Genomic DNA, 71,727 nt, shown 5'->3' on the forward strand with positions numbered 1-71,727 from the left:
TAAATACATATACTTGGATAGTTGAGTTGGATGGTCCTCGTGTCCGCCATGTCAATGGCCATACTCTGCTACAGAGCTCAGCTCAATCTATAGTCTAGCCCAGTCCTACATAACGTGGGCTTCAGACATACGGTAGCCCAGGTTTTACTTTTGTCTCATCTTGGGCCCAACTATATACGATTCATGCTTTTGAATCACAGCGCACGGCTCGCCTTAAGTATCAGTTAACTTAATTTGCAAAATATTTGGGCCTTCGGAGATTTGAAATCAAATTATGCAGGCGGAAATATGTATGAATTTTGTGACTCATTTCTTTCAGGAAAACGATTAATTTATAATTGCTTTACAACTCTCTATTAAATGCACGATACCTTTGTAAAATTTAATTCACTTATAATAAAATAGCAAATTTACATTGATTTATTGTAATATAAATTATAAAATAATTATAACAGAGTTGTATGTGTATGACAATCTGGTAGTCTCAACATGCTTTCGTAGTAATATGTAGAATCAAGTAACTGTACGAGGTTTGAGAATCTTTATCATTCTCTTCTTCAAGCTGGAGGACGCGGGTGAGACCTGCACCAGTTTTTTATGTATTAAACCCCTGGAATGAATATAGATATAAACACAGCTGAAACCATACTCCAAGTTTGAACTATGCCAGGAATGTTTACAAGAAAAACAATAACAATAAGGCATGGAGGGCCATAACCCAAGAAAATGCTGGGAACAAGTTGCGCTGTTATCTTGGAATGCACCACAATCATGTACTAATATGGAAAGGATAAGAATTTAAGTCAAAGATTGTCCCATGGGAAAACCCTAATCCTCGTTGTGTTAACACACATTAAGGTGAGAATTGTTAGACACTAGCACGAATATCTGTCAGACATATGCTCTTGTTTGTCGTTCTTTCATTGTAATTCACAATGGAGATGTCTACTCCATAAGATTAATGAATTAAAAAAAAAAAAAAATGTAGCTAAAGCGCTGATGCTCTTCGAGGCATTCTTCAGCATCACGGCAAGACTACTGTTGCTTGTATATTTGATAATTGAAGTACTGCACAACCGTTTCCAACTGATGTACTTTCATTTTTTTTATGGTTGTAGAACGTAATTGTTTTTTTTTTTTTGTTGATCTTTAGATTTTTCTTAATCAACAAGATGAAGTAACTTGTAATCCAAATCACGGCAGATACTGAGCGTTTGTTACACTCAATTTTCTTTTCTTTTTCTTAAAAAAGACGGTACTCCAATTTTAATGATAAACTATCATTTTTGACGAACGAATACCTTATACAAAGTAAGGGCGTTCATTTCACTTACAGTAAATTGAATTAATTTATAACCGTGCCTTAATTTCACATTTTAAAGAAATATTTTATTTAAAATTAGTAATATCTATTTTGCATAACATATAGAGTATATAAATTATTCATAACTAATGAAAAATCATCTCCATTTCACTTTGGAATATTATCTATTCTGGTCGCTTTTTACCTGATGAGTGTGATTAATCACACTTGTGATTAATTTCTGATAAAATTACGATGATAAAGGTTCACATCAGATAGTACGTAGTCGTCGCAAAAGCTATGAATTTCTGTATACAGTAACATGATCCTAACATAATGTTCTTGGCTTCCTTCTTTGAAAGTGGTTTGTTTTTTGCTTTCCTATATATTAATAAAGCAAGATATTACAATGGCAAAAATTCTCTTTTATACATTATTACTTTTACTAAATCTCGAGACTTATATAGATATATTTATATTTACAGGGTGTAGATTAAATGCAGATAACAACAAAGAGGAGTAGCATAAAGCAGTCATATCTTAAAAAGCCATACAGTTCGATCCATATCCTAAAATGTGGGTGTATTTCTTCTCCACGACCATCTCATCAAAGTTTGTGGCGAACAGAGGCCCCGAAATCTTAATCGGCAATCTCTATCACAAGCTTCACGTCCCCACCTCTTCCCACCTTATCTCTTTTTCGACTTCATCTTTCACTCTTTTTCACACTGCAGCTCTGTGGCACTCTCAGGACCAGTATATTGGTTTTGTCTACATCTCTTTAGAAATCTAATGGACGAGAGAAGACAGTAGTTAATACCGTATGAAGAATGAAGGGAACATTTGGTATATAGTTTGATACTCTCTTTTGATTTTAACAGAAGTTCTACATATTAACTGTTACCTACCAATAATTAATATATCTCAAATAAGATAATAAATATATTTTCACTATATTTAATGATGAGATTAAGGTGAGATTTGGATAATGAGATGAGATGAGATGATTTCAGATAAAAGTTGAATAAAATATTATTAGAATATTATTTATTATTATTATTATTTTAATATTTAAAAAAATGAATTGTTTATTATATTTTATATAAAAATTTAAAAAAATTATAATAGTGAGATAAATTGAACTGAAATGAGTTAAAATCATATTTATATTTAAACTTAGGGTCCTCCTCTCTCTGCGTTATGAAAAAAAAAAAAAAGGGGATAAATAAGTTTAAAAAAATCTAAATATCAGAGAGTTTATTTTGCTGTGATTTTTCCATTCTTGGGGGAAGAAAAATTCAAAAAAAAAAAACACAAAATCTTTCGAAGTCTATGAATGATGAAGTGGGGCAGAAGGAAGACAAAGGACAGGCTGACATTGAAAGAGAGAGAGAGGGGATTGGGGGCAGGGAGTGTGGATAAAACGTGCGCTACTATTGGCCAATCAGAACTCGAAGAGATCACAAACTCATCTCCCCCCAAAATCCCATTAATATTTCTCCATTTTCTTCTCGTATTTCCGTTTTGGACCATTATTAGGACCAGAATTCAGAAAGAGCGCATTCGCAGTTTCGCACCAAGTCCAACATTACTTTTCTACCCTCCAAAGCAAACCTCTTCAATCTCGCTCTCATTCTCTGCGAATTCTAGGGTTAGGGCCTAGCCTCGGATTCCTTGCGATGGCTGTCTCCACCACAAGCTTTGCGGCTGCCAAATTGGAGGCTCCGTTGCTGAAAGCTTCGCCATCGTCCAGGGCCTCCTCGCCTGCTTCTCAGCTTCCGATTCTTCTGAAACCCATTCGGAGCAGGAAGACCCTGATTCAGAGAGGAGTCAGGTGCGAGGTTGCAGCCTCCGATGCTTTGGTTCAGACCGAGAAGCTTTCCGCTCTTGAACAGCTCAAGGCATCCGCAGCTGACAGTAATAGCCCCCGTTTCTCCTTTCTTCATTTCTAATTTTTAATATCTATTTTCTGGATCTTTGATTATTATATATTTTGATTTTTTTCCTTTCTTTGTTTTGTTTTTATTTTTTATTTTTTTTTAAATTGTTCTCTTTTCTGTTGCTTAGTCAACTGCATTTCTTAATATTTGAGCCTTTTTTTAACCAGTTGCAAGTGTGTATACTAGTTGTGTTTGTTACTTGTAAAAAAAAAGTGTACTTGTTGTGTTTGTCAAATATGAATTTTGGAAAAAATAAATCTTCTCTAAGATTGAACGCTGTTGTTCACAACCATCTATCTTTGCCTAAAATTATGTAGTGATACTAATATAGGTAACGGTCACTCTTTAGATTTACGAATAAAAAAAATATTGGTAACAATTAGGGAAGTTGATGATTATATTACTTGTGTAGAAATCATTGGGATGTTAATACTTTAGCCAATTAAATATAGTATACTTCTGCATCCTTCTCGGTTACCGATAACATTAAACATACACGTTATATTTGCCTTGTTATGCCCTCAGATTAAAATTAAAGCCGAGATGGAGGTGCATGGAAATGAGTTAAAAATCCAAGAAGTTTTTGTTAGCACTTCCAATGTTTGTGATGAGATTCACTAAATACATTATCTCTTTCAAAATGATCAATGGGGCTATGGTGCTAACTCTTAATACGAGATTCTTATTGTCCCAAAGACAAGGTTGATTACTTTTTATTTTCAAATTTTTTATTGTGAGTTTCGTAGTGTTATTGGGAATACAATATATTAAAAAAAAATTAGTTATGTGCATTTTCTGAACTGCCAATTCGTTTATCTTTCCAGGATATACAAAAGAGAGGAGTAGCATTGTGGTTATTGGACTTAGTGTTCACACTACCCCCGTTGAGATGCGTGAAAAGCTTGCCATTCCAGAAGCAGAGTGGCCTCGAGCCATTGGGGAGCTGTGTGGTTTAAATCATATAGAAGAAGCTGCTGTTCTCAGCACCTGCAATAGAATGGAGATTTATGTTGTGGCTCTTTCACAGCATCGTGGTGTCAAAGAAGTGACTGAATGGATGTCAAAGGTACTCTCCTTCTCTTGATCAACACTAGGATTGGTTTATAGACCACCAAATTTGTTTCTTCTTATGGGATTTCTCTTGAATTGTCGATTAGATGGTGGTTAGTCTCTTAACTGAAGTTGCTGACTTGCATTGGTCAAGAATGTTGGCGGTGAAAGACTAGTTGTTGATGGATTTCTGATTGAGATCTGTCATGCGTTTGGCCTTTTGGACAAATTATTTAATCCAATTTTCCCTAGTTCTTTTTTTCCCCAAATGATATTGTTTTTGCTATTATTGTTTTTCTCTTCCCAGTAGTGATTTACTTTTCTGCATGTTGTTTGTAGTCTTTTTATTCATTGAGACAGAGTATAAACACATTGATTGTCACGTGATTCTGTTCTGTAGTAATGTGCCATATTCTAACATATTTTCATGAACGCAATTATATTTCTCAAAAATATTCTTGCTTCTCCTTGGCAGACAAGTGGGATCCCAGTTTCAGAACTTTGTCAACATCGGTTTCTGCTTTATAACAAAGATGCTACGCAGCATATTTTTGAAGTTTCAGCAGGTCTCGACTCTCTTGTCCTTGGGGAAGGCCAAATTCTTGCTCAGGTTAAACAGGTTGTCAAAGTTGGGCAAGGAGTTGTTGGCTTTGGGAGGAATATTAGTGGGCTGTTCAAGCACGCGATAACTGTGGGAAAGCGTGTTAGGACTGAGACTAACATTGCTGCTGGGGCAGTTTCTGTTAGCTCTGCAGCTGTTGAACTGGCCTTAATGAAGCTCCCTGAATCCTCACATGCTTCAGCAAAAATGTTGGTTATTGGAGCAGGCAAGATGGGGAAGCTTGTGATCAAGCACTTGGCAGCAAAAGGTTGCTCAAAGGTGGTGGTTGTAAATAGAACCGAGGAGAGAGTTGCAGCCATCCGTGAAGAGTTGGCGAATGTTGAGATAACATACAAGCCGCTCACAGAAATGCTAACTTGCGCTGGTGAAGCAGATGTTGTGTTTACCAGCACTGCATCAGAAAACCCATTATTTTTGAAAGAGCATGTTGAGGGCCTGCCCCCTGTTGGCTTAGAAGTTGGGGGCTCAAGGCTCTTCATCGATATCTCAGTTCCGCGGAATGTAGGCTCGTGCGTAGCAGATATTGAAGCTGTGCGAGTTTACAATGTTGATGACCTTAAGGAGGTTGTGGCTGCCAATAAAGAGGATCGTCTTCGGAAAGCAATGGAAGCACAAGCAATTATTGCTGAGGAATCAAAACAATTTGAAGCATGGAGGGATTCATTGGAGACAGTTCCTACCATCAAGAAATTGAGGGCTTATGCTGAAAGAATCAGAGTTGCGGAGCTAGAAAAATGCTTGTCCAAGATGGGTGATGATATACCAAAGAAAACAAGGAAAGCTGTGGAGGATCTTAGCCGAGGAATAGTGAACAAGCTCCTTCATGGTCCGATGCAGCACCTGAGATGTGATGGGAGTGACAGCCGGACCCTGAGCGAGACCCTTGAGAATATGCATGCTCTTAATAGAATGTTTAGCCTCGAGACAGAGATATCTGTGTTAGAACAGAAGCTTCGAGCTAAGGTAGAAAGCCAGAAGTAAGATCCTTTATCAAATTTGATTCAGGACACATCTTTTACTTCCTCAAATTTGAATAAGGGGAAAATCTCCTCATACTGTCATTTCATTAGAGTGTTGGCACTGTTGTAACCTCCAATTGGGTAAGATAAACAGTGTCTGTTGCTGTTGGCTGACCTCTGAATTCATTCATCAGCATAAGGCAATGTCTCAGCCTCTTCTTTAGAGGCCATTCGGCTTTTAGGATACAAATTGAGGGATTATGAAGTGAGCTTAATCCATGTAACGATTGTTCTCCTTAGAGTTTATGGTCTGTATCCGAAATTCAGTTAATCCTTGTAATTAATATGTTGATTATTTTAATATGGATACGAGCTTGTAATTGATGTACACGTTGGGTCTCCACTGTGAATGTGATTTACATTTTGTCTTTTACTCTTATCATAAATATTGTGATAACTTGGCTGAGACTTGTGATTTCCTTCAGCTTGCAAATCATGAAGCTCTGATTCTACACAACAAATCGTCATTTTATTATTATTATTTAGCTCTACATGGCCATGGCTAGAGACAACAGGGTGGCCTTCTCAGACTAAGCCCACAAATCAGGGCCCATAATGGCCATGAACAAGACCCTCTACACTTGATGGGCGTAAAATGGTTAAAATTTTGCACTTAGCTTGACATTTAGAACCTCATCTTCGCAGTGAACAAGACCCTCTAGACTGGCTGAACCTTGTCAGGTCAACTTTGAGATTAAGGTGGTCTCAAGTCCAGCAAGGCAATTCCAAATTATTCTGATGCTCTTGGCTGTCCTTGAAAAAAAAAACACTGATCTGTACATGGATTGAGACGTGACATTACAAAGAAAATAGACTCGCTTGTCACTTGCTATGTTGGCAAATGGTGGAACTTGAGAGAAACCATGAAATTATCTAACAACGGACAAAAGAGACAAACAAGTATTGGTAGCGAAGGAAGCCAAAGGAATCCAGTTGTTAAAAGTGGCAAGTCTCTTTAAGCTCCATTTAGATGTTAAGAGTAACAAAGAGTCTGAGAACAGTCATGTTCCCAAACATAGCCTAAGTGCGATGATAATAAATACAATTAGGGATGCCCGGAACCATGTGTTGGCCTGGGAGCAAAATTAAAAAGCAAAAAATGTATTACAATTATTATTATATATATTTTTTAATAAGAAAGACTTAATATAAAAAAGTTAATTCTTCTTTAAAAAAATTATGTACGTTTCTTCTTATATATATATATTTTCCGGCTATAACTACAGTTGTAGTTTGAGTTTCCTTAATTCTGTGGGGAGAATATCTATACAGTAGCAACCGCGTGCAATAACGAGGAAAAATAATTGAACACGGGTTATACGGTTCGGAGGCAACCGAGCAATTTCGATAAGAGAGTAATCATAAGGAGTCTCTCTTTTGTAGGAGGTGTTCTCACTCTCAAGGAAAATCATCAGCTAGCTATCTATCTCCCTAAACCCAAACAACTTATTAGCCTTTTTCCTGCCAGGCATATTGGCCCCATTTCTAGTGCTTGAAGTTGACAACACCTTTCTTTTATTTATATGACACCTTGGTCAATGCCCGACACGAACCAAACCTTTCTTCATGTTGTTTGTGGCCTCAGGCATTCTCCATAAACGTGCTGTTAACAAGCCGCATGCAAAGGTGGACCTCTTTCCTCTCCCCACATGTGAAGAAGACTAGCTCACATCATGCTTCACCATTCCTTCACAAGACTTCATCTACATTTGTGCCTCTCTCTCTCTCTCTCTCTCTATATATATATATATATGTCTGAATTTTGATCCTTTGGATGCTGTATCCCCATTGTTGGTCGATGCAGTTTTTGATTGATGGTTGTGGGTCATGCACTGGGACGTGGACGAGACGATGACTCACCTGTCTTCAGTACAGCCGAGAGAGAGAGAGAGAAAGTGGCAATAAATACATATAAACAGCTACAAACTGGTGGAGATCAGATACGGAGCTGGTTAGGCCCAAGCAAGGACGGGAACGCATGCATCAATCGAGAGATATGCCGATGCATGCGTGATAGAATGGACAACAGAACAAATTGAGCAGTACTACTTCGTCTCCAATCCCACATATCGAATTGCATACGATTCATGCAGAGACGAGGGGGCTTCTTCTGCTGGGAAGGAAGTTGGTACGATGTAGGGTCCGCATGTGCTTCTGTACGAGCACCTTCTTTCGTGTCCCTGCCTGCTCCGATCCTTTATATATGATGCCCATTGCCCATCGATTGTAACCCTTTATGCCCATAGAATTGACCGGACGGCTGTGAATGGCCCCGAATTGGGCCTGATCATAAACTCCCAAGGGTTTTAGTTCTTTATAGGTCACATAATTGGGTGAGAATTGCATGCAATGCGTCAGTGGACTAACATTAACATATATGATCAGCATTTCGATGAATGGAATTTCGAACTAACATATATTTTAACATCCACTACTACTCCTTGGGTGAAATTTGGACTGAGTCCGGTAAAATAAGTCACCTCTCAAGTCGACTTTCTTTGAACAAAATATGCTACATATTTGTGATGGGTAAAATTGGCACCTCGGGGAAGAGAGGATCTAACAAAGACAAGTAGTTGATCGGATATATATAAAGTAAAGAGAGAACATAAAGCTGGAGAGGAGAGGACATAAAATTGAGGGTGATGAGACATAAAACAAGGAGACAGGTCAACTTCATTTGGAGATTTGAGAGGAAGGGAACAATCAGAGAGATTAGCTCAAAACTCATTTTTTCGTAGAGATAACTTCACAGGAGCAATTGTATAGAGCTTAATGAGGATTGAGAGTTTGCATCAAACTCAACTTACAGTAAAATTTACATCCTAGACCCATGGATGTAGGCTTTAGTGTTAAACTACGTAAATATTGGTATTTATTTTTTGCCATTTATTATTAAGCAAGCCATGAATGAACATAGTATACACATCACCACCGAAAATTATTGTGCAAGAGAAGATGGCCGTCATCCAACCACACTAGCTTTGAGTGTGAGCATTTAACTGTCACCGAAAAATGCATCAACAATATTCATATTCATATAAGTACGTACTGTCGAAGGAAATCCGAAGAAATATCAAAAACCTTATTTATTTTTCTTTATAGGGCAAAAATCGTTACAATTCTTCAATTGACTTGAACATCTAGTTGGTCCAAGAGTAAATCAAGCTTTCAACACACATTTCTATATAAACGCAAATTCTTACATTGTTTTTCTAAGCCGTCTAGATTCTGAAAACATATACTGGCATGGTCCTTCGCATGATGGAGTGATTATTAAAATGTTTAAGAAAAGGGACTTATATATATAAAAACATCTACTGGCATGGTCCCTCGCATGGGGGGCTAGATTGCAAAAATTTTGATACTCGGTAATTAGTACAGACTGGCAACTCAGAACAGAGCCAAAACTCATCAAGGACAACTCATCCAAACATTTGACTACAGCAGAAGGGTGTCCTAGGCGTAGCAGACATTAGCGCAGCAGATTTTTTTTTTTAGCAAAGGGACAAAAATGTTGAATCGTGCGATCGAAATTCTAGTGAAAAAAGGGTGAGATCAGGCGAAGGTAAAGTACTGCACTCTAGAGGCCAGTATTTCTAAAGATACACGTACGTATTCATGGCATGCCATCTCTCTATCGTGAAACTTGAGATCAGGATCGACGCCACGATGATGATCATATGACTGTCAGAAAAATGAGCTATTTTTATTGAAGTCTGTCTATTAATAGATCACCATAATGGGTGCTATTCTTTAGGCTCAGTTAATCCCACTCCACAACTTAATAAATAAATAAATAAAAATAAAAATAAAGATACTGCTACAATCAAATTCCACTTAAACACGGCTAAAATTGCTCAGCATTCTCTGTGGGGAAACTTGAGTGCTTAATTTTTGGACCCTCATGTTTTCTTTATTTTTTTAATGGAAAAAATAATAATCATTAAATAAAAATTTTATGTACAATTATTTTTATATACTCTACTAATATGATAAGCTGTATCATTTTTTTTAATATAAAATAATTATTTTGACCACTCATATTAATAGAGGGTATAAAACATACGTAAAAATAATTATATATAATATAATTCTTAATTAAAATAGTAAGTTTAGACGAGGAAGGATAATCCAATGCATCAACTCGTAGCAAATGAATAAAATTATATATATAAATTAGAAAATAATTCATCCAAGTTAGTCACAGAGTTTTCAGCCACATTTGCTGAGATCTATACTGCTTTATGCAAAACTATACATCCCCTTCTGGATCAAACTCATATATATATTCTTCAACACAAGAATATTCACGAACAGACAGATGCCTTCAGTACTTTATCACGCTACGTAATTCAACTCCTTTGAAAAAAAAAAAAGGAAAAGCAGGACCACCAGATTAATGCTATCAAGGGTCACTTTATCAAAGAGATATAAGCTATTAAAATGTTATATATACTGCACGCCTCCTATTTATTTCATTTCTATTTACTCTAATAAAACGTTAATATAAAATTGTTTTAAAAATAATTATTTAAAAAAATAGAAAACGACGAGCAGCACATTCACATTGACGCGGAAATGGTACGAAAATACTGTACAAGTTATCCAAAAGAAGGACCCTTTTTTACGGGATGAGAAATCAAATGCATGAATAATATTAGTCAAGATATCTTATCTCACTCTGCCTTCTTACACTGCCTCTGGCTATATTATGGTCTACTCATAAAAGTGTACAGAAGTGGCAATGCTATGCCCACTCTACTTCTCAATCATCTCAGTCCTTTATTGACGTGATTGATAGCAGAGACTACTGCAGGGCTTCATCCATCTTTTTAAAACATCATTTATTTATTTATTTTTTATAAGAAAGCAGACCAATTTCGCAATACTCAGCTCTAGCTCTGAACAAAATATCTATCTCGCTTATTCAATGCACAACGATAGGCCGATCCATCGTTCTCTAAAAACTGGGTGGCTGATCTACTGTTTGAGGTTCAAATAATAATATTCCAGATGGGTCCGCTTCCTCTTCCTCCGTTAATTAATTCATTTGGAGTAGAAAGAAGAAAGAAGGGAGAGAGGGGAAAGAAAAAGGAGACCATGATATCTCTAGCCGTGGGTGCAAGCTTCTTCGAAATCCTCAATACTAAAGATGCTCGTTAAAACTATATAATAACCAAAAGGATATTGATTTGGTCATCATTCAAGTCTTCCTACCTACTCCATCATGCTGTCCTACTCTCTCTCTCTTCTCTCTTTTTTTCTTTTCTAGTACATGTAATTTTATTGAGCATCCACGATCTCTCTCTCTCTCCTATTCCTCTCACTAGACCACCCCACTTATCTAAACCTAACGAGGATAAGGCAATAAGTGTAATAATACTTCCTACGAATTCACACGTCAAAACATACAAGGCAAGGATAAAATGTCATTTTTCATCCAAACATATAAAGCTAGCATTTACAACCTTTTTTTTTTCTTTTTTTTGAATTTCTAGGTTATGTTTGTTCATCACGAATCCCTACCAAACTACGAATGGAGAATCTCTCCAAAACGAAGAGATGTGGATTCATAAACAGTTGAATTGCGCTAATTAAGATCAAAAAAGAAAAAAAAAAAAAAAAGACATGCTTCAGCAAAATCCATCCCAACCTACTAATCAACTGTTCCGCTATGATCTTCCACTGCAGAAAGGGCCTCGCCGTCTGCAACCTGCTTGTTCCCCATCGCCACCCACTTCTCCTCTCGATTCCTTCTTTTTTTTTTTTGGGGAAAAACTTGTATAATTCTTTTAATACTTTATTTATTAAAATCTGGCGTTTTCGAACCCGTGCAAATCACTGACTCGATTCAACGACTTCTTCTTGATGGCTACTTTAGCCAGCTTCTCAGCCGCTCTCCAAGCCGACGTCGGCGTCAGCGGCTCCCCATTCTCGTCCGCTATAGCGCCACCCATCAAGTCCCTCTCCTGGCCTCTCCTTCGTTGGATCATCGTCAACATCTGCTGCTGTTGCTGCTGCTGTATCCTCCAGTGAAGCTCTGCCAGCTCGGCCTCCAAGCTGCGAACGTACTCGTCAGCCGATTCAGAATTCGACTGCAATAACAATGCTCGAGCCGACGCGAGCAACTGATGAGCACTTGAAAACTCGTCGTGCTCGATTAGTCGCCGGGACTCAGCTACGGCCCGTGTGGTGATGAAGACGTTCCTCAACCGTTCGATCCTGGGCGCCGATGATCGAACGGCTTGCGGACTGGGGACAAGCAGTGCCTGTTCTTTGCCGTACACAACCTCTTGTGACGCGGGGTCCTTGTAAAGGCACCGAACGGACATCACGAGGTGGGCACCTAAAGCTACCGAGGACGGAACCCTCAGCTCTACGAGTAGCTCCCTCTCTTCCTCCGCGTACAAGTCACCCAGCCGAACAGAACCGGAACCCAGGACTGTGGGCCGTCCATTGCAGGAATAGATGGCTGAGATCCCCGCCGGAGAAGGAAACGTAAGCTGAATCCTCAGGTCCTGCACCACTACGCTCAATAAGCCGCCAACGCACTTGACCAAGGCGTCCTCGTCCGGCTCGTGCTGGTGGTTGCAGAACCCGAACTTATGAACCGGGATCTCAATGTGAGCGAAACGGGTTGAGGACACGTGGCTGGACGCTTGGCGTTGGTTTGCGCGGACCCTACCATCCTCGTGATCTTGACCATCGGATAACAAAATGATACTGGCAACGGGATTTCTCTCCCTCCGATCTTCAAGCACCTTGCTAGCTTTCCTCAAAGCATCTCCCACGCTAGTCCCTTGACCACAGGCGAGCCGGTCAATTATGCGCCGAGCGGCACGCTGACCTTGAACCGTCATTCTCCTCAGGGGCAATAACCTTCTGGTAGTAGCTGAAAAGGCCACAATGGAAAGGCGATCGCCCGAACCGAGTGACGAAATGACTAGATGCATGGCGCGCTTCAGCATCTGCAGCTTGGCACCAGTCATGCTGCCACTAACATCGAGCACCGTCACCAAGTCGATGGGCGCCCGGTCGAGACGCGTTGACGCTCCCGAATTGCGAGCTGGCGGAGCCTTCACTCTCAGAGCAACCACGTAGGTGTCGTGGGACCTACCGGCCGATACTAGTGCAGACTCGGGTAACAATCTCACCCGGACGTTCCTCTGATCCCTGCCGTTGAATGGCGCTTCATCGGAATACTTGATGGATGAAGATGGAGGGTTGGGATTATTGACGAAGAACCCCTGAAACTCTTCTTCCGCGTCATCGTTTTCGTCGTCTACGGCATTCTCATCCGCCTCTGGGATTGGGCTAATCCGAGAACCGGCTGTGGGAGATAGAAGCGGCTCGTCGTCATCGTAGGATGGTTTTGGTTGCTGCTGTAGTATTTCGAGCTTGGGTTTGAGAGTTCTTGGGGACGATTCTAACATTTTCTTCTGTTCAATCTTTGGTTTTGCTTTGAGGTCGTGATTTTTGTGTTTGTTAGTGTTCTCCTCCACTTCGTTCTGTTGCTGGGATTGGGAGCCAAGGTTTTTGTGGACGGCGAGTAAAGGTACGTCTTTCCAGTTGGTGTTGCACACAGGGCAAACGAGACGGCCATTCTTACGCACGTGGTCAGCGATGCACGGGAAGTGGAATGCGTGTGCGCACTCCGCAGTGTAAATGGCTGTTCCCTGACCGGTCTTCACGCTGTGGAAGCAGACTCCACAGCTACTCTGTGAAGCGAAAAAACCAGAAAAAGGGTCAGATTTCTGCATGATGATTAATACTATGCTACTTCGTATTTCGGCCTTGCTACGATTGATTCAATGGTACTTACTCTGAATTTGAAACTGTTCTTGAAGAGTGACAGCTTGAGAGGGGATCGAGGAGAGGTCTGGTTTGAGCCCATCAGTGTTCTTGGGCTCTTGGAGCGAGTCTTGGGAGTGCTGGTATTGCATTCTAGTCTCGGACTTTCGTTAACAGTAGGCGTTTGAGAAGCCTCTGATGTACTCGTTCGGCATCGCAGGCTTGGGCTTTTGACTATTGCTTGAGACTGTAAACGAGGCGTGGAAGGGTTGCTTCCACCTCCACCGGAGAGGAACCCCAATCTGGTACAGCTTCTGGGGATTGGGCTGGAACTTGGACTTCTTTGTTGCTTGTCAGATAGTGAAGAGGAATCTGAGTCTCGCGGGATCGTAGTGCAAAAGGCTCTTCTCCAACCGGTACCCATTTTCAGAGACCAAATGATAAGAACGACGCGTAACAGAAGATACTTTTTGTGGTTCGTTTACTTTATCTTTCTATATATCCACTTTGTTTATATTTTCAGAGATGAAGAAGACGAAGAAAAAAGGTTTTGTTTCGATGGATCTGAGGAGGCTGCCACGGAAGACAAAAAGGCACAGGATTGGAGATAGCAAGAAGAGCATGGGATCAAATGAAACAAAGCAAAGTGACAAAGTCGTGGGATTTAGAAGGATAGAGCCCCAGACCACCCAGACCTTTCTTTGTTTTCCTTACTCTCTTCCTCTATGGCTCCCATTCCCATTTTTTCACTTTCTATAATACTCTCTATCGATAACCCCGAAAAGATCTCTGCAACAAAAAGGCTTGAGATCTACCGCCTCTCTCTCCCCCGTTGTGAGATACAAGGAGATCCTTTCAGGCACTGGTTATTTATATTCATTGGAAAGGTAAGTTGGGCATTTACGTCTGCAACCGGCACGTGTTGCTTCTTTGTTGATTAACCGATCTGTAACCTCATCGCTACCATTTTTTTTCTAATATAAAACAACGTACAGAACGGATGAGGTACTTCCCCATGGTCAAGAAACATAATTAGGGTAAAAGAAGAATTTTAATGACATGGCATAAGTGTGAATAATTCAAAATTATCTAATACTTAATAATAAGAAATATTAATCATTGGCAAAAAGGGAAAATTTTTAGAAATAGATGAGAAAAGTCTATACTCATTGAGGTTAAAAACCTACAAGAGATGTTATCAGAACTACCAGTTGCAGCCGTAGTTCGATCTAGACAGAGATTGTGTTATAGAGGAAAAAGGGTGACAGCAAATAAATATAATGTAAGGTATTAGTTTAAGGCGGATCATTATAGCTAGCTATGTCGTTATTGGAGTTAAACAGAAAGATTGAGAGATAAGTAAGAAATGGTTCGATTAAGTACTGTTGGGTACGTAGCAGTCAGTAGTTCACAAGTTCCTGCACTAGTTTGTGTGATAGACGCACACGCGAAAGAGGAGAGAGGTGGTGGTTGGATTGGGAAGAGTCGAGGCCAAGGACTTATATAATACAAGGCGTGCTATCTTTGGCATGCAGTGCAAGGGCATGGTTGCACGTGAGATTCCGGCTATTGCTAGCTCTCCCTTTCCTTTATCCAAGTTTTGTGGGAAAGCTTCGAGTGATCAAAATTTCTCAGCGTGTACATGTGGAGCATGGTTCAATTCATTTGTGATGGCTTATGTCTCATCACCCATTTTTCTTTCATTTTTTGAGTCCTAAAATTCAAATGAAAAATAGTCACACTCTTAATTAATAATGTACTAAGACGTATTATAATTTAAATAGAAATAGATAGAATGAGACGTAAACATCACAGGAAACATCAAAGATAAAATTTAAAGAATTTTGTTATATATAAACAAAATCGCGTACTAATCTGTGTTTAATGATACTAATTTATTTATATTTAAAATTTAAATTAATATTATTTTTAATAAAATTTTGTATAATTTTATTGAAGTTTTGTTTTTATTTTCAATTTCAATCACAGGAAACATCCAAGGAAATCCTGACGCTATTTAACTATGCTTTTACCCACGCGTGTTTACAAGTAGCGTGAGATCAACTGTGTCGAAAATGGGTGCGATGCATTTCTGTCAGTGTTATTAGAGAGGAGCCGGGGTATCAGAGCGTACTTGAAATTTTGTTAGGGATAGCATCATTAGCCGTCGATTAGGTAGGTCCAGTGCGTCATGATAGTCCCAATCAGCCGCATGTACGATCACGGGAATCTTATTACTGTACCAAAATATAAAATAAAAATAAAAAACGGGGTCAATTACGAGCACCCAAATTTCCATGCAGTCGCAAATTTTGCGGCATGGGAAGTAGGAACCAGATAGGACTGCAGCCTCCCTGACTAGACTGGTAAATTTTCACTCACTGGCTTGGTAAATTCTCGAGTTACCAAAATAATAATAATAATAATTATTATTATAATAATAGGTAAAGAAATTAAGATGATGGATGGATGGATGGGTCAGGGTCCAGCTCTGCATATCTGGGGCTGTTAATTACGGTATAATCAGAGGTACTGCAAAGGGAAAGGCAAATTAAATGTGGGGAATTAGGGGATCCAGAATATAAGAGGGCAAATGGGGCTCAGACTCCCACATGAGGGCTCCTTTCCAGTCGTACGTGTCAGTGTTTCGGAGACCACCATGCACGCCGCACGGTCCTTTCTCTCCTCCTCTTCCTCTCGTCCTCTTTGTAGCTTCAAATTAAACCACCTATCACGTCCATATCATGTCCCGCCTTGAGTGTCCAGTGTTCCCAACTTCCCAGTGGTTTTGGCACTTTGCATTGTCTTGGAGCTGAAATGAAAGGGAGCTTGACCCCCATTTCAGAAGATCTTACCAGTCCAACCTCTTCACTTTGTGCACCGTGGTTTGCATGTTCTGTTATGGGTGAGTACTTCTAAAGAAATTTTGTAAAGATAGTTAGAAAATAGGATTTACTAAGATTCGTGGTCGCATTCAATCAAAGATTTATTTTTATATGTTTTTTTTTTGCTTTTGTCAATCTAACAATTATCTTTATTTAATTGTATTTTTTTATTTTCAGGTCAAGTCCCAACTAGCTAGCAAGGATTAACACGCTACGAAATGTCTGTATTATGATACATTTGGTCTTTTTTCCTGTTCATTATGTCACGACTCAAATAGTGTAGTAATAAACTCATTTTAAAAGCTTCCTAATTGAAAGGATACAAAAACAGTGTGCTCAAACTTTGTCACATTACTTAACTAATTATTTAGTAATTATGTGAGATATAGTACCACACAGTACACTACAATTTGAAAGAGGATGGGGATAAGGACAAAGCAAGAGCATGAAGAGCATGACTCCTAGCTGGCTAGCTCCTTGTTCTATTTTTTAAGTCGTTTATTTAAATTACAAGTCCATTTCCCCTCTTTGAAAACCTACAGCAAAGCTTTTCCATTCTCGACCACTCACAGTTCGTTGCTTGAACTTTGCAAACACAGTTTCAAAAAGATGAATTGGGAGATTCACACGGCTATGGTACCTTCCCGAAAAGAGTCTCAACAGAGTTGATTTTGACAGCAATTTAGCTGCAGCGAGAGTCCCGTCTCTGTGTATGTGTCATCAACAGTCAATAATCCCGACACTCACGTGGGGTCCTTTATTTTGAGTAGGTCTCTGATTGTAACGCCGATACCTAAGCTGTGCTCCCCATGCTGACGTTTTTGACTCATAGGGAATGGCCACTGCTGAACTGGTTTTTCTGAAATGTCAACTCCATCCGGGAATAAAGTATGGAAATAATCAGCCTAATCATTTTTTAATTACTAGCTCTATGACTTTCTTTTTTTTCGTTTTAAGTTAGGCAGAGTAATTTCGTTAATTTCGCTTTAACTTACCTTTTTTGACTAATTTCGTTATCTTCTGGAGGATGGTTTCCGTATTGAAGGTGTTAATCTTTTGGCTTCATTGGAGAACGTGGCTAGAAGATGTAGGATTAGGCATTAGCTCTGTTTCCCTTCTAATGTTTTAAAAGACAACACTCAACTTCTTAAAAAAGACTCGCTGCAACAAGTTTTTCTGGTCGTCATAACTCAAAACAGTGATTTGTAAATGTCATTAAAATAAATAAATCGATCGTAGCAGTTTGTTTCCCCTTAATTAAAAGGAAAAGAAAGAAAAGTGGGCAGCGGCCAAGACTAGTGATTAGACTGGACTACTAAGGCTGGGGAAGCATTAGGGATGCATGAAAATGAAGGTATTTGAGATGGTGGGCACTTACCCATATAATGTGGCTTGGTCAACTAATTAATACGTGCATCTACAGATTTGAAAGTACCGAGGTTGCTTTATCATGTGGACCCTTTCAGTTTGCCAACGTGGCCCTAACATCCCATGTGGGATGCCCATGTCACCATCATCTCGGTTGTTCCACCTCCACGTGGCACCACGTACGCCATTTAGTCAAAGATGTCGAATGAGGCGAAATTAAGGATGAAGAAGATTCTATAAGAAAATCGTGGGATGTTGCATTTATATTCTTTTATTTTTTTTCTGTGATATGACTTGATGCTATCCAAAAGGCAAAAGCCTTTCTTCAACTCTTCACTAACTTGAGCGAAGAAAACGATTCTGTACATTAATCTCTACGAGTTTTATTTTTAAATGTTTTGATTTCTTCTTAGAATTCAAAGAATGTGGAGCTATTAAAAAACAGATTTTAGATTTCTTAAAAAAATCAAAATAATTATTTTGGTTTGAGTTTTCGATCATCATCATCATCTCAATTCTCATCATCATTTCATCATTTTAGGCAGACGTGATATTAGATAATTATAGATTATTTATTATATTTTACTTGTAAATTTATCATGTAATATCACAATATCATGGGACGATGAATAAATTTTATCTAAAAACAAATTGGACAAGTTGTTCAATTTTGGTACCTACCCACTTTCCTTTACACTAGAACTGTTTTTTCCCCCCTGAATTTTAGAAAAAAACCATCTCCGCGTTATAGAAGACAAGATTGTTTCATGTCAAATAAGGTATGTATAAAATATGTCTTTCGAGCCCCTCATTTATTTTGGAATATTACAATGTTTGACATAACAACATTAATATATGATCCAATACTTTTCATAACATGCAACCAAGTTAATTATCACAATGTCCAGCCTGGATCAGACTCAATTGTAGCTTTCAAATAAAAATTCAAACCATCTATGAAATGCTTAATTACTTAGCCACTATGTATTAGTCCCCTCCTCATAATGAGAAACGGCACTATAAATTGTCCATGTCCATTGCATATCACCTCATCCCTCGCACACAGTCACCCCCATTTGTCAAAATATGCTATCATCCATATCGAGTTTCAAGTTCTAAGCTTCAAGTCGATCTTTACCAACAATATTATAAATTAATGACCAATTCAAAGTAGTTATCTACAAACGGGCTAGACAGCCTAACTCTAATAATTGTTGAGAGAGACTCATTTTGTCCACAAGCACTTAATCTTAAAGCATGTTGCTTATTTATCCTCAATTTTTGCTCTCTACATATGCTTCAAATATCGTATAAATTCAAGTATGTACTTGAAATATTTATTTCATGCAAAACGCACGTACAAATTATGTTTAAGAAGTAATTCAAATCGAGTGGTGGGGGAGAGCGATTCCCGTTTAAATATAATAGGGTCGTCCCCATCCAATCAGCACCCTTAAAATTTGGAAATCGTTGGATCACCATATATGTCAGCGTTGGAGGACGTTCGGAAGCATATATAATCTGATAATGAATAATGGGGGCAGTTCTAAAGTGGGGTCCGCCTGTTATTTTGATCCATCACAGGTTCACGGCGGGACCCAGTGAGTGAACATAAATCATCGTCATTGCCGGCCCTTTGGTTTAGGACCCCATCCCACGTCCCAGACTCCCTCCCTAAGAGCACTCACATCCGGCTCCCCATCTCTTCCGCATCCTCATATTTTAGGGATATTTTTAGGGTTTGATCAAAAACCCTCCTCCATCCGGTTCCCCAAAATGGGGATGAAAATTAGGGGTGCTACAGGAGGTCCCCATATTTGAGGACCTACTGTACATCCGCATCGCTCTCTCGCCCCAACGGTTGCCCCTTCCAGCCCGCGTCTTCTTCTCCCCCCCTCCCTCGCAACGCATACAGGAAGCTGGCTCTCCAGCTCCACCCGGACAAGCTCGTCCAGTCCGGCTTCTCCCAGGCCGAAGCCACCGCTCGGTTCCAAGAGCTGGCCCACGCCTACGAGGTCCTCTCCGACCCCAAAGAGCGTGCCTGGTACGATTCCCACCGCTCCCAGATTCTCTTCTCCGATCCCAGTTCGACCACCAACTCCGCCGTCCCCGACCTATTCTCCTTCTTCTCCAGCACTGCCTTCTCCGGCTACTCCAACTCCGGTCGTGGGTTCTACAAGGTCTACTCGGATCTTTTTGGTAAAGTCTATGCCAACGAGATCGATTTCGCCAGAAAATTGGGTTTGGGGCTGGACTCGGTCCGCGAAGCTCCTGTCATGGGGGATCTGGAGAGTCCGTACGCGCAGGTGACTGCGTTCTACAACTATTGGCTAGGGTTTTCCACGGTGAGGAAGAAGGAGGAAGAGAGGGAGAGGAAGAGAGCGTTGGAGAGGGAGAGATTGGAGAAGCTTAGGGATTACGTGGAGCCAGATTCCTCCAAACAAGAGGTGGTCCAGTTGATCAAGCGCTTCGGGGCTTATCTCACCATCAAGATTTCCAAGCTCCTCCCGATCTCCCTCCAAAACCTGGATTCACGATCTGTTGGGGCCATTGCGGGGCTTGCTGTTGCAATAGTCTTCACTTGGAGGCTTTTGAGATCACCTAGTCAACCTCAAAGAAGGCAACCCAAACGGCAAGCTGGTACACCCAGTAGTTCGGGTGCCAATACCAATTCAAATCCTGGTTGGAACCGACTGGCATATTGACTCAAATCCTGAAATCATTTCTCAATTATCTAGATTCATCAAATATCATCTTCACATATCTCCTAACAGCCCCGAACGGACTGCTCCAAATGTATTCAGCACCCCATCCTTGGAACAGTTCTTTGGATGTGTCTAAGTTCTAACTCTGAAAACCAGAAAAAGATGGTAATATATTTTGGAACTTTTGCTAGGTTTGCCTTCTCTCCCCTATGGATTTTATTCATAACTTGGAGTTTCTGTTCGATAAAAGCTCGATGTTCTTTGTATCCTCATACGGCTGGTATTCAGATGAAAACTTGTATTTCCTTCCCAATGTTTTTAAGGGAGAGAAGTCTTCGTTGCTTGTAATCCGTGTAATAGATTTGGTCTACATCCGAACTTGATCATCGGAAATCTCATCAAATGGAAGGTCTTTGTAACTTAAAAAAAAAAAAAAAAAAAAAAAGTTCAAGAGTGAGAAGCAATGGAAGAACCACGAGCAGTCCAAAAAAATTTTATAGAAATTGATATTTGAAAAAGAAGATAATAAGACGAAAGAGTTAGTAGTTAAAATTGTAAATAGAAGAGAGAGAAAAAAGTAATAAAAAAAGAATAGAGAAATATTATTTAATAGAATAGAGATAGGGATGGGGAATGGGATGTGGGAGGTTTTTAGAAGATGAATAAAATTTAGGAATAAATTTGAGGAAAGGTGATTTTGAGTTAAATTATAGGGATGGGGATGAAGATCCGGATGAGGATGCTCTAACCCATCCACATGCATTATTGATATATATATAAATCCCCCCTTTTTTTTTTATGTTTGTCTGTTTGTTTATTGTTTTCTTATTGGCCGTATCTTTATATAATTCAAATAACTTGTTTCTTAAATAATAGAAAATGAAATCAACATTCAGAACAACCCTTTTAGATTCAGTACTCATCATTATTATTTTTATTTATCGATCTGACAAATAAACAATCTTTAAAAGCAAACATGGCCAACCCTTTTTGACCAGCATTGAGAAATTTTTAGTAAAATTATCTCCTTCTGACAGTGCAAGCAACAAGTAAGACAAATGTCTAATAGATTGATCGAACACATGACGCTGGTACTGCATTAATCAAATTAAAGATCATATATATTAGTTTTGAGAAGAAAAAAAAATGTGTTTTCATCTTTCTTTTTTTCCATTATCATTTCATGATTAGTGATATGGTAATGCATGCATGATTCATGTTAAAAAAAAAAAAAATTCAACGAAATATAATAATTAAAAAAAAATTCTCGTAGAGGATCGAGAAATCGCAACCAAAAAAAAAAAACGGGAGCGCCGATTGATCAAGGAATTAAAGGTTTGTTTAAAAGTGATGATTTTTGTAAATTAATGACTTTGATCTGGAGTTTAGGAGCTAGATGCCCGCGCAGAGCAAGCACATGACATGAATTGGACACCCCATATGGAAGAGATATCGATACCATCAGGGCATTGATCACTATGTTAAAGTACAAGTTGAGCATTGTATGTTGCAGCAATTTGATAATTATTAAGATATCGCCTCAAAATGTGTCCATGAACATGTGAATCAAGCTAGCAGAACCCAATATATGGGCACGTAGTGCCATCACATGATAAACTGATATATATATATATATTAATGAATTCTTAACTGTAATAGTGTTATCTTTTTATTGAGCTTTAGTTTATGGGAAGCTGAATCTCTTAACCCATTTGTTAATTAAGGTAACTCAGATTCGATGATGTCATCATGATGACAGAATTAGGCCTAATGCATGTCCAAATTAATTATGACAAGTTGAATTTTAATAACAAGAAAAACAATAAAAATAAGCATATGATCATAATATATAATAATAAATAGAGGTTATATATAAGGAGATCGTGTATAATTTTTGGTCTAAATCAACATTAATTGGTGGGTGAGCTAGCTCACATGGGTGATGAGGCTTAGAAAAAAGAAATTAAAAGGAGATTGGTTCGAAACATATGAGAGAATATCCTTAAAAAATTAGGCTTAAAACAATAATGAATAAGGACATTAATGGGCTCGAAAATGAAAGCCTTCCTTCCGAATGGTCGTTGAGATGTAGTGTAGCCATTATTGGGGCACATGCTGTGAACTGATTAACTGCTAGAAACCCTAACGACCATATATTATATTTATAACATAGCGTGGCTAAACTAACATGGCCATATTACTTTGATATTATTTTATTGTTGTCAGTCGAGAAGTAGGACTCATTTTAATGTTCATAGGGGGACATGATGTACATACCAACCATCTTGCACTTTGCAAAAAGTCAGAAGAAATTGAGATTGGCCGGTTTATTTCCTTTGAAAATGAAGGCTGCCTCAATTAATGGATATGGATTGAGGATTTTGAGGATAATGGGGGTTTTTTTTTTTTAATTATATAACATATATACAAATTATATCAGTTAATTAAATAGCTTCAGGGAAATTTATGTGACCGATCAGTGTCATGTCTGTTCAAACGACGGACAGCAGGTCAAATTAACCTGACCAATCAATGCAAATGCCATGAAGTTTTGTTCACAACTACATGCTAAGTGCATGGTGATGTCAATATTAATGGTGGTCCAAACCCGGCAATTTAACGGAAATATTTTGTCGTCGGCAGATACGATGAGGACGAGCGTGTCGTGATCAACCTTGATATTGGCTGGCTGCATTCTTGACGCTATATTAATGCATTTGCTGTGTTCTGTTCGATCCAAACAAAAGTTGGAAAGATGGATATTTTGTTTAATAAATGCTCCATCTGCAGGCAGGCAGGCATCCCCGCAACATGACTATATTTAGAGCTAAAAAAATGGGTGAATATTAGCGAAAAACAACGTGGTTTTAAACTGTGAGAAACTTATTAACCTCAGCCCTTATCCAGTACTACCTGATCTCTATCGGCTGATGATGATCACCAATAGACAGAAAAAAGGACAACTCTATATGCATGGTTAGCTCTTCTCTAGAACCAGAATGTGTGTATAATTCTAGTGTGATGGTGACGACTGGGTTTGCAATACATACATACATACATACATATATATATATATATTTAGTTGTTAGAATTTTGTTTGAAACCAGCTCGAGTCAAATAATACTGCATGCTTCATTTGTCAAAAACTTGGGGGAAAATCATATATCTTTTTTGAAATTAAAATACATAATTAATTGTCGCGTTTAAAAAGAAATTAAAAATCGAAAAAATTAAGAAAGGCCAGCTGAAATTTATCACGAAACAATGGGAAGGAAGATTGAAGAGTTGATCAGGATCACGATCATGCATTTAGTGGATTAATTATTTTATACATAAAGTATGTATTTATTTTCTTATACGACAGTCACATAATTTTATGTATTTATTTTCTAAGACAGTCTCAAAGTTACCCACCCAACTAAACAATGAGAAAAATTAAAACGAAATCTGTGGGTCAAAAAACCATGTCGATCGATTTCTGGCCCACTACGATTGATCATATATGCAGTCAGTTCCACACGGCAGCTCGTGCTTTGACTAGATAGCGCACAAGCCTGGAGTCTTGCAGAGGATTTACCTGCAAGATTGAACGTATGGACGTTTCTTGCAACCATGCATGAATATTCCAAGCTGTGTCTGCCCGACAAAACTATCGAGTGCTACATAACTCGTGAACCCGTGATTACTGTTACTCCCCAACTGGAAGCCTTTTTGTGTTGCTACTGACGTTAGAAGATAATTAAAATAATTAAAGTTCATCTCTTTTTAATTTTTTAGACGTGGAAGTTCTACATATTTGACTTGGTGCTAAATTAACTAGTTACGTTTCTGTGGAGGGACCAGAACCAATGCGTGTTCAAAAGTAATGACTAGTCTTAGACATAAACAAAAAGGAAAGGGCAAAAAAAAAGGGGAAAAGATAAGACTCTAATGCCAATCTACTACTCAAAGGGTAACGTGTCCAAGAACTACACAGCTTGCTCTTGCCACCATTCACCTTTTAGTCGTGAAAATTTGACATGCTAGGGGTGGATCATGTGTTGGATGATAGGGACACATTTTATAAGTTTGTCTTGGAATCACAAGAGTATCTCAAATAATTTGTAAATAGTACTAGTAAAATAGTAGTGAATAATTTGTGAATTAGTATTAATCTTTTTGTACATAATAATGAAGTAGCCTGAAAAGAGTTGAGACAATTATGCTCCCAAACAGAGCCCAAGCCTATCTGGGAATGACGAGTCAATTAGTACTATGTGTAAAATATATGAAAAGGCGACGGAAGAAATAAATTAATGAATAATTGTTTATACCTTAACATATATATATATATATATATATATATATATATATATATATAAATCGATGGGAGGATTGCTATAAGAAAGGAGAAAACAAGCTATACAGTGATATATATCATTACCCCAAATCAATAAATCATTGGGTTGGTTTGTTTTTATTATGCATGCAGGCGCAGCTTGTGTTGTGGAAATTTCAGAAAGGGAAAGTTTTGTGGCTCCAATCCATTTGGTACTTTGGGAAGGATGGATTGAAAACCGCAACATGCATATTAGCTAGAAGTTTACCTCTATTCTCTGTGGTGTGACATCCTACTCATGAATAGAAGGTCCTTTTATGGCATGCGTATAACAGATATGCTCCAGATTAGGTTTTTGCTTTCTCACGAAAAAGTATATCTATTAGGTAGATCTATTGACCTGATCAGGATGTAATGTATGTTGAACATTCTCATATAATATACCTACGTGTTAAAGCATATCTAATCACTTTAAATATTTCACATTATTCCTCGCTTCCTCTGTTCCAATCTTGCAAGGTTTCTTCTGTAGTACTCGTCCATTTTAGGTATTTTCCTATTTTAATTCCAACTCAATAATAAAAACACAACAACAACGATATCCAATATGGACGCGGTTTACATGCTTCTTAAGACTTGACATTATAATCTCATGCACCTAATAATCTGCAGGACATAGCAGAAGGTTACAACGAACAAGCTGCAATATGGTCATGTGGAATGTTTTTGTAGACTGATTAGGGTTGCAGACATGATGCATAAAACAAGTCATGACCCCATGCATGCATGTTACATATACTGCTACTTTGCCAGCTTTGGATTGAAAATCGTTTTTGCACCGAAAGATGGAGTAAAGGTTCATTACAAAGGTCCATGTCGCGATCTAGTTAATTTCATAGTAGCTTTGTGTTTTGGACTTTCTAAAACTTAAAACAGATTACATGCAGTTGTCCTTATCTAGTACGTACCTCTGTTTACAGGCTTGCTTGCAACGTGTCAGCTTCTAAAGAACTAGGTCGGTCGTTGTTCACATAAAATTAGTCGCATGCATCGATATTCATCGGTCAGACCCATCATGGAATGTAATGATTTGGGGGGAATTTTGTCTTTCCTCCTGGTAATTAATATATCATCTAGACGACTTGTATAACATATACAAGTTTCATGTTTTTCAAATCCACCAAACCCAACTACCCTACTATATATATCCACTCCAACTTATCCAAACCTTACAGCAATTTCAATCTTAGAAGTAATTTATGGTAAAAGAAGAACACAAAAAATGTAGTTGCGTGTTAGCCTAACTATTGCAATGAGTCCTTTTGATCACACACAGACACGCGCACGCACACATATATATTCGTTCATGCACTTCTAAAACTGGGGCATCAAAGAGAGTTGGATTAATTTGTAAAAGGTTAGGTGATTTATCAACATAGTTTAATACATATAGATAAAGTGAATAGGTGAAATCATGCATTCAACAAGTTAGTTTATGTTTTTCCTATACCGGTCTTTCAAAGATTGTTATCTCCTCTGCTTTCTGGTCACTGGAATTGTTTCATCGACACTAGCTTTTGAGAAAGTTTTTCCACTATAGCCATTCCTTGCTGCTCACTCTGTTTCAAACTCTATCCGCTGCCACTTTAGCAGGAGACTTTCCACTTTTTGAGGAGTGTAATTGAAGGGATGGGCATAGATTTGGAGGCAGGTCATGGGTTTTTATCCCAGTAGGTATGATGCAGAGAAAAAAAATGCCTGCATTTGACTTGGATATATGCATTGCACTCAGAAGAAAAGAGGCCGATGCAAAATCCATGAACAGAAATGAATCCAAAAAAACAGGTTAAGATCAAGTTACAACCAAGTCGTTCCCTAAAGCAACCGATAAGGTTCCAGTTCCATATTCGAATGTCACATTTGCAAGTTCAACTGTGCATGAAATACACGGCGGAGAAGTACTTAATTCCTACCTACATCATCATCAGGGTCTAAAATGATAATCAATATTAATCATTTAGATCACGACCAATCATGCTTATAAGCTGTACCAAAGGGATAGAGTCGATACAAATTAATGTCAACTCAATTAGGTGATACGAATTTCAAAGGCCTAAAACTTGGAAAACTTTGGGTACGTAGGGATGGGGACCAATAATTTACATTAATAATGATTTACTTAGTATCTGATGAGGGGACCAAAGATGATAGTGGCGTTGAAATGCTAATCAATGAGACAGTTTAAAATCATTGCTCTCACCTGCTTAGATTGCACTTTGGATTATAAGGTTTATAATAATACTGCCATGCGTTAGAATTTTGAATAAAGAGGAAGCCTTTAAAATAGGCTTTGTAGACATTAAAGTTGATTCTAATTTAGACTGGGAGCTGATTCGTTCTGTCAAGGAAATAAATTGTGAAGGAAATAACAAAAGCAAGTTTGGAATATGCCTCGGGAAAGTTGGTCGCTTAGCACGTTTATGGCTATTATAATTATTTGAGCTGCTATAACATGATTGATTGCCATGAATAAAATAATAAATGTATTTCTTTATTTTTCATTGATTCTATCCAGAAGCTACCTTCCTCCGAATCGCACCTACGTGATATTTATGCATGCCCTGCATCATCTAAAGATGTCTACAATGTTGGGTAATAATGATATGATACATGTAAGCTGGATGAATAATTGTCAATAATCATGCATTGATGACCAATAATGCCTGGCTATTGACAGATGAATCTAAATAGATCCTCGATCTTAGGCATAGAGGATTTTTTTTTAAAGTGCGTTTTAGGGTCTATGATTTATCTGGGCTGTTGGAAATTGGATCAAGCTTTTTGCCTAAGCCAGGACCCATTTGGATAAATGGGGCCTTAATTTATAAATAAGATAATCCTATTTGAATTATCAAAACAGTGTGCTTATTTAATAGAATTATTATTTTATGAGTACTTTTTTTTATTGGAAAAGTCTAAACTACCTAGCCTATTCTCTAAAAAAACTAATCAATAATATAATTGAAGTCTTATTAAAATCTTATAAAAAGCAAGATCGGACTTCTCTTTTCCAAACAATGTGAGATTACACCACCTACCATTATCCTTATCATATAAGGTATTACAATTTATCCCCATTTAATTCTAAGCATTCTTATCAAATTTGTCCGTTATAGATGGCACGGCTCAAGTCCCACATTTCTGGTTAAGATAGGCTCTGATATTATTTGTAATGCGTCAATAGAAAGCCCAAATCACATGACTTATACTCTAAAAGAAATAGTTAATGATACAATTAAAACCTCATTAGAATCTTCCAAAAAGCAAAAATTCTCATTTTCAAGTAATATAAGATTTCATACATTACCTATCATTATTCTTATCATAAGGAATATTACATTTATAAGGTAATTTACGTTCAACTTACTTGGGAAAATTTATATTTTAATTAAATTAATGGATTAACTTGTTTTGTATTTTCCACCTTCGTGAAAAAATGTACACTTTAACTCATTAAATTTCAACCTGTTTCATTAATCGCAGTAACTATTCGCACTTTGAGAAAGTGCGATAATTCATTCTAATAAAAAAACTTGAGAAAGAAAAGGTAAACATGACAAAGAAACCCTCGATTGACGGTTAAACGTCGACCTCGTTTGCCTCGTTTATGAAGCGTCACCATGATTTAACTGAAACATGCGAAAGCATTTTTAACTGCTGACAATTTACCTTGCATGTACTGCAATACAATGTGGTACCAACTCCTTTATCAAGGTCAATGTTTCAGGCTATGTGCGGCCCCCCCCTCCCTAAACCCCAACTGCACTGCCATATATAATTTAAACACATCAATAATGCAGCCAGTGATCAGAGCAGCACATGCCCAGCTCTTGTCTACTCCGACAACCATATCCAAGGGGCTGGGCGATATCTCATTAGTTTAAGAGCAAGCTACAGAAAAACTTCAAATTATGAATCTTGGCAGAATAATGTCTTTTTCTCTTTCTTTTCTGTTTCGCTTGTGACTTCAATATTATATAATATAAGACATGCATGTTAATGCTAAATGTAAAGCTTTCAGATATGGTAATAGTATGCCATGGATGATGCATACGCACAGGTAAAAGGTGCAAACGACATGAAACGGAAAGAAGTCAGGCTGACAGACAAGTTGGAGGCCTTTGATCATTCAGACATTACATATAGCATTACGTTTCACAGGACAATTAATGCACTTTACATACTAAGCATGCAGTATAGGAACAGGAAACTGCAAAGGTAAAGTACTCCCGCATACATAAGGTCTTAGGAGTCTTACAAATATAATAAACTAGAAACAGCTCATACAAGAACATTAGTTCCATGGCAACCAAAAACATAAAGATGGAAACATGGTAAAAGCAGCCAACACATGATCTCCTACCCAGTCCGACAGCCTACCATTCCTCATTGTCCTCCCCTACTAAATCTGGTTAACTTGCCTTTCTGCCCCTATCCTGATCTTTTGGTAGGCTACTGGAAGGATAGGATCATGTCCAGAGCTAGCTAGTTCCTGTTCCTGCACTTTTCCACGGCCCTCGGAGCTGTGCACAAAACCAAAAAAGTTCTCCATGAGAAACTGATCTCCACACGTGTAAAACCTTATGCTAAAATGCAGCTTATGAACAACCATTTCCCTAAGTATCTTCATATCCATTTTATAAATTATGATGTTTCAAGCTATATCCGGTATGAAACTTATAAGTATTGCCGTTAAATCTCCCATTTGTCCCAAAACCTTAAGTGAAAGAGATAAATTTAATCATTTATACTATATCTTCACTATTACTGTCTCCAACAACTTTGAATGAGTCCCAAATCTTCTCTCGCCCACCACCTGGTTCCATCAAGTCCCATACCTCTACTTTTTAAGATTGAGATTTTATTCTAATCTCAATATTAAGTGAAAGGTTCTGGATTGGATGGCTACCAGCCATTGGCGAAAAATGTGGTTGGCTAGACCTGGTTTAATTTATTGGTGCTTTCGCTTATATATTACAATAGCATTACTACAAACCACTCAAGTGGAGTGCATTAGTCATTAAATGTTCCAAGTACTAAACTAATCATTTAAGATATGGAAAAGGTGTTAGTTCAAAAACGTAGTTGAGAATCATGCTGACATCAGCAAAACAAAAGAGATGGTCACATGGATAAATAATGTACGCACCTAGGCCGATGGCATCAGAACCCTTCATGATTCTCAACCTCTTGCATGTATCAATAAACATCCTGCAATAAGTTAAAAATTGCCTTACATACCACCCTGAAATTTAGCAAATATTCTAGTAATGAATTTGTGGTGCAAATAGCTGTTAATTAGAGAGGAACACCATTGAAGAGCATCATAATCCTTAAGTAAATATGAAATTCAAATTATAACAAATTGACCAAAGCACCTGTATCTAAAAAAATCTGCAACTATGATATAGTATGTCCTCAACATGGAAGGTTAATGGTGGCGAAAGGGGAAAACAAAACAAAGCAAAAACAACATCATATATACAGGTTAAAGAGCACCTTCTCAAGAGATGTATTTTGATTTCATACCCATGCCAATACTGGTAATGTTCTCTCAATTGCTACGAGTGACAATTCATTTTATAAAGTAAAAGATCCACCAGTTAAAAAAACAGTATAATATATTAGACCTTCACACTAATTTCACAAAAAATGATTGACCATAAGTACATATGGAGCTATATATGCACAATTGGACCAAACTAACCACAACATGTCAGTTCATTGTTAATTAATACGAGATACAAAGGTAACATATTGTGGAAGAATTGTCTCAATGTATTTAAGTTGAAAATTGATACAGAGGTAGAGTACCATTCGCATCTTGCTGTCTGAAGTGATGTTACAATATGCAGACATCATCACAACACCTAATTTCTCCCATTGGAGAATACACAAAAGTGTAATCTAAAAGGCTGTGTATAAAGTCAATAACTATATTTGTGATGGCTAACAATGCAATTGCCAGTCAATAGGTTTTATGGAAACATTAAAGAGAGACGAGAATATTAAGAATAAAATGGCTTAGACAATATGACCTGTATTCTGAGATGTAAACTCCATGATAAGCCTTATTTCTATGAACTCAAATGTTACATACAAACGTGTGCTCCAATACTTATCTACATAGATACTTCTTTGGCTTATGAGCATTTCTCAACTAATTATAACTGTCATTCATTTTAATTAAATAAAACTCCAATGTGTCTATACATAATAAATCAACATGTCCTTAGAATGGCATCATAACCCCAAGGTGACTTTTTAAGTTAAAGGATTCATTATGTCATTGAGGAAGTTCAATAAGAGAGGCAAACAAGTAAGGTGAATTGGAGCTTACTCCCACGGGACATCCCCCATAAGCATCCAGTCACCATCTTTATCTTCGTAAGTAAGAACATATTCTGAGCCATGAAGCAGATCCTTCAGTTTGCTCTCACTCAGCACCTCTCTGCCCAGAGCACCATGAGATCCATATTGACCTGACATCACATCACAACAGCAGTGTGTCCATACAAACCACAATGTGTAGCTCTAAAGTGCAAAAAAATATATGCTCCGTGATTTGAAACTTTGGAATGACTCACCAATGGTAAAACAGCTGAACATCTTTTCTAGGGCAGAAGACAGTTCCTTGTATGCAGAGTAATTTTTTAAGTCCACCTTCCTCAAATAAGGAGCACCATCCATGCTGACCTTGATAAACATGGCACCAGGTACTGATTTTACATCTAGTTCTTCATTGTTCTTCGAAGTAGAAGCCAGTGAATTCTTCCTAAACGACCTTATAGGTGGCCAACCCACAACCTGTGCCCTGCCACACAAGGAATATTAGAGAAATTCTAATGGTTAAGCTCAAACATAAGACCACAGCCCTCTTCGCACTCACTTGGTAGCAGGTGCACTGCTATTACCATTTGCAAAACCATTATTATTTGGTCTGGGTTCATCGGCAGCACGGGACCTCTCTTGTATTATCTTTTGTGGTTCTTTTGCATTAGCCGGTTGAGTCCCAAGTTTCTCAAGCACAGAACCAGATTTTAGTCCCAAATTCGAAGAAGACCTTGAGGACAGCATCGCCTTTACCTCTGATTTAGCGAGATATTTGCCCTGCACAAAATATATGGTGGTAAGCGTGGCTAGATCCAACAGTAAATAAGATCCAAGTCCCTTTTGCAAAAGCAATGATTTTTCACCTCCGAGAAACCATCCATAGCATCAGAGAATCCTCTCTTACTGCCTGACGGAACACTCTTCTGTGTAGAAGAGCAGTGACCATCATTCAATGGATGCAAAGGGAAGAGTTGCTTTTCATCAAGCTGAGTTGAGCTTAGCAAGCAGAGTTCAGGATCTCTTTCAGGAGACTGGGATCCAGGAAGCCCAAGCCTCAGTTCTGTAGCCTTTAGATTCAGACTACTTCTTTTAGCCTCATCAGACACACTGGATACCACTGAGCTGTCCACCGATGAACAATCAGCTAAACCCATATAGTTACGCTCTTTCAAGTCAGAGCTGTTGCAGCATAAACTGTCAATTGAGGTGGAGGAAGCCACTAATGTGACATTGCTCTGATCCTCCTCTCCAACACCGAGAAGTGGAGACATTCACACTAAAAATCTCCTGCAAAATGTTGCAAAACACCTAAATTCTTTCTATTCTAGATACTCGAAGAATTGTATCAGAAATATGAAAATCTAGAATCTTTGAACAGATAAAAAGAAGTAAAGAGCAATTATGTGCAACAACGGCTGGCCACCCTTAATATGAAGACAAATTCAATAAAATGCAAACCAATGATCGACTATACAATCTCCTTGATCTAATTAAGCATCCCCTTAGATCACAAAACATTGTCCGTCTCTTGCTTAGAACTTACGTTCCAAGTAACAAGACCAACATAGATTCCAATAATAACCAATAGTTGAGCATGTACTTGAGGATCTACTGTAGTTAACAGAAACTAATATAAAATATCCTGAAGCTAATCTCATAGCAATCCCTTTGGCATAAAAGCTGAATAATATCAAGTGACAATAAATGAAAGGAAACCCTACAGAGCTTCAGGGACTAAACTCTATCCAGAACGTTGACCAAATAATTAAAAAGAAGTAATTACACCGCAGATCGAAGCACGAGCTATAAACTCAGAAGCAGAGACGTACTTGGACTAATTGTGGGCCTGTGGCCTACAAATTTAGACACATAAAAAGGAAAAAAAAAAAATGAAAAGAAGAGGGGCAAAATTTATGGTTTGAAGGCAAAAAAAAAAAAAGGGAGGAAAATTAAGTAAAAAGTCTATTAAAGTTATCAGCATATGGTTTCTTGATTGGAAACAAAAACTCCACTAACCACAGCATTCAAATGTGATGTTCATTGTACGGAAAGCGAAAGAAATGCAGCAGTAGCAGCAACAAGTAGCAGAAAACGCAATGACCTCAAACTTATATTACCCCCTTCTTTTAGTCCTTCAATTCCTCGGCATCACAAAAATGGAAGCGAAAGATGAAACAACAAAAAAGTAGAGTCACTAGAAAATGAAGAGCAACCAAAAACTGGGGAAAGAAACAACGAGTCCTGGAAGCAAAGCTTGCAAAATCGAAGAGCTCAGTGTTAGCCAAGAAAAAACCAAAAGAAAAAAAAGGAGCTTAGTGTTTACCTGAAGAAAGTTGTGAATCAGTGGCTGACGAAAAAGATTGATTTCAGGGTTTGGTTTAGCAGAGAGAAGAAGCTTAGAGAGAGGGGAGGGGAGAGAGAGCTAAGGACCCTCCATTTGGCAGAAAGTAACAAAAGCTTTTGCTGGCCAATGTGAAACTCTATGCATTAAAATAACTCCTCTAAACAAAATGAAACATAACAAAAGAGAATTTTGTCTTAAAAAACAGCCTTCTTTTAAAAATATGATAATACAAAAGTACATCTTTTCGTTTGATATTTCCTTTTATATTTAGTAAATTATATTCTGTTCCCCATTTTTTATAATCCGCCGAACAACTTGAGGGGAACACATATCAATGGCTGATGTACATTTTGAGACTTTGAATGCAGACCGTTGATTTTTCTTCTACCGTACAAATGCCCTTCAAAACACAAAGTTTGTTATTGGCGTGGGAATTTCGAAGGTTTGTAACGTTTTCGAGGGCATCAGAACAAATAGGCCTACGACGTCGTCTTGAAATGCACACATCACTTTTATTTTCTAAGAAATGCTTTAACTACAAATAAATTTTATAAAAATAAATCCATAAAATTACGTGACTTAATATGGTAAGTTAAATTTTAAAATTACTTTTATTATAAAATAAATATAACATATAATAAAAAATTATGTCAATTTATGAATTTACTTTCATAAGATCTCTTTGTAATTATAATACTTTTCTTATTTTTCATTTTATTATCTCCTAACAATATTACTATGAAAAATATTTTATCCATAAATAAAATTCATTAAACAAATCTAGAAAAACGAATACGTCAAATTATCATATTATTTTTATTATAAAATAAATATAATATATCACAACAAATTATAACAATATAAAATTTTAGATCTAGCAATACTCTATTACTACTATTATCATGCAAAGTGAGGGTATAAGAAATTAATGTGCTATTGGAATTAGCTTAAATCTTGTTTTCCACAAAATTGCAGGCAATCTAAACAATCCCATACAAAGAGACGAGGGTAGAAGTCTTCGATATGGACTACTAGGCGTGCCAACGTTTTTAAGTTCGAAATGGCACCGACTGATCATATCCCTCAACAAATTATCACAAAAGTGGAAAACTTTAAAACGGATAGATAAATTTCACAGAAGAACGTTGTGAGGAGAATAATATGAATGAAATTTATAGAAGAACTCATCATGAAAATAAAAGTGCTGAGAGAGCAGGAGACAATCCGATTTCATAAGGAAGCCATAACACAATCACATGCTCCAGTGTTCAAGTGTTTGATGGGATTGCGCATTCACTGTAACAGGAATCATGGTGGGAAGCTTGTCGTTTCAGCCCAATATCCCATCAATCAAAAACTAGGACGTGTCCAAATCACTTCCCCTTCCCCTGTCGTTTTTTCCCAACTTAGTTCAAGATAAGGCAATACAGAGAATCATATCGTGTCCTAATCTTTTTCGGCAGTGATTCCTGAGTTCTGTCGTACAAGACGTGGAAGGAAGCCTCTCACCCTAAAGACCATACTGCCCCCATTTTACCTTCTTTTACTCATATTGCGCATTCCTTGGATGCAATCATGGTGCTTTCCCAAGCATAAGTAGTAAGATCATGCGTGAGAGTATCTTTTAGTATTTTTTTTTTAATTTTTATGTAATATTATATATTAATAACTTGTTATTGTCTTTTTATTAAAACATTGATATTTTTTATTTCTTAATGTTCATTTTTTATATAGATATTTTTATTTTATCATCTTTTTATTCATTATGGGCAGAAATTCTTTTAATTAGTTTTTTTTTTTTAAATAAAATCGGTTCTGAGTAATTTTATCTGATGGGATACTTTATTTTATCTTAATAAAAACATAATTTAAGTAATTTTTTTTTTATTAATTTTACATAAAGAAAAAAAAAAATCTCTATCTTTATCTTAAACGTGGCAGCAGAAGACAATATCCAAGAAATATTGCAGCAATGTGATTATGAGGAGCAAAGAAATCAGGTATTGTTTAGCCAAATATATCAAATTCAACAACTCCACTCATTACATTTCTATTTTTCTGGGCAAGATTCCCTCCTCATTGCCCCATGTTACATGCAAGCAGCAAGATACCTAATCAAATGCCACAAATACCCCCTACAGTCACATGTGCAGTCCTTAAAAATGGATCCCACCTAGTATTTTTCACATGCTGTAGGGCACCCCCACCCCCTATATTCCCCCTAAACAAAAAAGAAAGAATGTGGATTTACTCTGTTTGATGGCCTAGGGAAGGTTGTTAAAGAAAAATAAAAGTTGCACATGTATATATATTATAATATATAAGAAAAGTTTTATATTCCATACTCTTATTCTATTTTTATCTATTAATTAAGATGTGATATATTTATCATCATTAAATAATCATTTATTATATATATTTTTATCATTCAATCGTAATAAATGTGCTACATCTTACTTAATAAGATGTGAGTAAAATGAGAGTGTGGTGTATAGCATTACTCAATATATATTTATATATATTATGAAAAATTTTATACACCATACAACCATCCAACTTTCATGTTATTATATAAGATATGGCAATTAAATGATTTTTTATTAGATGATTTTTTCTCATCTAATGGTGATAAATATGTCACATATATGTAGATAAAAGTAAGATAATTATGCCGTGCATAGTATTACTCATATATTATAAATTGAGATATCCTGAGAAATTAAGATTATTAGAGCACAATGAGTCGGGAGGACGAGTTTGGGGGCAGTGTATTTCAGCAAAGAGGGGGGGACAAGGAAAAACATAGGGAAGTTATATGATGTGCGTGTTTGCAACTAAAAACTTGTGATAAAATTTATTAGTGTCTATTTTGTGTTTGTATTAGTAAAAGGCATATCTTCCATTGAAAATATTATTCAAATGCAAATAATTGAAACGTGTATTTTGAATATTGGTTACACACATATAATTCAACAATTTTATATGATTTTTTTTAAAGTCTTCTTATTGGTGAGCACCGTCGATGTGGTGGGACAAGAAAGAGATTTTAATTTTTGAATTGTTGGGTCCTTAATAGATAATTTCCTTTCACGTCTTAATATTGGCCTATACATAATACATTATCTATATGGTATAATTTTATTGTTCATAAAGATAATGTATAGTCTATAAACTTTAAAATAAAATGATTCTTTGAACATTTGTCACTCGTAATCGCTCACCCATGGACCATCGTCCAATCACGGACGAAGTGAATTGCAACCTAGTTGGATTCCCAAAATCAATGAACGATGACATATGGCAACAAAGTGTGATGCACGCGCGAGAACATGAAAGCGAATGAATGGTCTTATGACATATTTTTCCTCGAGGAGGAGATTGACTAAAACCATCATTAATTGTCACCACCTTCACACGCTTTGCCCTAAAAAACCATACATTGACATATGCACAACATCTTATCCATGCTTCGTTTGGCATTGTCATCATCGTCTTGTTTCATATTCGCATGCATCATTAACACCCTCTCACCTTGGACTTCGACGATGAGGAACAGGACTAGCCATTCAAACAATTTAGACCTAAACGAGTGATGTCTCGTGTTGACTTAAGTTTTAAACTTTTATCAACATGTTTTAATTAAATAAATAGAAAAGATAAGACACATTACGAGTTTTATTTTTTTAAGAAAATTATAAGTTGATAGAGCTTGTGAAATAATTCCACGTCACTAACATAGTAAATATGTCTTTAATTTTACTCTTGAATAAAAGTAATGTTCTACGCTAACCAAGTCAAAACAGGGTAATAGCTGATATTTCGGGATTTGCCACAGTAGTGGGTCCAAACCTGGCGGTAAGGCTAGGCTAATGTGTGGACCTACAGCCAATGGCAAATGGCAAAATGCTACGTATAGGACCCAATAAGCAAGACTTGTGGACCTTAGCACCAGAAAATGGTCAACTCCTGCTGAATAGTTTTTCACTTCCTTCTTTCGTCCAATAATAGAACGCCGCGTCATGTATTACGCCCGACAAAAGTATATTATTATAGACCCCTATGTCTGCCAGGCGACATGCAGGTGGATTAGTTCAAGGATCATGACTTTTGTCATGGGTCTATTCGTGTGGAATATGACTTAGTGAAAGTTACTTCTTACTAACTACGAACATAGATAAATTATAAAACAAAAATAAAAAAGAAAATTTGATTAAAGACACTTGTTTATATGAAATTTTTAATTTTGTAATACTCTATAATATGAGTTAATAAAAAGAAGACTTTCTATTAGTCCTCTCTTTATCAACATTAATCGAAAACACGTGGCACGAGGGATGCTAATTTTATACGTAAGTGTTTCAACTTAAGTGTTTCATCCCTCTAAGCCAAGGAAACTAAAATTATACGGATCTTAAACTTAAGTGTTTCATAATAATGAAAGGATGTGTTTGACTGAAAATTCAATATGCTTTACGATAAACATGAAGAGAAAAAGGCAATCGGCCTGAAAAAAAATGGAGATAGTTTCCAACTTGTTTATTCACTTTGTGACAAGATTGCATATATGCGTTCATGGTTTTTGTTACCAAACGGATTGGCCGATCTTTTTCTTGTGAAGAATAGTTATCAATTAAATTGTTGGTCTATCATGTTCTTTAATGTTAATGACCAATGCAGCAGATGCACTCGTAAACGGAGTGTGGGATATTGTTCACTTTTACAAAAATTTTCATATTATCTTATTTAATTATTATAATTTTTTTAAATTTTTATAAAAAATAAAATAAACAATTTAATTTTTTTAAATCCTAATACAAAAATAATATATTCTAATAATATTTTATTCAACTTTCAACTTTAATTTCAATTCATCTCATCTTATCTTATCTCATCTCATATTTAAAAACAAACGAGGTAAAAAGTCCGGTTTAGATACAAAACTCATCTCAACTAATCTCATCAAATCATTATAATTTTTTTTTTAAATTTTCACACAAAGCATAATAAACAATTCAACATTTTTCAAGTCTAAAAATAATAATAATATTAAAAAATAATATTTTATTCAACTTTCAATTTTTATCTCAACCTATCTCATCTTAACTCAATATCCAAACCTCTCATAAAATATCCACGATTTTAATTCTGATTAAAAAAAAAACCTAGTTAGGATTGGAGAATGTTAAGAATTTTCCTTCTAACCGTCAATTTAATACTGTAGAGCATATAACATCATAATATTGACCTTTTCAATTTCATGGAACTAAATTTTTCCATGTCTTGAGCTAGCTAATTGATCAGTTCGTTCGAACACGTTATTGCAATTATGAATGGGCTGGGCTAGCTTAAGCCCAAACATTGCTACTCACATTAAGTTTTGTGGCCTGCTCCAAACAAACAAAAAAATACGAGCCGACGTTGGTGAAAGGTTTCTATTCATGTGCAGAGTGAGATACAGGAAGCCAACAACGAACGTCCCACCATAAACTGAAAATGCAAGCATGCGTGCGCCTGCACTACTACTAGTGCATTTTACAAACAACTTATTGGTGACTTTCATTCGTGGTACTTGTTCCCTTGACCAGAGGTAGCAAAATGAATGCATTTTAGATAATCGAGTTTTGAAGTTTAAATTAGTAAGCAATTACGAGGAGTACTATGACTTTGCATCTTTTATATTTATTTTTTATCTATTTTTTGTGCATTCTACTGATGTGATTAGTCAAATCAATTATTTTATATTAAAAAAAGAGTAATGCTGCATATAATTATAGAGTGTGTAAGTGTCGTGCAGTCGCTTTGAAAAAGAGTGGGGTTTACTATTAAAAAATTAATTTTTTATGTAAGTGTTGTATTTATTCATATTTTTTAAAGTGATTATATGGTGCTTGCACACTACAATTGTAGGTATCATTTCTTTTAAAAAAAAGTAATGCAGTCAATTATATTAATAAAGTGCATAAAAAATATATAAAAGTGACTGCACATACAATTTTTAAAATTAAAAACTTATGCAACAAATACATACAGACACACACTATAATAAAAATATTAAATATGCATTCTAAATGACCAAAATGGGTAAATGCGTTAATTCGAAATAAATCTAGCTCAATATATATAGGTGGTATCAGAGATTAGGATTCTTTATAACTGTAGTATTTCCATGGTGCTAATTCTTTAAAGTCCTAGCCTGTTATTTATCGCATATATATATATATATGTGTGTGTGTGTGTGTATGTATGTATGTATGTATTGAAATTTGGAAAATTATAAGATGGTAAATGATGGGTTGTTAAAATTTCTAAATATGAATATTGTGGGCAAATAAATTCTCATTCTTGTAATTTGATAACAATAATTGGAATTTTAAAAAAGAAAAATTCTATTCAGTACCATACATTACATTTTTTATTTTTATTTTTTTCTCTTATTAAATATGTAGTATATAGATGATGGGTAGAAAAATTTAATTAATTTAAAAAGAATAATAAAAAAAAAGTATGGTATATAAAAATAATGAATAACAAAGCTCTTGAAAAAAATGACATGATATAAGTCGTACGTAACTATTGACACCTCAGCATCGAGCAAACACAACAATCAAGCAACGGCTCCGAAGTCTCGTAAGGAAAGCATGCAAGGCAACAAAATCAACCAAGTAAGGGACTCGATGGCTACAAATTCTAATAAGAAAGCGCACGGCCTGTTGAGAACCTAACGGCTAGAAAGAACACAAAAGACAACTACACAATCAAATCCGAAGATGGCAATCACACAAATAAGCACATATTCTAGAATATTTTACAACTTGTAAACTTACTTCATTTCCTGAAATTAGTCATGTTCTATATAAATAGTAGCTCTCACGGTGTTTGAGACATTTCTTCAAACACCTGTGATTCAATTTTCTTCAGTAACAACTTTACACGATCTTAATTATAGTGGCAAGATTTCTTTTCTTAGAAAAAGGGGAGGGAGAGACAAAAGCGAATACTTTCTATCTAAACGTGATCAAAATAACAGCTGAAGAGTCTCTCTTAATAAACAAATTATGGAGAGCCAACAAAGACGGATCGATGCGGGGGGAACTGCATGCAACCACTCTCCAAAGACAGAATTGAGTCATGAATCATGATGTTTCGGCCTCAAACCCATCAAGGACATAGATACTAAATGATGAACGTACATGGATCGATAATCTTGATCTAGTGGCATGATTTGATTTGCTTTCAAATAAACTAGTGAAACACACTAGTACTCATGTTGTCATGTGGGCTTGCCGTGCGAGTAGGATAGAAACCTGTCAACTGTACACGATCATGGCCCAAGAAATGCCATGTTGACATGAATATCCTTGAATTAAAAGCCATAAAACTCGACTCTGAAGTCAGAACCATACAAAAACCTGAAGGCGTCTGGTCTGCCTATAATTTCATACATGCGGTTGTGTCAGGGGAAGGCCGGATATTTGCGAGGCAGCTTGTGCACTCCAATTTGAGCCTTTCGTGTGCAGTGGAGGCCGACATGGACAAGCAATTGCTATGAACTTTGGAACCTGATCTCCGGGCATCAACACTGAGAGGCTTCGGTTTTCACCCTTTTTCGGCATCTGTTACGACAAAATTAATAAGAGCTAGCAAGATAAAGCAAAAATCTAAATACGAAGAAATCTGAATTTTTATTCTTCTTCTTTTTTCATAGTTCTTACCTATGTAATACGTACAACAAGCACGATCATTGATCTTAAGTACTCAAAGAAAACTACGTGCTAGATCCAATACGGAACATGCAAAAGCTTGGATAAGGAGAGGAAAAGTAAGCATCTACCTTGTGTGGAGATGCAGGCTTACGTGGGGAGTTGGGGCTATTCGTTTCTAAATCGGAGGTGACATCCGGAGAAGATTGAAGGAGAGATCTGAGTTTTTCCCAATGGAGACAAGCAGCGTAGAAGGCAACCATGCAGAATAACAGGATCAAAAGAAGACCTAAACCCAAAGGGAACCCTATGGAAGGCCGATTCGAGCTGCTTTCCTGATCCTCCATTATTATTGCTTAACTAGATAGCTGATCTTCTCCTTTGTGCTAGGCTGAACGTATTTTTAAACTTGAATAGAAAGTAGACAAATTAGGTTGGTGGTATACACCTAGTATATATGATGGTGAGTGGAGGTAGCATTTCTATAGAGATTGGAGTACTAAGTGGTTGGGTTGGGTACAAGTGGGACGTACACTACGTTTGGTACGGAGAGCGGATGCTTCTTTCTGTATGAGGGCTGCACCACCAATTCGACTAATCGATCTACGAACAATGAATTGATGACTTACTAAATTGTGTTTAGTTATTGAGATGATTTTAAATATTCTATAAATAACAGTAAAAAATAATAATAAAATATTAAATAATAATATAAAATAATAAAAATTAGATGAAAAATAATAATAAAATAATAAATAGTAGTAAAGTATTATAGAACACTCCACTGTCCAAATTAGCAGTTAATTAACAAAACAGTAATAATAAATAATAAAAAGATAGTATCTTACTAATTGCTAAACTCATTTAAGTCTTTGAGGTGGAGGTCGCCCTCCTCAAAATAATTTAAAAACCCGGCCACTAGCTACCTTTTAAGACGTTTTCAAAATTGGGTACGTACAGATGATCATTTTATCATATAATTTGTTAATATACATTTAAGAGATCATTTCGTGTTCTATCTCTTTAATGGATAGTCACTTTAAAATGTGTCAAAAAGATGGTTGTAAGATATTGGTGCAAGTACTACTTCTTGTATTATAATCTCCCCCGGCCGGAAGAGCTTAGCTACTTTACTAACTTGTTCCGCGTCACATCAACGAGTATGATCCAAGATGATAAACTTGAGATAAAAATATTATTTATCTTCTATTTAAGAATGTTTAATAAATCTACAAACACTACAAGAAAATACATTTTCCTCAGCGCCATAAATAGTCGGGAAAGAGCCCCAAAATCGCTGGAAATACTTATTCTCAGCGCTTTCTTAACCGCTGGCTGTTAGTCGCAATTCTATGCTTACTTATAAATTACTCTAGCGATAGCCGAAAATCGCTATAAATAAACTCTTATTTCTAGCGTTTTTTTTCGCTGCAAAAAAAAAAAATCGCCGATCTTATGGATCTGATTTGAGATTTAATCGCTGAGAATAATATTTCCAGCGTAATATAATAGTCGAGAATAAACAAAAACTCGCTGAGAATAATCCTAAATATTTGTAGCGTATTTGGAGAACGCTGGAAAAATTGCTGAATTATACTCAGCGCTTTCAGATTACGTTGAGAATACTTTTATTTCCAGCGGTTGCTAACGCTGGAAATAACCTTCCATGAATGTATAACAATGTTACTTCCAGCAGCGCTGTTGTATTTTTGCAGCAGTAAGGAATCGCTGGAAATAATTTTCCAGTTTAGTTTTTTATTCCCAGCGAATGGTGTAGCGCCGAGAATACTCCTGTTTTACACCCACCCAGTCCGTAAATTGGAATTACTTTTAGGTACCTAATTGACATCCACTCGGCCCACAACATATATTTTCCTTAATATATGTACAAACATTCCATTTAGATCCAAATACCATACCATTTAACAACCATACCATTTTCTATTAATATAAATTCATTCTTCCAATACAATATTGTCTAGATTCTTTTAGTTATAAGTAATACATTGGCTTGGTGCATTAATGGAAGGGAATTTGTAGTACTATAAACCTAAGCAACTAATCTATTATACAAAATACATATGAAACTTGTATTACAAATGTTCTTCTCTCAATAAAGACACAGCTGCACCCATATATGCGAGCATACAAATGGTTAATCCTGAAGCTTTAACACCTTGTTGGCTGGAACATGTACAGCACAGCTGCACCCATCCTCCCTAACCAAATAGGTTACATACCCCTTCGATCAATCGCTGGTCCAAACAAATGCAAGAGCTGGTAGGAACAAAAAAATTTAGTACGCAAATGGGTTAACATTATGAATCACAGCCTCTACATATTATACTTATGCACTTGAAAATGTTGGGATACCCAAATCAGAATTACACCAAAATGCTTTCTACGTGGGTTACACAGTTATAATCTTATCTGCATATAATATATATATATATATATATAAAACATCATACAAAGTTTTTCCTTATAAGATCTTATATCAGATTATGCTAACAACTCTATATAGACACATGAATACTTATTACCTTAGCATAAACAGATTTCAACCTCTTCTAACTGTACTGTACTTAGAGATTAAGGCCTTTACTCTATATAGACATATATATTGAAAGCATTTAAACAAACTGACTGTGTGCTTGTTTAGAAAACCCATAAAAACACTTACTGCAAACGATAAGGACCAAATTCTCCCATGCTTGTAAAATTTTGGACTTTCATGGAGTTGTGGTAGCTGGATTTAAGGAATTGTATGGGAATGATAAAGCCCAGTTTTCAGTCTCCTGCAATATGGCAAAAAGATGCAGCTCAAACTGAATAAACTATAGCTAAAATGTTAAGGTATAAAGCCCAAGACTCAAACTTAGTCGAGCCAAATAAAGTGAAAGAAATGTATGCCAAGGTTGAGATAGAAAATCTTCAAAAACCAATTGCAGAGTTCTAAGATGCTATGACTGGAAAAACTGAGAAAGTATACAAGCTCCAGTGCACTGCATTCATATCAAACATTAAGGCAAGTACAAAAATGCAAAAAAAGATGATAAGGATGCTATGATGCGCACTTTGCTGCAGCTGTAGCAAAGAACAAACAGATGTTACAAAGAAATAGGCTGAGCATTGCTTGGTCAATTCCAAGGAAAAGCATGGCCGTCTTTATCTGGTCATGATAGTCAAATGGAGTGCGTTAGGCGATCTGGATTTTATAATTCTTAACTTTGTGCATGCTAGTTAGGGAAAACCCCTTGTGTGTGTGGACTTGTGTGGTGTGCTTGCTATATTTTGCATGAATTTGTATGGTTGACAAAGTGGCTTGTGACGTATTTTCTATTAAAAATGCAAGGTGTCTTGCAGTTTGTGAAAAATACCTTTGTGCCAATTCCAATAGTTGCCCAGTTTTTGGCTTATTCATAACAAAGGTTGAATAAGCCTGCATTAGTGTCTTTATTATAGAAATGGGCAACTATCCAATATCTCTTGGTCATAAATAATGCAGCAAGATGTTTATGTTTATATGGTAAAAGTAGCAGCATATAATAAATTCTGCTACTTGAGAAATTCCAAATGTAAGATGGAGAAAATTTGTTATTTGGGTTGAGAACAACTTATAAATAGAGTGAATCTGGTAAGGAGGGTTATTACAGTTGTTTTAGCTCTAACAAAGGAATATATGCTACACAAAGTGAGTATGATACAAGACCACACCATATATATCACCCACCAATTCATTGAAACTACCTATTAATATATATTTTCGAAACAAGTTCACCTCTTTCATGCGTGCTCCAGGTCAAGAAAAAAGATGTAATGATGACATCACAGTGAGTGGTAGTCACAATGATGAATTTCTGCACCATCACTATACAAGCATCCTTGGATATTATCCCAAACAGTTCAGCCAAGGTGACCCGCTGCCTCTCATACCATGTACATACATTGTATTACTTATCCTGTACAATAAGTACACAGGTCCGTAAGTTTACCATTAGTAATTTGAGAATACAACAAGTAGTCAAGTCCTCAATCATAGAGAAAAAAAAATGCTTTAGATAATAAGATAGTGGTTGGCAAAGATATTTACCTGTTTTGATATTGAGGGATGGCTTAATATCGGCCCAAACTTCCACCATATATAATTAAGGATATCTCAATGGGCCCAAAAATTATCCCGTTACCCAACCCCATCACCTGAATCCCACAAAACATATACATATAGCCTTCCATTGGATAAACTATAGTCTATCCACCATTGGAACAACAAAATATGCACCCAAAAAGCCACAAAAAACAGATTCATATCAACTCACAAAAACCAGCTCACTGAGTCTCTGGAACAGACTCAGTCTCTCTAACAGACTCACTAAGGGACGGGTTCGCAGCAAAGAAAGCCCTCAAAAGGCGGTCGGTCTGCTCTTGTCTTTCCAATAGCTTCTGCATGTTTGCCTTCATTGCCTCCATCTCACTCTTGGAAGATTCAGCCTCTTTCTTATGTTTTTCAATCAAGGCTATGTACTCTCTCTCTCGTTCCAATGAGCGTTGTCTCGTAGACTCTGGGATTACCATCTCCCCTAATCCTCTTGCATAACCAGGTCTCGAACCGAGTACCTCTCTGAAGACACCCGCTGCTGCTTCATCAGTTCGTTGCTCTGGTTCTAGAGTATCTAGCTTTCCAACCATATCCTTCTGAAATATGACATTATTAATCGATTAACTACAAAGCTGGAGGGGTAATGCTCCATTTTTAATTAATTAGATAAATGTACAGTAGCATTGCGATTCCCAAATAATTCATTGAGTGGAATATACTCACATATTTGTCTTCGGTCGCAGCTGTTATAAATTTTGAATTCTTCTTGGACCAGTGGGTTTCCTTGAAGAAGTCTACCAAATTTGCCGATTCAGCCCTCTACATGTGTGTGGAATGTGTATATATAACACATAGTCAGGAATGTAGCACAACATAAAAAATGTGCATGCATTGGTAGCTTAATCCCGGTATTTATTAGAGCAACCAATTATAAATACCGTGTTATGAAATTGAAAATATGATGTATAAGCTATATTGCACAAAATAATGCTTTTGAGTTATACCTTTTCTTCAAGAATCCGCACAAACGATTTGCGACCTGCTGTGTGGTTAATAACCAGCCTCTTCCTATTCTCCCGATTTTTGTTAGAAATTTTCTGGCATGTCCAACCCAAATAATGTTTAAGAAACATATCGTAAAATCAAGGATGTTCCTTGTAGGCCATGACTTATTAACCACCGGAATCTTAGTTTGTATATGTTTGAAAATATTGCATACCTTGAAGGCCTCGCTACCCCATCTTGTACATAGCTTAACCCAAACAAGGGGGCTGACCCGCTCAGTCCCACTAGCTAATGCTTCCTCGTGGCTCCCATAGGATAAATATATGCTATGCAATTCATGGTGGAATGCATTAAATCTCTTCCGAAGCTGTTTAGTTACTGTTAATCGATGGTTCTCCAACTCCCAATCAAGTTCAAAATCACCCTACATATATAATAAAAAATTCTCGATGTCATCAATACGTACTACGTAACCTATCTAACCCACAAACATTAATGTGGAAAGTCTTACCCGAACACGATCGATCAGCTCATCCTTATGCGCTTGGGGTACATCACTCCATCTTGCATAACTCATGTCACAATGATGTTTGACTATCCACGTAACTCGTGTTGTGAACATGTTGGCGTTTGAACAGCATGGTGCAGTTTCCCCAGTATTTATCTTCAATAGCACCTTTCCATACTTCCGTATTTTTTCAAATTCAGTGCATTTGGCTGGCCCACGTCCCCGTCTCTTTTGTGCCTGGTTTTGTACCGTCCCCGTGGGGGTGTCCTCACCTGTATGACATAACATGAATAATGTCTAGTTAGGGGTCTAATTGAATTTAAAACTTTAATGATTTCACCATCATTAAACAACTCATTTTGTATTAATAACTCCCGTAGATATGAACTATACCGATTTGGACTCCAGCCGGCTCTAGCTCTACATGAAATGAGGTCACGATGTTAGGCTCCGTGGGGGCATCCACACCTGAATGACATAGTAACAATAATTCAAAATCAGCCTCATTTAATTATCATACAAATAAATTTTAACAGCATGATACGTAAATTTAAGAACATGATACTACTTCCCCAGATGTGAACTATACCAACACGGTCTACAGGAGGCTCTGGTGGCATTGATTGACCGGTCACTCTGTTAGGCTCCGTGTGTGCATCCACTACTGTATGGCATAATAATAATTGCTAATTATCAGAGTCTGATCGAACTATCTTACAACAAATGTCAGAACACCAATCTATTTATAAGGAAATAATATGAAACCCATCCCCTAAAGGTATACATACTGATTTGATCTCTGTGAAGCTCTGGTTGTGGACCGGGTGAGGTGACTCCGCGTGGCTCGGGCTCCAGTGGTGTGGTCGCACATGGTGGCTCCCATGGATGGCTTGGGGGCTGGGTAGAGTCATCTGAGCTAGCCTCGTCCACATCTCCTGGACTATGGTATGAACTAATCCGAACACCGCGTGGCCGGCGAGCTCGGCATGAATAAGGAACAAGTCTTCTACCCCGGAATCCTCGGCCTCTGGCCCGACCTCGGACACTGGCTCCCACTGGGTCACCTACATTTCAACCACATTTCATTTGTGTTAGGATCATATCTAACAACCAGTTCATGAGGCGAGGAAAAAATGTTAGCTAGAATATCTACCTGGGCCGTTCATGCTCCTCGTGCTCAGCATACCATTAGATAGAATTGCAATGAATTTTTTACGAACACGACATCAAACTTGTTCTTCCTTCGAACCCAACCTTCACATGGATTAATATTGTGTCATCAATGTGTATCAAGAGACGTGGAATACCATCAAACTGCTCACCTTCTAATAAGATAATGCATTAAATTAATAAGACTGGTTGAGTATTAATTATTTATATGCAGTACCCAAATATTTGGCTTATCAGTATTCTAGTATAGTTATATCGGCTAATCATTTCATTGGCAAGTTGATGCTCGTCCACAATTTATGTTACAAATTATTCAAACGTTGGCGTTTAAACCACATAGATTTGCATATTCTTTGGGTATGAGAATTAAGTCTTACCGATAAATTGTCAAAAGTTGCCTATTCTGAGTCGGACTCAGAGTCGGTTGACTTGTCCTCATCATCTGAATATTCCCAATCACCATATGCATCTCCAGAACCATATGGAACCATGCTATCATCAATAAAATCTGGTGAATTTCTGTGTGCACCACCCGACTCCATGTGGTCTCGTGCATCAATATGGGTAGGTTCTATATCAGTCCTACTAAGTGGAGTTGACACAGGACATGCATCACAATGCAAAAGTGGATAATCATATGATGACTCAATCTCTTGATAGGCATCATCGTCACTTGATTCGCCATCATTACCGTCTAAAACCCTGTGCACTGGTGGAATGTCATACACATTCCTATTATTGTACTTCTGCACAACAAACCAGTTCCCTTTCGCCCTTATATCCCTAATGTAAAAACACTGAGAAGCCTGACATGCCAGCACATATGGTTCGTCCTTATACCAAGTCCTATTCATATTGACACTAGTTAAATGATCGTCTACCCGTACCCCTCGCCTTTTATCACCAACATCAAACCAATCACAACTGAACAAGTACACTCTTCGACCTCCCATGTAGTGTAACTCTACAACATCATTTATAACACCATAAAAATCTACATTATCAGTTTCTTGATCACCAGTTACCAACACTCCGAAATTTTGGCTTCGCCGGCGAAGTTCACGGCTCTTGGTATGGAACCGTTTACCATTTATTATGCAGGCAGCATATGTTGCGACCCAACGGTCAGGACCGCAAGCTAACGCATACAAATCTGGGGACACATCAAGTGGGTTGTTGTTACGCTGGTCCACCACCTACATGAATATCGGGGTAAATGGTGAACTTAAATAGTCGATATACATTGTCATATGCTGGTCGGGTATATTCTAAGTAGATAACTAGCAAGCTAACTTACACGTTGCTTGAACCAATTTGGAAACTCAGTTTGTTGCGTGCGATCAATAGAATTTGGGTTTGACACCTTGCATTTGTCGTAGTGTTCCCTGCATTTGTAGCAAAGAAATGGGGGAAACAAATTTAGTAAGTGTCCCACATTAAATGGTGAGGTAGTTTGTTGAAACATCGAAAGCAGGAGTTAGGTAATGATTGCTTACTCTAAATAGGGTCCAATCTCAATGCAGTTGTTAAGCACGTACCAAATGGCTGCTGTATGGAGTTTATCGTGTAATTGCACACTATTAGCTATACCCAAGGGACGAAGTTTCTGGTTGAAAATTGTGAACCTATCTAGAGTCTCATCTTCTACACCATCAATGTTACGGTCCGGTCGATTAAACTTCGTCTCAACATCTTTGAGATACATTGAGCAAAATGTCAAACACTCAATGTGAACCCAGGCTTCCGCTATTGAACCTTCTGGATGTGCTTTGTTCTTAACATACCGCTTGAACTTGCCGAGATACCTCTCAAACGGGTACATCCACCGATATTGAACTGGACCGCCAAGAATAGCCTCACGGGGTAAATGGACAGCTAAGTGGACCATAACATCGAAAAAAGATGGAGGGAAAATCATCTCTAGTTTGCATAGAATGGTGACGATATCAAGCTGGAGCTTTGATAGGCGATTCACATCTACGGTTCGGGCGCACAACTCTTTGAAGAAACTACTAAGTTCAGTCAAAGCCAATGCAATATCCCTCCTTAAGAACCCCCCCACAGCAATAGGAAGTAGTGTTTGCAAGAAAACATGATGGTCATGGCTTTTGAGCCCAGAGATCTTGGAATCACGTACAGATACACAGTGCGTGATATTAGAAGCAAACCCATCAGGAAATTTCACCTCAGCGAGCCACTCACAGAATTTATTCTTTTCATCTCCATGTAATGTGTATGATGCATGTGGCATAATAGTTCGTTCACCTTCACGTTTCAGATGTAATTCCTTTCTAAACCCCAGGATCTCTAGGTCACGCCGTGAATTAGTGTTATCTTTTGTCTTGCCGGGGATGTTCATTAAAGTGCCCAAAATGTTCTCGGAAATATTCTTCTCAATATGCATAACATCTAGATTATGTCTAAGCCGCATTGTTGACCAATAAGGTAGTTGGAAGAATATGCTTTTCTTTGTCCAGTTCAACTCTTCTGCTGTGCGTTTTCTCTTCCTACAAGATTTTCCAAATTGAATATCTCCAAGCATTTGTAACTGAGTTATTAGATCTGCTCCTTCAACCAATGCTGGTGGCATGCGAAGATCTTCTTTACCGTTGAACAACCCTTTTCTCGTTCGCCAGATGTGATCGCTGGGTAAGAGACGTCGATGTCCCATATAACAATGTTTTCTACCATACTTCAACCAGTTGGAATCTGTACTGGCATTGCAAGATGGACATGCCAATTTCCCTTTTGTTGACCACCCAGACAGATTTCCATAGGCTGGAAAGTCATTAATTGTCCACAACAATGCAGCATGTAACATGAACATTTCCTTAGTGGATGCATCATACGTAGGTACCCCATGTGCCCAAAGTTCTAGTAACTCATCAATTAATGGTTGCAAATAAACATCAATGTCATTCCCTGGTGATTTTGGGCCAGGGATAATGAGGGATGTCATAAAGAATGAATCTTTCATGCATAACCATGGCGGTAAGTTATACGGGACAAGAATCACTGGCCAAATGCTATAAGGTTTTGCCAGATTGTTGAAGGGATTGAACCCGTCACTTGCCAAACCAAGCCTGACATTGCGAGCATCCCTTGCAAACCAACTATGAGCTTGATCAAATGTCTTCCAAGACTCAGAGTCAGCTGGATGTCTCATACTACTCTCATCGATGACCCGCTGCTCCTTATGCCATCTCATGTCACCCGCTATCTTGCTTGACACAAAGAGACGCTGCAATCTTGGCTTCAAGGGAAAATGACGAAGCACTTTTTGAGGGATCACTCGTGACCCGTGTGTATTTGGCTTCCATCGCGACGCCTTACAGATAGGACACTCAGACAGATTACCATTTTCCTTCCAGAATAAGATGCAGTCATTAGGGCATGCATGTATTTTGTGGTACGTGAAACCCAAACCACGCTCCAATGTCCTTGCCTCCTCATATGATTGTGGCAATTCAGCATTAGGAAAGGCTGACCGCAAAAGGCTTAGCAGCATATCAAAAGACTTGATTGACCACCCACCAAGTGTTTTAATATGTAACAACTTCACTACGAAAGAGAGCTTTGAGAAATTTGTGCAACCCTCGAACAGAGGCCGTCGGGCATCCTCTAATAGTTGGTCAAAAGTTGAGTTTGGGGAGGATTGAGGTATTGCTGAGTGAGTTGGTGATGTGGTGTTGTCTTGAGGAGCATCTCGGAATGTGGCTGCCCGTATGTCATCTAGCATACCATCTATGTCATCAATGTACACATCTCCACTTTCAACCCCGGGATCGCCATCATCGTCTATGGTGGGGAGTGTTTCCTCCTCCCCATGAAATATCCAGTGCGTGTAATTTGGATCTATCCCTTTTATAAACAAGTGGGACTCCACCTCAAGTATAGGCAAGAAGAGATTATTACAGCATATACGGCATGGACACCGAATGCGATCACTTCCCATGGCATGGTTTTGTGCCATTGTAAGGAAATTGCGTACCCCATCAGCGTAAGCAGGTGATAAAAGTCTATCACCCAAGGTCATCCAGCTTTTGTCCATCTAATAAAAAGAATAATGAATGAGTGGGTATGATATTGAAGTTATAATTATCATAAGGTAGGGCGGAGAAATAACTAGCATGTGGAGAATAACTGGTTAGGGGGATAATAAGACAGTAGCACAAACTCTGTGAAAAACCTTTTCACAGAACTACATGTGTGACTCTTAGCATGAGCAGAATATATACTTTCAAAAAGAGCATCAGTTATAAGGTAAGTACAGAAGTTATAAATTAATAGGATCATGATGCAGAATGGGTGAAGTTGAGAATTTGTGAATGACCAATAACATATTTGTTAAATGCTTGCTCCAGGAATTGTGAGCTTCTATCAATGGTCATTGTATGTGTAGAAGGGGTAAGGGATTGAGTGGTTGGCTGAGTTGTGTTACTTGTTTCTAAGGAAAGTAAGAGCAAAGATGACACACTTATCTATCCCAAACTAATTAGCTCAGCATACCCAAATAAGTGGTTGTCATCCAATTCCGTATGGAATGTGTATTAGAACAAAGCCAATCGGTTACCTATGAGAATTAGATACCCAATGAGGAGGGTAAAGAATAAGTTTCATATTATTTTTCCAGAGTTGGTAAAAAAGCTATAATTCTATGAATACACATTGTGCCAACCAGGATAAATTAAGTGAATACTTAAAAGTGGTACTAAGAAGAGTATGTTGACACATTTGAGGATAATAATGAAATCTATGGTGAGGGCCTAGCTTAATATACAGCTCATTTTATGTTAAAACCTTCACATCTAGGAAGGGTAAGAATCTATTAGATTATAATGGAGTTTCTAATAATATCAAAGAAAACTCTAGAGCTTATAGTAGAGAAAAGAGCTAAGTTAAGAAATACACTAGGGTCTCGAAGCACAAGATACCTTAGGATATACAATGTCGTGAGTGCCATGGTCTTACAAAAAATTCACATTGACTGCCCTAATTAGAAGAGAACCTAAGATGGAAAGTGGGTCAGCTCATCCTTGAGTAATCACAGTTTGAGTAAACACTCTATTACTGTGTCTTTGTGAGCTGGATGGAAAAAATGTTAATTCCATGACCTTTGCAGTTATCTATTGGAGATAACTGTGATTCTAGTTGTAAGAATATGAAAGGCTGATTTGAAGCTAGCATATGAAAGTCTCTATGAGGGACGGGTCACGCAAGAAAAATATCAATATTGCAAATCTTAAGAAGCTAGAGTAATGTAAGGGGAGGAAAAAAATACATCACCTGGATTATTTATATGTTGCTTGTGAAAACATAAAATCTGATATTTCTATGTTCATTGGAACAAAGATAAATCGGTTGACGAGAAAGTAATTGTACAAGCACAGTAAAATTCGGCTAATCAGATTTTCTAGTAATACACTTAATATATATTGTTCTCGGAAATCACCATCAACAAGTAGTCAATCTGGTTTTTGTTTATGTGACTGATTGTACACATAGTTTTGGTGCATTTTGCATGAATTTATATATCTATGGATAACACCAACAAAGTTAATATTTCCAAGCCATATGTACCACATCCTCCCAAGATACCTAGCTAATAAACTGATTGTGTAACTAGTTGCCATCTTTATTGTAAGATTGGGTATATTTGAGCTAATTTAAAGGTTGAACCCCCAAGGACACTTGAGAAAATGCCCTAATTATTAAATAATGAGTTGAGTTTAGTCAAGAATATGAGTGACACATTTAATAGATTTCATGACATATCGTAAAACTTATCTCGAACTCCAAAACCTGCACATATATTACTTCAGAGAATTTGAGTTCCTAAAGTTGATGTCATTCTCCCGTCAAAGAAAGTGGTAATGGTCTTACGTACCTAGTATTAGGGAGACACCACATGCCTAGGAGTACTCTTACTGCTTGATCATATATCCTAGTGCAGCATATAAGTTTTTAGATTGTGTGGTTAATTTTTCTTGTTTTATGTTTATAGTGCGTATTTTGGCTTATTGAACTTTTGAATTCACAGTTACATTCACTTCTTTTCCATATACAAAAATAAAAAGAATGCCATTGAAAAGTGAAAGTTTGACTTCATATAATATTTTTGTATATGAATATAATATCATTAGTGGGATTAATAGAGATACACTCAGTTAATCCTCTAACATGAAAAGGGTGTCATGTTACAAATATATCAAATTTGTGAATTACACCTAATTGACATTGCAGAGTTTCGAGTCTGAACCACACAATTTTTTCAGAGTTTAGACAGCATAGGGCAAGTTTAGGAGTCTCTGTAATATGGATTAATCCCTTCCCCAAACCCAATTAGATAATGATCATGCATATCCACAACTCCACAAATCTTCAAACTGAAAACAGTAACTTTTTATTATGAAAGTAGCATTTATGAAAGTAAACAAGTACTAATCAGAATTTTCTTAGTCTACGCTTAATGTTTCCTTACAATGTCAGGTGCATGCCTGCTTGCCTTCACCATCAAAAACCTACTTTGGGCTGGAAGTATATTTCTGTTCATTCATTTAGTACGCCTAGTAATTTTCTCTAAGGTGCTTCATTTTCAGGAAATAAATAATGTGCTGACTCAAAACTCTTTTTCATATGAAATGAGAAAATTATGGTTTTCCATCAACCTTTTCATGCCATTTTCCTAAACTCCAAACTGGACACTGTCATCGTCTCCTTCACTTTCACAGTCACCTTTTCCTACTTTTATTTTTACTTTAAAGCATTTTCCTTTCGCATGGCCCACAACTCAAGTTTGGTACAAAGGTTAGTTCTTATGATTTGGTCCAAAGCAGCTCATATATATTCTATTTTTCTCTTCTTTGACACTTTCTAGCAGCAACATATAGGTCGATGCTAGTATATATGCTACTCTAACAACGACATGGCAAGTACAATGCTAGTATATATGCTACTCGACATACTGTCTAATTAAGTACTTGATCTCTTGGTTAGCATAAATGCAAATCATATTTTATAACCCCTAAATGCCAACAACTTAAAAAAATATAATGAATAATGAGACTACTAAATTCCAAACGTACAAGTCTTGCACAGATTTTATATTAAAAAGAAGTAGACTCAAGCAGAAAAAATCTATATGAAATTTACTTTCTTTGTAGGGTCTGGTATTTTACAAATGGCTGGTGACATGTTTGTGCATTTAGTGCTTGTTCCTACCATTACTAAAATATAATTGCCCACTGAAAATCCTATATCTGCTAGGTGTTAGCTCCTGACATGGGTCCCGACAGAATTTTTTCATAAGGAGTAAGCTGCATGCTCCACTTTACAAAGGTTAAAATCTTAGTTGTAAAGTATGAAAGAGGCATCAATAGGCGATCTGCCTGTCTTCTGCTACATGATTTCCCAATAATTAATTTCTCAGTCCATGGGCTCTGGTTATCTCGAATAGAATAAGATACAAGAGATTTCTAACATTCACTAATAGTTTTTGGGGATTAATTCAGCTTAAGATTTGAAAGTCAAAATTATTTTTCATTAATTTTAATAGTATGAATTTGGCACAGAAATTTGTTTATCAAATTTGATAGCTTTCAAGATGGCACCATTGAGAGACCGCATTACCACAACAAAAGTTCAGAAGTTCACTTGCCCAATGTGGTGAGAATGTAAAAGAACACAATAATATCAACAGCCATTTTCGAAAGAAAGAAGTACAGAATGGTGAAGAAGAGGGTGGTTGATTAAAAGATAGGAATCAAAAGCAGATGAAGGGTAGATAAGAATCACGAGGAAATAGCAACATTATTAATGTAAGGAAAGAGTACGATTTCCATTTACTATATTATTATTATTATTATTATTATTGTAATAATGAAAGCATGAATGCTAAAATCAAGGATGCAAGAGGAGAGCATGTGGAACACAGCCGAACAAAAAGCCACTGGATATATAGACAACACAATGTGTATAGAAAGAAAATAAAATAAAAAATCGTATAACGTGCAAAAGGTTTAAACCCCATTTGCAGTCGACATTTGCAGTTCTCCATTTTTGGGGATTAATTCAGCTTACACTTACTCAAATGCTTGCAGCTACAATAGAAAAAATTGGTACTTTAAAACTGATCAAGTAACTACATATAACAGCATTAACGGAAAAGGGTCATGCTTGTTTAGAAAATGCTCTGTTTTTCCAAACACTGGGAAGTTCAAATGGGTTAGTGTTATGATACTACCTCCAAATTTAGAACACCCGGTACAGGAAAAAAACTAAAATTCGTGCGAAAGGAAGAAGATGGGGGAGCATGGAAAAAATGTAGTGTGCAAACAAACAGGCAAACTGTGAAAAACAACAATTAAGGCATGAAGGGGGAGCGACTATCATCAATAAAGGGAGAAGAAAACATTATACCAGCTCAAACAAAGCCTGCCCTGAAAATGTCTGCTCTTGTCGATTCGCCAAGAGGAACCCAACACAGTGAGAAACCAGGCCGAATATACTAGCAATTTCTCTTCCAAACTCGCCGATGGGTCTGAACTACTTGAAGGCAAACTTAGAAAGCCACCGATAAACACTAACTAGGGGGAGAAGGGGGTGGAATAAGAGACTCTGAAAAGGAAAATCGCCTCGTGTACGTGTGTGCGTTGTGAAATCTTCAAGCCGAATGGTTAAACCAAGGAAAATGGAGGGGATTTGCAGAAGGTAATTACCGAAGGTTTTGCAGATGATGGGTAGGGAGTATGGTTTCACCGAAGAGGAGTCGGGGGAATGATTTGGGAACTCCGGTACTGTTTGGGGCAAAAGTGTTGGGGGGAAATAAAGCAAACTTAGCTTATTTTCGCGCCTGACTTTATCCCAACGTATAATGTAGTGCTATAACAAGTTTTTTTTATTTGCAGCGCCATTAGTTGCCGAGACTATAGAAAAAATCGCTGCAATAAAAGTTCTAACCTCTCCCGCTCCCGAACGTTTTAATTAGCGTTGAATATATTGAGCGATGACAAAATCGCTGAAAATAATTATCATATGCAGCGAATTTATTCCCAGCAATTAAAAAAACGCTGAGAAAAGTGTATTTTCTTGTAGTGAAAGGGGAGAGTTAGAAACTAATTCTTCTATTTAAAGACGAGGCCGTATACCATCTGCTTTAAAGGACGATGGCTCTTTACTTTAAATTTTAATAAGCAACGTACGTGCTAATTAAAAGTAGAGACAGTTAAACAAAGGAGATTGGTCAGAAGAGATCAGAATCAAACAATAAGCAATAGAGTTGTGACAAACTTTAAGACAATTTAAAAGAAAACCCAATGCTTGACACAAGTCCCATCATCGATCTAGCCCTCATGATCATCAGCTCATGATCATGATCGGACTAATCATCAAGAATCCTTATGCTTGAAATGTTTGAAAACCCACACCCAAACCGCCCAAAATCTTTCTTATCGATCCACATGGCTTGCTAGATTTGCGCAACATCGATCATTTTTTCCTAACTTTACTGTTGCATCTCGATGTTCAATTGCCCCCACCACCGCGCCAACCGGCCTCTAAACAAAAGTCTCCCACTTATGATGTTATGACACTCACAGACGCCATCTTGCAGTAACCTCGTCAGTTTTTGGGACGTTTTTCTTCCTCAATAATCATGAGGCTGTTAAGCACGGGTGCTTATAAAGGGTAATTTCAAGGAATGTCCGAACGGCCGTGTCCACATGCATTAAGACGAGTACAGTACGTCTGCACTGAGCCACACATGTGGCAATATCTTCATTTTAACTTTAACATTACAGAGCTATTATAATAAGCTTCAAAGCCGTTTATGCATCGTATCATGTTTCCTTATGTACAAAACTTTGCATTGGTCTAGACTCAAAGCTAAACCGCTGCTGTATATAATGTCAGAAGTTTTTTAGGGATTTGTTGACCGCTGCAATAATAAAGACTTCCGAAGACGATATAATTCAACGGTACGTGATCGTCGCAAGATCTATGGAGGTAAGAGTTGTAGAAAGAGAGTGACAGCATAGAGAGAATGAGATTCAGGTGTTGTGTTGAGCGTGAGATTTTGTAGATCCGCTCTCAAAGTCCATAAAACACAACCAGTATGGTCCAAAAATAGAGATGGATGTTGAAATGAACTGACACAGAACATATAGGGAGGAAGTGAGCTTAATTTAAGCCCCGCGTTGGGCAAAGAAAATTAAGAATATTGGGCCCGCAGCCACGACGCGATGAGTATGATCAGAAAAATAAAACGATATACGTAACTTTTTAGCCGCGATGTTATTAAAAAACCACTGTAATAGAGATTTCTATAATGGAGGGTCGCAAACGCCAAAGCCTCGGGTACGTACAACTGATACATGACGTAATTCTTCTTATCGCTACCAGAAAGACGTACAGTCACGACTCACGAAAAACGTCATCTCATGGTGCAAGGTCCCCCACAACATATATATATATATAAATCTAATTATAAGGTTAATTATATATTAATATATGTATTAATTTATTATGATTAAATAAAAAATAAATTTTATTAAAAATAATATTAATTTAAAATTTAAATATAAAAAAATTAATATTAATATATAAATTAATATGCGACTTTATTTATATATAATAAAACTATATATATATATATATGTACGTACCTATGAATGCAAGAAGTCTATAATGGGGCATGGTATGGCAATTCCTATTACGCTTATCTCAAAACAGATGGATGCATAATGATGTGACACGCTACAACGTCTGTATTAATTAAAGTGATCCTAAGATGTCATTCCAAATATTAGGTCTAGGTCGTTTTCAATCTCTTCATGATTCCACTTACTACACAAAGTGGAGAGCATTATAATTTATAACCTAACGTGGCCCTAAGATAGATCAGGAAAACTGGCCGGCCAATTGTAAAGAACCACTAGAAAGTTCGGTTTGAGTTTCTAGCAAGAGTTCTGAATGAATCCGGCCCTTCGAAATTATAAATAAGAATAGCAGCTGGTTGCTGGTTCTAGCTAAATTCTTACAGGGTAAAGGCATGCTTTTTTCTCACATGGTGAAGGCAACCACAGCAGCCTAGAGCACTATAGTTTTCAATGTAGAGCACGATCGATGATCCCCTGCAATTTGCTGCTAAAGAATTCTTGGTTGAATAATTACTTTTGAGCAAAAGTCAATAACACTTCCTTACGTATCATGTAACACCAGAAACTGACTGATCGAAAGACCGATGTTACAAGAGCCAGCCAGCTCTTGATCACGCTTAATTAGATATGTATAATTGGATGGTGAAACAAAAGACTAAACGCTGCCTGTCCAGAGACCTCGATCGATCAATCTATTCAGGTAGGTATTTTCAGAAAAATTAATTTAAAACCAACAGACTGAATTTATGTACCTGATCATTAAATTAAGATTGCGAAAGTGAAATGCATGAACACGTACGCATGTTATAACTAATTCTTTTTTTATTTTATCCGAGAGGAAACAAAAGGGTTTCTTTATATGTATTTAACATAGAACATATTATATACTATATATCCATTAAAAATAAAAAATAAAAATAAGAGCGGTGTGTTGTGTGGAATGCATGATAAATAGTAAAGCTTAACTTGATATCAAAATTCAGAGACATAAAACGAGATTGGCAATAATGAGGCTAATTATGACCATTACTTTTGAAGATTTGATATCTAGATTCATAATAACGCCATGGCGCCCACACAACGATAGTGATTATAATGTAGTCATGACAATCATTCTTCCAGATTTGCATGTGTTTCTTTAAAATTTCTGTTCCAACTCTAAGAGCATGTTTTGTTACAATAAAATGTTGGAAATTATAAACGTTTTGAGAATTTCAAGAACTAGTTTGAGATTATGTTTTGTGAAAGGAAAGAGAAATTTTTAAATAAAAATATTTTATTCTAAAAACAGAAATATGTATTAATTAAGTGTGTCTCGTAATATTTTGTTTGTTTTCATAACTATTTTCATCTCATCTAATCATTATAAATTTTTCAAATTTTCACATAAAATAAAATAAACAATTCAACTTTTTCAAATCCCAAAACAAAAACAATATTAAAAAAATATATTCTAACATTCATATTTTATTCAACTTTCAACTTTTATCTCAACTCGTCTCATTTCATCTGCAAAACAAACGAGACATTAATGAATGCTGCTTTCAAATTTTAGTAATTATACCTATAACAAAAAATGATATAATGATCACCTGAATGATCACTACTCTTTCACTTTAAGCTTTATAATTTGGAAAAAAAAAAAAAAAAAAAAAAAGGCATGATCATCTCATTTGATTTCATTTCAACTTTTTGCTTGTTTTGTTTTAAAAGCTATGAAAATTAAGAAAAGACGTATGGGTGGGGAAGGCTCCTTATCTCGCGCTTGTCGTTGTGATTTTAATTAGCTTGATAAGTACTGCAGTTTACACTCTAATCTTGATTAAAAAAAACTATTAAAATTGGAATTAATTTAAGTATCTGAAAACGGATTTTAATTTCCTTAAAGATATGTGGGGCTCCAATAATTACTAATTAGGTGCCTGCAGTTCTCTACCCCTAACTGGAAATTTTGACAATACTGGTAAAATAAATAATTAAATAGATCTACGAATTAATTTGGAAGAGGGGGAAAGAAACGTAAGAGTGTTAGGATTGAACTTGGGTTTGCATTCCCAGGGGGGGCTTATTGTAGCAATTCAAGGCCCAATAACAGGGCATTCGGGACGAATTTATACAGGCCTCTTTGATTTTTGGGAGGCCCATGCCAGTAGCATCTCATTTAGAACAATCACCATAGGAACTTAGTTAGAGGGTGGAAAACCGGAGTTTATAGCAAACAAAAGTAATGATATGACACCTAGTTTACTATCTTTCCACTGCCTAATTCGTCTATAAAAGAAGGAACTGGACGTTATTGAACCATTGATACATGCAAATGATACTCTACTTAAAACATTAATTTCTCCAAAACAGTAAAGGACAGGATACAGATCATTAGGAAGAAAACGGTAGAAACGGATTGAAGATGTTGGAACAACGTAGCTCTGCCACTAGCTTGAAGTATAGGACCTCATAAAATTTCTAAGAAATTATGTCCAGTTACTCTTTTGAATATCATATTCAAATATAACTTGAGTGCGCTAAAGATCTGTGACTTGATTGTCATTACTCCCAAGCCTCCAGAATGGAAGTCTTGGGATTAAAACCTCCTTCCCAAATGTATCAATATAAATATATATATATATATATATCATGAGCACGCGAATAATGGGACCTTTCATTTTAAAACTTAAATCAATGTACTAGAAATGAGATATATAATAATGTTTTTATCTTCATTATTTATTTACCCATTTTCTGTTGAAACAACGTACATAAGTTACATAGGCAGCTCGCTTCATGCATGGGGCCTTTCATATACAATCATTGTCTCATCGAATGATCATTGTATCCTCAAGCTGGTAGACAAATCTCAATATTCGGTGCAGTAGAGCCTTATCCAAAATAAGCCTTTTCTGTGTTAGTAGTCAGGTAAATGCTGTTGAAAGTAATAAAATATCTTAGCATTTTCCCGGATCCTTTTTGGAAATCCCTCGGCTTCTTCCTTTTGTTGCATAAAAGCTCCTTGTTGAGTTTTTTCCAAAAAGTAGGATAATTCTTGGTCATATCAAAAGATTCCCACCAATTAACAATTAAAAACGATCCTGTTATACAAATGAGACCTCCCATGAGAACAAAAATAATAAGATCATAAAAGTTTTATGGGACAGGATTGTGACATTACACTCAGAAAAGAAAGGCAAGCATAATACAATATCCTCAGAATCATCAGTATATTATTAATTTTTTTTCCCTTATATTTGAGAACTACGATACATATATTAAGTATTGCTGCCTTTAAGGTGGCTGGCCTGCTGGTTCTGGAATCTGAACACTTCAGGATAACATGATGTAATTTGAAGTTTTGAACTATGCGTGCATATGACATACTATCCGGATATCACCTGTACGTACTTCCCTATACTAAACAGAAACCGTAAGTGGCAATCTGTCTGCATGAATGAATGTGTTCCTTGCCAAGGACAGTGTGTGTATAGACATAATGATGTATTTGTACTTTCTGGGGACTGCCACCGCCGGAGATTTAATGATTTGTGGTATTCTGTTACTTAGAAAGCATCATTATTAGTCAAGCAGCAGTAAATACATGACAGTGTGATCTCGATTTCAGAACCCTGAGAGGTGGACCTAATAATTAATTTAGTAAATAATTATTTTCTTTATGCAAACATATATTTTGCTAATATAAAATATTATGATGTAATTCGACATATGAATATCTTTATGATATGTTACTTTTTTCTTTTTTTATGGGCTAGCTATTATAGATTTTCTAGGGATTTTAGGGTTATGTCATTTTTTTTGGGCTTGAATATATATAATTTTTTAAATCTTTTTCATGGATAAAGGGGGATCAAGGAATAAATGTAGTGGATCAGCAAGATGTGAAGAAATAGACTTGACACGCTTGGCAAAGCCATTAGAAAATACAACGCTGTTAATGTTGGTCATGATCAGGATTGTGATGCTCATTGAAGACTTCACTTGACCTTACTGCATCTTACTGATCATCCATTGCATAATATGTGCATTATTAAGCCTACTCATGACTCCCTATAATATAAATAAAAATATATAAAAGACTATCTATCTATGGTCATGTATTGATCAAACATCTTCTTCATGTACTACAAGATGGAGACTTCCAATCTTAATGTTGTGAAAGCCGATTATAAAAAAGTGAATAAATACGAAATGAATAAAAAATATATATTAATTTTTTAATAATAAATTATATTACTTTTTAAAACGACTATATACGCTTGTAAGACCGTATATATATATATAATATTAACCATATATATATATATTATACATGCTCTGAATATGAATGCAAAACTAGCCTTTTGGCAGTTCCAGCTGTCTAGTCGAAAAGAACCATTTTTACCCTAAAGCAAAATAAACCGCTTTTGGTCCAACCAGGCTGCTGTTTAATGTTTACTCTGAATGCTTCTGAAGCAGTGAAACTTCTTGGAGAAACCTTGAAATTCTGTGCCATCAAATCATTTCTGAGTGCGCTTTCTGGTTCAAATTCCTGAACTCCTAAGTGGCGACCTTAATCATTTTGCTTTAATTACCATATAGTGGCTGAAAATCATGGATTATAGCTTTAGGCTTTAGCCACATATACAAAGGAAAAACCATGACCGACTCCCACCATAATAACTTGCCGTGTATGTTCCATCGCCTTGTACTGATGTTATAATCAGAGAAGATTTAAAGGCGACAGTTATATTTTTTCCTTTTGACATATTTTAGCAAACTATATATGATTACTAGGAAATTTAAGAAGAACAGGATGGAACTTGGTTCGTGGTGGAGCCGAAGCACTAATTACTCTTGAGACAGCTTAAAAAAAGCATAGGTGTGAAGTCATGTCCCAGATGATCTCAAAACATTCTCACCTTCATTATGGCGATTGAATGTAGAAAAAGCAGTTTCATTAATTAATAGACATCTTCACTTTTTAGGTAAAATTTACATAGATCATGATAGCTCTCAAGGAATAGAAATCTCTTATTCAAACGTTGATCGGGGAAAAGAAAAAAGAACAAAAAAAGATGAAAACTTGACCATCTCACTGGGCAAACCTCATTGAAAATACAGAGATTTGAAAACCAATCTCTAAGAATTTTAACCACAATTCCTTTTTCTCTTCCTGTCTTTGATCATTAAAGACATCTTCCTCCATATCCTGCATTTTTGAACAATGTTTGTTTTATGTCTTCAGAACTTAGTAGGGTTCTCTGGTCCATATCCTATAAGTTCAGGATTGAAGACAGTATATAAGATCACTTGTTCAACAAATTGATTAAAAAAATACAAAAACTCCCACCACAGGGAAATTGCCAGATAATTAAATTTGGTACCTCCGAGCAAGAAGCTTGCATTGCAAAGTCATTGAAACAGCTAATGACACATTGTTGAATCTCAAGGCCTAATGCTTCTAACGTATTCACTGTTGATAGCAGCAGCCCTGGCTTCCCTGCACAGCAAATCTCAATCCTTGTATCCGCATTCCCCCTCTCCACATCGAACTGCCAAGGCAACGCGTGGGAATTACACATTCAGAATTTTGGTGAGTAATTCATGTTTGATTTCAATTTTGAGGATCTTGCTGAGTAGAGCGAGCAGAGTTCTTACCTTCGGTGAATTTCTAACCGAGACTTCATTTGGTTTTACATTCTTGAAAATGCCCGTAATGTTTGAACTCCCTTGATCAATTTCTAGCTGCAAACTGTTGATTTTCTCTAGGAGTTCTTTCATGTACTCTATAGTATCTCCAAGTATAGACGTCCTGTCCATCTTTCAATTCAATACAAACAAAGTACATCAGATTCCATATAATATGAACCACTCATTCTTAGAATGTTGTAATCCAAGTAATTAGAAATGAGTCTCGCTGCTTTACCTTGCTTATCTTTGGGACAATGGATCTTAACATTGAGAGGCGATCATTCAATCGCTTTCTTCTTCTTCTCTCAGCCATAAGATTCTTTGATGGCTGGCCCTGCAGCTTCTTAGCTGGATTCTTTACTTCTAGGCAATTACCGATGTTGATAACCGGGACTTCTGGGGACTGGATTGGCTCAGCTTTGCAGGAAGCTTGCACCTCAAGATTGTGAATTTCGTCCCCAAGTATACCCAGCTCTTCTTCCATCATGGAAAATGGATAGTCTTCTTGCATAGGAAAAGGCGGTGTGTCCAGCGTGTTAAGTGATGAATCAGTTAGCTGTGAAGCTGAGAATGCATTGCCAAATGGGCAATAGACTTCATTGAAAGTGTAGGAGGAGGTATCTACGTTTTGTTCAAGCTGCGGAGAGAATCCTTCGCAGCAAGAGTTTGGAAAAACCATGGCTGGGTTTTGCTCAAAGCAATCAAAAGTCCAGCCATTAGAAAAGAACTCATTCATTGGTGTTGGAATGGTTCCCGAAGTGTCTACTCTTAGAGCAAGTAATTCCTCTAAGAAGCCATGCCCATTGAGCTCCATATCCCTTCGATCTCTTGCTCTCTGTGTCTATGTGTGTTTGTGCGTGTGCGCGCCTCTCTTGGGAACGTTAATACCTTGATAATATGATGTTGCACCGAGTGGAAGAATATATAGGAGCACAAAACAATAGGCTTATACTTGACCATTATATAATATTGCATTATAGTATGTGTTATGTTGTATCTATTTGCACCTAAAACCTAAGATTGAAATGGAATCTGCTTTTTCCACTCTCTCTCTCTCTCTCTCTCTCTCTCTCTCTCTCTCTCTCTCTCTCTCTCTCTCTCTATGTGGGGGATGGAGAGTGATGATTTCATGTCTTTTTCACCGAAATCTCTGAAATCGTACAAACTTGATATTTAATTGCATATTCAAAAAACTTTGACCCAAGCACCTGTCTGAACCGAAAAGGATCCAGTTATCATCATAGAGATCCAGTTAGACACTGTCAGGTTCTTTGTATGCTTAAGCTCTGTAATATTAATTGGCCATGAACAGAAAAGGAAAAAAATAAATAAAAAGCAAACAAACAAATTACCCCCCCCCCCCCCCCCCCCCCCCCCCCCCCTCCCTCTTCCTATCTCTCTGTGTAAGAAAATTGCTGAGTTGGGTCCCATTCCATATAATGCCTCCAAAATTGAGCTTAGCTCACAAGTTCAAATGAGTTGGTGGGCCTGTTTTGTTCCTACTACGTTTTCCTCATTTACTAACCCCATGTTTTTTTTTTTTTCCATCACAAAAGAAAAAAAAAAGGTAACGGTACTAGTTCTGTCTTTGATTTTTTTAACTATATATTAAATATATCTATATACAGATTTATACCAGTTGCAATTTTTCTTTTATATTCTCTTCGGGAATCAAGAGGAGATATTGATCATACCCGGCCTATTTTAATTTATGTTTTCTCCCCGGCCCTCACCTGGCGCGCGCCACTTATATATAACAATGAAATATACAGGCTAGGAATATTAGTATTTATATATCTCATTCCAGAACAACATTCACAGTAGTAAACTTAAAACTAGCTATCTGTTAACGTAGAATCAATTTGGTGTGGTCAGAGAGGTACGTACAACATTAATCTGATCTAAGTGCGAATGTTTGGTCGAATATGCAGGCAGCTTATAATAAACCACGATCAGGAGCATTTTGTAGTACTTCCATCGACATGTATATCATGAGTTAATACATGAGTCCATTTCCCGTAAATACCAATTAGATGACCTTATTTTTAATGCATGCAGTTCATAAGCTTTGTCATTACCATTATATATATAGTACTTAATAATTATGATTTCATGCCAATATTACTATAATTTGTGCATTTATTTTTGCCGGTAGGTAAGGTCGAATATTAAAATAAAAGCTATGTTTTTTAAGGTCGCGACATGGAGCCCCAACCAAATGGAGTACTGTACAGGTTTGACTCCTCAGCACTTATAATGTATGTCTCTAATAATCGTATGATCATATGTATGTTTGTCCGTACTCACAAGTCTATGTCGGGACACAGGAAAAAAGAAAAACATTCACAGAAGAATATATTATTTTTTTTCATACGAAAAAACCATCAAATAGTTTTTTTTTGGATATATATAGCTAGTAAATATATAATGGAATGCAACCTTTTCTTATCTAATTTCATACCGTATATACAACTCTGAAATATTTTTATACTACTAAATTTGTGTTATTCTATTAACCATAATTAACCCTAGCTATTGATCTGACATTGTCCACCTCGATCCGAAATCATGTGCTGGTTACTGTTCCTTTTGGGACTGATCGATCTATAAGAGGGATAGATACCATGCACACTAGCCGATGACAAGGGCTATTTTTGGTTCCTGAATCTTTTAGTAAAATATGATTCGTGGTAACGTGTGTATTATATATATATATATATATATATATATATATATATATTTATATATGCTACGCGAATAGATTTGAAAGCTGGTTCAGTGCTTAAACCAGGAACTTGTTAGCTTTTGGATCAACTTGAACGTGAAGGAGACTGATCATCATTAGGAATGAAATATATATATATATATTTATAGGTTAAATATTTGTATTTAGAACATTATATATAGCCGTGAACCCAAGCCCTAGTATTATGAATCTGACCCACACGCATGCTATACCATCGATCGAGTAAATGTGTGTGTGTGTGTGTATATATAAGCATGAATTAGCAATATAAGGAAGAAAACTCCTCACACACGTGGGATTGAATCTACTTACCTTGTGTCTGAGTGTCAAAGGCGCACATCATGAATGAACATGGTGTTGTCTGGCGACACATTTGTCCTTTACATTGATCCGAAGCTGGTACGTGTTGTTTTGCATATATGAACCACTAAGCTTAAAGAAAAAGAAAATATGCTATTAAATAAAATAATATAGATCATGATCAAGAAAATATGTAGGGATTGATTTGGAAATAATTACTTGGATGTACTGTGGGGATAAGGTGGTGTGACTTAACTGGCTGTCTTGCATTTTTTTTCTCAGCAGCCACTGGCGAATTCTATGCACGAAATGATTAAGCATGGAAGTCGATGATTATCATTACATTATTTAACTATAAAAATAACATTTATAACATAGTTTCATAATTAAAAAGTTACTGATCTATATATGAGGAAAACCCACTAATTCATGTGTCTCGCTCGCCATAATGAGCTCTCTTAGAATTTTTAAGGATGTGTCGACCATAGAATAATTAATTAATTATATCATACGTGTTGGAACATTATAAGCAAATTGTGTATTTACGACTAATTAATTTTAACGAAATGACTATTTTCAATTAAAATTGATTACAAATAATCTTTTAATTATAATAAATTGATAACAAAAATTCATTTTTTTGATAGTGAAAGTTACCAATTTATCATCGCATATAGTAAATTAATTAATGGTAAATATATCCTTTCTTCCTCGCTCAATGTTTGGATTCAGATCGATCGACGATCGTCCAATTTACCATTTCTTTCTAGATCATATATACGTCTTTGTAAATTTTAAAGGTCTTCGGTATGACTGCACTCATGGAAGTCGAATCTGGCCGTACGTACTGTAGCTATATAAAAAAATAAAAATAAGTAGTCCAGTTTTTATGTGCCTCGACAGGACATGAATATTTAAGACACATACATACGAACTCTAGAATGATCTTTGGTACCAAACAGCTAGTTGTTGATCATGAGCACTCCATCGATCGTAATTGTTTTTATTTTTGTTTTCACTTTTGTTGAGCTAATTAAGGTAATGTTCTACTGATGTGTTGGGGGTGCCGTTTGGTTTAAATGAGGGAGACTTTTAACTACAGTTTTTTTTTTATTATTATTTTTTTAAAAAGGATAAAAAGTATTAAAAACAAAAGAACGTGTGAAAACTATGTGGTACAGCTACTTTTCTTTTTAATTTGTTTTCCTTTAAGCGACACAGCTAAAGCACGTGAATTTTTCTTCACGGCGTACGTGTCGATCATAGGGCGCAGCACTGGAATCTCCTCGTAAAATCGCGAGGACGAATTCTTCCTAAACGCGTGCACCTCGTTAATTTCGGGATTGTGTTGGGTTGGTACGTGGACCAAAACTTTTTTTTTTTTTTTCGAAAAAAAAAAACAAAACAAAAAATACTAAACGGCGAGCTACGGAAACGGGAAACGTCAGACCCGAAAGCCAACCTTGCTTTGACGTAAACTGAGAACCACACACTACCCAACACAACTTGCATGTTTACAATCTATATTTTGCATCAACCAACATGCTGCGTAAATTTTTTGTGATCATTTATTTATTTATTTTATATAATTTTTAGCGATCGAGATACTTATAAAAATTGGCTACGGACATCTCTTTCTTTCTTTCTTTCTTTCTTTTTTACAAAAAAGAAAAAAAAAGAAAGATACATACATATATATAATGCACAGATTTTCTTCATGAAAGGCTAGCTGCATTAATTGTTTTGGTCCAATTCTAAAATATTTTTCTCTTCTTTAATATATATAATCTCTCTCTCTCTCTCTCTCTCTCTCTCTCTCTCTCTCAAATAATGATAGCTGTAAATCTGTCAATGTTAGTACTGTGGGTCAACTTTATTAGCCTTATTTTTCCTTATTCAATTGCCCAAAAGAACTTCATTCTTGTTTGCTCTCCTAGAAAACTTCTTCCGTTTCATGATGGTGGTAAGTTTCTGATTAATTTTCATAAATGATGGAAAAGAATATGTCTCATAAACATATATATATATATATATATATATATATAAATTTGTTGGCTTTTTTTTTTAAAAAAAAATTAAATTTTTATTTTTGCATCTCTGTGGGCGATTAAATTCAAAACCTACTCGGTTCATGTGTTATATGCTAGAACCTAGATATATAGTACTTTTGTATTCTTGTTTTATTTCATCCCTTACATATATATATATATATATATATATATCAACAACCCTATTTTGTCTTCTTTTCCTCCAACTAGACTCATTTTTTTCTATTTTCGATCCCTTGATTTGGAACTCAATATTCTATATATATATATATATATATTGATCACAATATTGTTAAGTATTAACATCCTACAACTTGTCTCAGTTTCTCTAATTTTCCAATATGTTTTTCTCAGCATATATTTTCCTCAATAAGAAAATAAATATTCTACACTCTCGACATCAATTAAATATTAACGACCTGCAACTTGAGTTTATATTAGGGTATCTTTATCTCGTTTAAGCAGACAAATACATTTGGTGGAAAAAACCCTAACTGAACATTCAATATACTCTACCGACAGTTACAACTCTTGGCTCAATAAATGTATGGGAGCATAACAACTGGAACTCCCATATGACTATAAATATTATTTATAAGTAAAATAAATGTAACAATTTTCAGGATAAATGATTCGTTATCTTCATATATATATATACATATATATTAATAGAGTACTGTTATATATATAAAAAAATTATATAAAAGTAATTTCATAAATTGATTTAGTTTCATCTAATCTATTAAATTTATTTTAAAAATAATAAAAATAATTTTATAATTTGACGAATCACATCAAATCATATAAATTTATAACATTATTTTTATATAATCATTTTATAATTAGATTATTTTTCATATTAATATATTTGTGTTTTATATACTTAATATATATATATATATGTGTGTGTGAGAGACTTTGTATACACATATACACGTACACATCGGCGTACGTGTACGTCGATCTCATTTTATAGCCAGTACTATATATGTGTGGATGCGAACTAGGTCAGATATTGGCAATCCCCGATGGTGATTAGCATGAAAGAGAGAAATCAGAAGCTAATTAAAGACAAAGGACGTGACAGACCACGAGAATCACAGGCTAGTTGGGACAATCGGTGGTGTGAGAAAACCGCGGTGGGTTCTCCCTACCCCCCCGACACACAGCGGTTTCTCAAAAGCAGTTTTCTTCCCTTCTGTCTCTCTCTCTCTCTCTGTCTCGAACGCGCGTAATACAGCTTGCCAGCCCACAATATCTAAATATGAGGTATTAGGGTTATCTCCAAAACCGCTGTTATATCTCTCTCTCTTCAAATTTGTCAGCTAATGCTTTGTTTGATAGCTATCACCGTTAAAAGTAGGGGGTCCAAAATCCACAGTAGGAAACAGTGCTGCTGAAAACAGCCTTTTCTTCTTCGTAGAAGAGTAGGTCTTCATTTTTACCTTTTTAAGACAGACCTCGCTCGTATCGTACGTGTATGAGTGTAATATTTTATCAGTGACCCATGTGAGAGGTCGAGTACCCTTTTTCTGATCTCCTCCTCTTCTCTCTACCTTCTCCTTCTTCTCCCTGCGCTAAAGTCGCTGCTGGTATTGGCCTATCCCGTACGTAGTACCTCTATTGCTTGGAAGAAAGGAAAATGTGAGGCATGCCCAAAGGGACACATGCAGCTCCTCACAAGTCTTTTCCTAATCAGCAATAAAACGGGATGGCAACCCCACACACTCCCATTCATCAAAAGACGTGTAAAAGGTCCAATATAGCACCCCCAATAATAAGAGAAAGTTCGTAAAAATAATCATGCAACAATATTATAACATTGATGGTTCAATTATCACAAACTGTAGCTTCGTGGGTCTTTACTGTTCGCCCGTATTTTTTAGTAGCTTCTAATTGCTGAATAATTAATTATATGATGGTAGCTAGGTTTGACATTGAGCTAAGCTTTGTAGCAGTAAATCGCTTTAAGAGGGTGGGGGGAAAGGTTTTGTATTAAACAATGAACTTGCCCCGGCATGACTCATTATCTGAATTCACACTTGGCCGGCCAATTAATTTGTCTTGCTAAAAGCC

The 71,727-nt window shown here is 36.6% G+C and overlaps 7 protein-coding genes and 1 long non-coding RNA gene across 8 annotated transcripts; 2 read left to right on the plus strand and 6 right to left on the minus strand.

Annotated features, from left to right (window-relative positions):
* Window positions 1-2,784: 2,784 nt before the first annotated feature.
* On the plus strand, window positions 2,785-6,262 carry LOC122314910 (glutamyl-tRNA reductase 1, chloroplastic-like). The gene is made up of 3 exons (XM_043130558.1): window positions 2,785-3,220; window positions 4,068-4,309; window positions 4,769-6,262. Exons 1-3 carry the CDS (start codon window positions 2,983-2,985, stop codon window positions 5,894-5,896), a joined length of 1,608 nt encoding a protein of 535 aa, XP_042986492.1. The 5' UTR covers window positions 2,785-2,982; the 3' UTR covers window positions 5,897-6,262.
* A 5,084-nt stretch (window positions 6,263-11,346) lies between these two features.
* LOC122314909 (E3 ubiquitin-protein ligase WAV3) lies at window positions 11,347-14,647 on the minus strand. The gene is made up of 2 exons (XM_043130557.1): window positions 13,760-14,647; window positions 11,347-13,655 (listed from the first exon to the last, which is right to left on the minus strand). Exons 1-2 carry the CDS (start codon window positions 14,150-14,152, stop codon window positions 11,745-11,747), a joined length of 2,304 nt encoding a protein of 767 aa, XP_042986491.1. The 5' UTR covers window positions 14,153-14,647; the 3' UTR covers window positions 11,347-11,744.
* A 4,861-nt stretch (window positions 14,648-19,508) lies between these two features.
* LOC122316369 (DNAJ protein JJJ1 homolog) lies at window positions 19,509-20,686 on the plus strand. The gene is made up of 2 exons (XM_043132895.1): window positions 19,509-19,582; window positions 19,897-20,686. Exons 1-2 carry the CDS (start codon window positions 19,509-19,511, stop codon window positions 20,684-20,686), a joined length of 864 nt encoding a protein of 287 aa, XP_042988829.1.
* An 8,478-nt stretch (window positions 20,687-29,164) lies between these two features.
* On the minus strand, window positions 29,165-33,907 carry LOC122316523 (auxin-responsive protein IAA9-like). The gene is made up of 7 exons (XM_043133119.1): window positions 33,721-33,907; window positions 32,261-32,684; window positions 31,954-32,174; window positions 31,652-31,878; window positions 31,405-31,546; window positions 30,214-30,275; window positions 29,165-29,587 (listed from the first exon to the last, which is right to left on the minus strand). The coding sequence occupies exons 2-7, from the start codon at window positions 32,666-32,668 to the stop codon at window positions 29,550-29,552; spliced, it is 1,098 nt and encodes a 365-aa protein (XP_042989053.1). The 5' UTR covers window positions 32,669-32,684; window positions 33,721-33,907; the 3' UTR covers window positions 29,165-29,549.
* A 6,637-nt stretch (window positions 33,908-40,544) lies between these two features.
* On the minus strand, window positions 40,545-41,999 carry LOC122316700 (uncharacterized protein At5g65660-like). Its single transcript, XM_043133428.1, has 2 exons — window positions 41,573-41,999; window positions 40,545-41,354 (listed from the first exon to the last, which is right to left on the minus strand). Exons 1-2 carry the CDS (start codon window positions 41,786-41,788, stop codon window positions 41,178-41,180), a joined length of 393 nt encoding a protein of 130 aa, XP_042989362.1. The 5' UTR covers window positions 41,789-41,999; the 3' UTR covers window positions 40,545-41,177.
* A 1,541-nt stretch (window positions 42,000-43,540) lies between these two features.
* LOC122317368 lies at window positions 43,541-45,619 on the minus strand. Its single transcript, XR_006244452.1, has 4 exons — window positions 45,535-45,619; window positions 45,223-45,403; window positions 44,125-44,239; window positions 43,541-43,718 (listed from the first exon to the last, which is right to left on the minus strand). It is a non-coding gene; the product is annotated as an uncharacterized LOC122317368 (long non-coding RNA).
* A 3,002-nt stretch (window positions 45,620-48,621) lies between these two features.
* Window positions 48,622-52,274, minus strand: LOC122316370. The gene is made up of 3 exons (XM_043132896.1): window positions 49,762-52,274; window positions 49,521-49,608; window positions 48,622-49,419 (listed from the first exon to the last, which is right to left on the minus strand). Exons 1-3 carry the CDS (start codon window positions 52,272-52,274, stop codon window positions 48,622-48,624), a joined length of 3,399 nt encoding a protein of 1,132 aa, XP_042988830.1.
* Window positions 52,275-63,765: 11,491 nt separating this feature from the next.
* Window positions 63,766-65,496, minus strand: LOC122315231 (transcription factor bHLH93-like). The gene is made up of 4 exons (XM_043131045.1): window positions 64,793-65,496; window positions 64,525-64,686; window positions 64,251-64,418; window positions 63,766-64,139 (listed from the first exon to the last, which is right to left on the minus strand). Exons 1-4 carry the CDS (start codon window positions 65,369-65,371, stop codon window positions 64,053-64,055), a joined length of 996 nt encoding a protein of 331 aa, XP_042986979.1. The 5' UTR covers window positions 65,372-65,496; the 3' UTR covers window positions 63,766-64,052.
* Window positions 65,497-71,727: the final 6,231 nt, after the last annotated feature.

Source organism: Carya illinoinensis, chromosome 7 (genome assembly GCF_018687715.1).
Source record: "Carya illinoinensis cultivar Pawnee chromosome 7, C.illinoinensisPawnee_v1, whole genome shotgun sequence".
NCBI lineage: Eukaryota > Viridiplantae > Streptophyta > Magnoliopsida > Fagales > Juglandaceae > Carya > Carya illinoinensis.

Bases quoted from the DNA above. Each gene is read 5' to 3' on its own strand.
- LOC122314910 (XM_043130558.1), top strand. From the start codon at position 2,983: ATGGCTGTCTCCACCACAAGCTTTGCGGCTGCCAAATTGGAGGCTCCG. The intron at 3,221-4,067 runs GTAATAGCCCCC...TTATCTTTCCAG, and splicing joins CAAGGCATCCGCAGCTGACA to GATATACAAAAGAGAGGAGT. The intron at 4,310-4,768 runs GTACTCTCCTTC...TCTCCTTGGCAG, and splicing joins TGACTGAATGGATGTCAAAG to ACAAGTGGGATCCCAGTTTC.
- LOC122314909 (XM_043130557.1), bottom strand. From the start codon at position 14,152: ATGGGTACCGGTTGGAGAAGAGCCTTTTGCACTACGATCCCGCGAGAC. The intron at 13,656-13,759 runs GTAAGTACCATT...TTCGCTTCACAG, and splicing joins AGAACAGTTTCAAATTCAGA to AGTAGCTGTGGAGTCTGCTT.
- LOC122316369 (XM_043132895.1), top strand. From the start codon at position 19,509: ATGAATAATGGGGGCAGTTCTAAAGTGGGGTCCGCCTGTTATTTTGAT. The intron at 19,583-19,896 runs GTGAGTGAACAT...CAACGCATACAG, and splicing joins CAGGTTCACGGCGGGACCCA to GAAGCTGGCTCTCCAGCTCC.
- LOC122316523 (XM_043133119.1), bottom strand. From the start codon at position 32,668: ATGTCTCCACTTCTCGGTGTTGGAGAGGAGGATCAGAGCAATGTCACA. The intron at 31,879-31,953 runs GTGAGTGCGAAG...CTTGTGTGGCAG, and splicing joins AGCAGTGCACCTGCTACCAA to GGCACAGGTTGTGGGTTGGC. The intron at 31,547-31,651 runs GTGAGTCATTCC...ATGTGATGTCAG, and splicing joins GTTCAGCTGTTTTACCATTG to GTCAATATGGATCTCATGGT.
- LOC122316700 (XM_043133428.1), bottom strand. From the start codon at position 41,788: ATGGAGGATCAGGAAAGCAGCTCGAATCGGCCTTCCATAGGGTTCCCT. The intron at 41,355-41,572 runs GTAGATGCTTAC...TTGTCGTAACAG, and splicing joins AGCCTGCATCTCCACACAAG to ATGCCGAAAAAGGGTGAAAA.
- LOC122316370 (XM_043132896.1), bottom strand. From the start codon at position 52,274: ATGGACAAAAGCTGGATGACCTTGGGTGATAGACTTTTATCACCTGCT. The intron at 49,609-49,761 runs GTACGTGCTTAA...CTACAAATGCAG, and splicing joins CTCCATACAGCAGCCATTTG to GGAACACTACGACAAATGCA. The intron at 49,420-49,520 runs GTAAGTTAGCTT...ATATTCATGTAG, and splicing joins CAAATTGGTTCAAGCAACGT to GTGGTGGACCAGCGTAACAA.
- LOC122315231 (XM_043131045.1), bottom strand. From the start codon at position 65,371: ATGGAGCTCAATGGGCATGGCTTCTTAGAGGAATTACTTGCTCTAAGA. The intron at 64,687-64,792 runs GTAAAGCAGCGA...TTGAATTGAAAG, and splicing joins TTGTCCCAAAGATAAGCAAG to ATGGACAGGACGTCTATACT. The intron at 64,140-64,250 runs GTACCAAATTTA...CTGAACTTATAG, and splicing joins TGCAAGCTTCTTGCTCGGAG to GATATGGACCAGAGAACCCT.